Below are 72,089 nucleotides of genomic sequence, written 5' to 3'. Positions count from 1 at the left end.
ACCTTTAATTTGAAAAGGGGAAAACAAACTCAAAGGAGTTAAGGATGAACACCTATGAAATATTCAATGATAAATAAAGCCTAGACTTACTGTTCCTATATTATCCTCTTTCTACATTTACACTATGAGTCTGTGAAAAGAATAGGACAACTAGAGAAGAGGGGGAAAGGGGGTAATGGACAGAAGAAAAGGGAAGAATAAAGGAAGGAATCAGAAAGCAAGCCACACTGGTACTTGTATGTATCATATAACACAGGTGAACACGAGCAGAGACACACTATCTCACACCCTAAAGAAAGATTATGGGTAGGGCTGTCCAACTTCATGGGAAGTATTTACAGGCCTTGAGGGAGAAGTATAAATGGGTGAAGGAGAAATGCCACATGGAGGGGTGGTGTCAGAGGTTTCGATTATACCCAGCAGGTACTACTCAGGGAAATTATTGTTGGGGAGACTTTTTAGATGCTAGCTCTTCCAACCATCTTATGGAAATTAATTCATGAGTCAAGAGAAGAGAGAAGCAATTGGCCAGGTAAGGAATCAAAGGTGATTTGTGAAGGCAATCTTTACAGTTATTCTAAGTAGACAAGAGGACTGTGACTTACTGTGAATATGACCATTTCCTTTGACTCTCTGAATAAGTTTAAATGTGTATGTTCCCATAAAAGTAGACTGCTTGTTTATAACACCTTAGCCATAGAAAGATTTCCAGAATATACCAAATTCCTGATTACGTAAAACTGCTCCCTACTAATTTTCTCTTTTTGCTCTTGTATGTGTAAAAAATGTCAACAATGAAATATAACTCTCTTGGGCCCTAGACTGATCCTTGTAGATAACCATTGGGTTAGGACATGCTAATTAATGACCCTAACTAGTGCGTAGCATGTCTTCCATAGAGCATTGGTCTTGCTTCTTCTCTTATTGCTAATTCTTTCATGCATCTCCCCTCAAATTGATTTTGAGGTGCTAGAGCATAGGGATATCTCATTCATTCATTCATTCATTCACTATATGGTGTATGTGTTTACTGATGAATGCAAACATCAAGAAAGACAGTTGCAGCCCTGGCTGGGTGTGGCTCAGTGGGTTGAGCACTGGCCTGGGAACTGAAGGGTTGCCTGTTTGATTCCCACTTTAGGGCTTGTGGGCCAGGTCCCCAGTAGGGGGAGCGTGTGATGCAACCACACATTGATGTTTCTCTCCCTTCCTTTCCCTTTCTAAAAATAAATAAATAAATAAATTCTAAAAAAAAAAAAGCAGCTGAAGAATTTGTGTTACTAAAACACTCATTGCCTTTCATCCTTATTTATTTAAAATAATTATATTTAAGACCTTTTTTGTTTATTCCACAGCAGAGCGACTTGTTTCTTTTCTGAGAAGGGTTTTATAACATGTTGTACTTTAAATACAAAGCTCAGAAGCCAAACTGGTTCTATTTTACCTTAAAGCATTCAGGGTCATGCGATCCTCCTGAGTAAAATCTTGCTGGTGTTTTGCAAGCTGTTACCGGCAAAGAATTAGAATGTAATGTAGTGGGAATGAAAATCTCTTCAAGAGAATGATAACAGAATTGCAGTGGCCATAACGTTCACGTACCATGAAAATAATACCATGTCTTCTCCAAGCAGGTTCCTGATGTTATCCTTTTATTAGGATGGGATGCATTTTTACTTCCTAGAACCTAACCCTGCAGATTTCTTTCGATCAGAAGCATGTCTTGTTTCAATGGAGATCATGCAGCAGGGTATTTAATTGCCTTCCTATCACTGGATGTGACTCTGGTATTTTCTAACATAGTTAGAAACAATGGTAGGCCCTATATCTCAACAGAATTTTCAACGTAGCATTCTATGATTTCTACATTCTTATCTCCTTGGATAAGCTGATTTTGTGGTTAGATTTTTTATAAGTATTGTATTTTCTAGGGGAAATTTTATGCTTCCATGAATACTCTGCATTTTTCCAGCACAACCTTCCCGGTTATCTGATTCTGATTATGTGGAGGCTCTGTGTCTTTCATTGGGTTTGAGCTATTTTACAACCCTTCCAATTTTAGAGAGCCATGTAAATAACTTCTGTCTATAAAAAGTAAATAATTTGGTCCAGAGGAGAGACAAATTTAGCCCATCTGTGGAAAAACCAGTATCGCATCCATTTGTAAATTTGTGTCAATATTCCTGGCTTACAAATGTGCCTCTCTTTGAATTTTCCGTTGAACTGGTTCTAAAATACTCCTGGTTTTCTCATTTAATGATGAGTTAAATAAAATCATCACCATGTGTTCATCTTGTGTCTGTGTGGGAGCCACGATGTTACCATTAAAAGAAATCCTGCTTTAACCATCCCACTGTCTCGCCAGTGCAGCTAGAGGAGCAATCTCTTTCCTTTCACTGCATTTCATCCCATTCACCACTATTTAGAAACAAGTAACAACTCTCCTTTTGCTTTTGTCCTGAGAGCTTTCTCACCACAATGTATTTCAAGTGAATAGGACTAGTGCCTTTCTGGGCAGTCATCTAAATATCATTTGTAGCATGTTTAATAAATAATAGGAGCAAAGAATATGGCCAAAAGGAGATGCGGCTACTGGTAGAGTTTAGAGCCTAGAAGGTATAGCAAACATGTCAGGTATTAAATGCATAGTGAGGACGATGACATAATTAGGAAGTTAATCTTTATCTTCAACTTTAAAATTTTATGAGCCTCAAGATAAACTCAGCTATTTTGCTTACTGTAGGGCTCATTGCTGCTAAATGTAAAAGATTAATTATTAATAGGATTTTTCTTTATGGTGGAGCTCTATCCATTTATTTCAAAGAAGGTTCATGCAAGTGTAAATCCTTATAAATGCCGTTCCTTTAATGCCAGTTAAGGCTACCTGTATTGTGCAAAATGATCAGGGTCTTTAAAAATGGTCATATATGGTTATCTAATGGAGAAATATAGATGAGTTTGTAAATATCTTTATTTATCCTGTCTTCCAGGTGAGAAGCGAGAGCCTTGAGAGATTGAAAACCACTGTGTGGAGTCTCCTAATAAAAATGCTTATTTCTCTGTGTATGTCTGTGCTGTGCATAGTTTGACAACCTTTCCCCACAGGAAACAAAGAAGAGAGCCAGAGAGCTCATTTATATTCAGAATGTTAATATTCAGGACCACGCTTAAATGTGGCTGTTGTTCTGGTAGCATTCCTTGGGAAAGCTTTCTAAGTGTGTTTTGAGGGGAAGCATGCTTAGTCTCCCCCAGACAATTTCATCTTTATGACAGTTATTTGGTTCTATATCAATTGAAAGGAGGAAAACTACTTGAGCGACAGGGGCTATTGAAAATTAGTCGGCACTGTTAAAATAAAATCAGAGCCAGCCCACTGTGAGGAAGAGCCGGAGATTCAGGTCCTTGGCGGTGGTCGTGGCCGTGATCATCATGGTCTCTCTGCAGTGCTGACTGAGTACCTCGTGTGCGTGCGTTAGGTTCATGCCAATTGCTTTATTTTCCATCATTTGCCCAACAAGAGTATGAGGTAGATACTCTTTATTATTTCCATTCCATAGACAAGGAAATTGTAAAGGCAAACTGCCTTGTGCAAATCATGCTGCTAGTACGTGTGTCTAAACAAATCTGTGTCTAAATTTGGCTCTCGTAACCTGCACAGAGCTATCTTACCCACCCAATACCAGTCTATTCAGTAATATTTCCTGGCAACGATGTACACGTAGGCTTAAGTTAATGGACTTTAAAATGTATACAATTATGTCAGCATTAGGTTCAGAACTTACAAAAATCTTTTGAAAGTTAAAATAAGATTCAGATTAAAAACTTCCCACGTAGGTATAGTTATGAATAGACATCCGTAATGAATAGACCCTGTCTATTCTGCTCAAAACGTTTTATCTAGATTTAGCGTAAACTGCCCCTTTCACAGAAATCTCTGTTAAGACGAGTTAATTCTTTCTGGTCATGCTGCTTGCATTACATTGTACTTACTGTAATTTAAAGCTCCTCTTCACTCACAAGAAGAAGCCCAATGGATGGAAGTATCTAAACTCAACCATGAGACTATCTGTTGGAGAAATGCAAGAGGCTTTTGAGGTAAGAATACATTGAACACCTTCAGTTCTTTTCCCCCACTGGTTCTTTCAAGCTCATACAAATTGTCCTTTGTGTTCTGTCTTCCCTGGAAAGAATTAGCTTTATTAAACTCATTATGGTGGCATGGCTATAATGTATAGCCAGCTAACCAGCTGCTCTTCTATGTGGAATGCTGCCCCTAGGTTTTTAGTCATTATTTTCTTCTAAATAGTAAGAAGAATGGATTCTTACTATTTACTTTGATGGAAAGAAAGTCCTAAAGGATTGTGAAGTATATCATTTAAACATGGCTTTATTTCATTGCTTATCTCTAGGCCTTCAAGTGGAACATGGAAATGGCTGTTTGATAAACTAGGTCTTCTCTCTTCCTTTGTGATTTTTATACATTGCACCCTAAGATCATTAAAAAGATTTTTATTTTAGGCAGAAGATATTTTTTTTCCTTTGGATCTTGTAACCCCCTGAAAATTCAGGAGCAAAGTGATCCGATTTTTTCTTCCATTGTGAAAGCGATGTAATTTTTTTCTGCTTAACTTTTTTTCATAACTTAGCTAGAATTCATCTTGTGACGTGAAGAAATAGATATCCTTGCTTTTCCCTTGAGTGTTATACAGTATATACTTAATTATTTTGGAGAACAAAGAAGATAGTAGGAAAAGGAAATGAATATCAGTGGAATGAAAATTAATTCTAAGGTGTGACTTTTCAATGGATAAAATTAACTGAACTCATTTTATCTTTCTCAAACCCTTCCTGAGCCCCAGTTCTCAAGTGTCTGCCTCTTTCTTCACTTTTGCTTCCTTTTCCTTTTCTGAGGACAGCATTTTCCTACTTAAACTCATTTCTATATTCTAAAATGTGGACCTCAGGAATCCACAAGGTCTTTTATTTCAAGAGCTCTCTACCCACTGAGTACAGTTAGTTTTAATAGAAATTTTTAGGAATGATAATATTGGCTCCTAGTATTGGATGAGCCATTTCCTACTGGTCCAGTTAGTCATGGTCAGGATTTTAAGATCACAAGGTACTTTGCATAGTCCATTTGGGACCTGTGAGCAGACCAGCCAAATCTACATTATACAGTCATTAAGATCAGTGAATGGTCAAAGCGGTGTAGTACTTGTCTTTGAAAAGATTACCTTTTGGACAGTCTTTAAATACACATCTAAATTTTTAAAGTATATTTTATTGATTATGCTATTATAGTTGTCCCATTTTTTCCTTCCCTTTATCCTCCTCTACCCTGCACACCCCTCCCTCCAGCATTCCCCCACCTTAGTTTATGTCCATGCGTCATACATGTAAGTTCTTTGGCTTCTCTATTTCCTATACTATTCTTAACCTCCCCCCTGTGTATTTTGTACCTACCATTTATGCTACTTATTCCCTGTACCTTTTCCCCCATTGTCTCCTTCTCCCTCCTTGCTGTTATTGCTCTATGTGATGGCCATTTCTGTGGTTCTGTTCCTGTTCTAGTTGTTTGCTTAGTTTGTTTTTGTTTTTAGGTTCATTTGTTGATAGTTATGAGTTTGCTGTCATTTTACTGTTCATAGTTTTGATCTTTTTCTTTTTCTTAGATAAGTCCTTTTAACATTTCATATAATAAAGGATTGGTGATGGTGAACTCCTTTACCTTATCTGGGAAGCACTTTATCTGCCCTTACATTCTAAATAATAGCTTTGCTGAATGGAGTAATCTTGGTGTAGGTCCTTGCTTTTCCTGACTTTGAACACTTCTTTCCAGGCCCTTCTTGCCTGTAAGGTTTCTTTTGAGAAATCAGCTGACAGTCTTATGAGAACTCCTTCGGAGGTAACTCTCTCCCTTCCTCTTGCTGCTTTTAAGATTCTCTCCTTATCTTTAATCTTGGGTAATGTAATTATTATGTGTCTTGGTGTGTTCCTCCTTGGGTCCAACTTCTTTGGGACTCTCTGAGCTTCCTGGACTTGCATATCTATTTCCTTTGCCAAATTAGGGAAGTTTTCCTTCATTATTTTTTCAAATAAGTTTTCAAATTCATGCTCTTCATCTTCTCCTTCTGGCATCCCTGATTTGGATGTTGGTACATTTAAAGTTGTTTCAGAGGTTCCTAAGCCACTCCTCATTTTTTTTTGAAATATTGTTTCTTCATTCATCTCTGCTTGAATGTTTATTTCTTCCTTCTGTTCCAAATCATTATTTTGAGTCCCAGTTTCTTTCTATTCACTGTTCCTTACCTGTATATTTTTCTTCATTTCACTTTGTATAGCCTTCACTTCTTCTGTTACTTTGCATCTGTATTCAATCATTTCTGTGAGCATCCTGGTTACCAGTGTTTTGAACTCTGCATCTGATAGGCCGGCTATCTCCTCATTGCTTAATAGCCATCTGGATTAAGAAAAAGTACTTAAAATGTCTACATAGTCTTAGTTGTCCTCATTTAAGGCATTTTGACTTATTCACATTCAGGACCTTTAAGTTTCATTAAAAACAGTTGCCCAGGACACTTCTTACCTTTTTTCTAACTCTAGTCCTATACCACTTTCCCCTTCTGACTGGCACTTGGCCTTAACATTTTTTCTTCCACAGATGACACTTGGTCCAGTAGCTGCTACCCTTAGTCTCAGCTGGCCCAGAGGCTCTGCTCCCCTGGCCTTTCCTTCCTCTTGCTGCCTTGGGTAGAGCACCTTATTTTAGCTTAGATTCCAAGACCAAAACTTCAGTATTGAATCACTTTATGACTATCTTGGCTTCCTTCAACTTTCTAAACCTTATTTTAGATTATTCATGTGACTATTATGTTCATGTTATTTCTGTGGTTCCCAATTTCTTCCTAAGGAGAGCTCTTAACAATAGAGACAGTAGTTTTCTTTAATTTTGTTGGCTATGTATAAAACATAGAAGAAATATTATTTTCATCTTTGTTTTCTAACACATATGAACATCATATCAACATTTGTGTAGGTAGAAACAAGTGAACTATTATGGTAAAAAGTCTAGAAAAGGAAAACCTTTGGTTGGGTTAATGATGTCAGTTAATTCTTACAAATTTTACTTGTTATGAGTTTTGACATTTGATCTCAGCAGCCTTGGAGGCTGATTTGAAACTAGAAAAATCAGTCGTCTCAAAGTTTTCTTGCTGGCCTCCTGGTAGATTCACATTGGTCTTTATATCCAAGGAGTGTTTAATAATATATTTGAGATTCTTAACAGCAGTATTGAAGCACTGAATGCTCTTTCCGTTCAGCCATAGATGAATCCAATGCAAGATTCATTATCACATTGTCTTGCCAGCTCACTGGGATATTAGTCTTTTTGATGTTTGGTCACATTGGAGTTGGTTCTGGACTATTAAGACATGAGAAAGACTTTGAAACCCAAAGAGGTAAACCAGCAGTATTCTGTCTTTCCCCTTATATATTTACTATCTACCTCATTGTAAATGGTTAGAGTATATTAGAACTTCTAGAATTATGATCTTAGAGTTTATAAAGTCTTTAAAATCTTATTTCTTCTAGTTGGGCTTGTCCAGAGACTGAAGGCATAAAGAAGTATAGTACATGCCTGTAAGTAATGAAGTTCCCTAAACTTCTGTTGGGTGATAATCGATTTTAATTAACTGTGAGGACCACAGATGCCAGAGTGGAACCCAGCACAGGTCACGTTTGGCTTCAGTCACCCTGTATCCTGGATATTCAGATAGTTACTGTTTCAGTAAGAAGTTGTAAAATGTGCACAGTTAAAGTCATTTACTTTATTATTTTAACCTACATAACACTTTTCCTACTAGTAAACTCAGAAGTCAGAAAAAAAAAAACTCTACCTATCCACAAACCCTGACTTTTATTTAAAAATGCTGTCGTCACACCTAGTGTGCATTTGTGAGTGTATGCTAGGGAGTAATGTAGACAGTTTTTAAGCCCTTGCAAAGCTCCCATCCCAGCAGCCTTGGGATAAGATGATTAAGATCATATTAAGCTTGGAGTAGGCTTTACTTTTCTTGCTGCAAACTAATGGAATATTTAATTTTTATTCATTTTCTTCTATTCTTATGCACTGGCACCCCAGTGCTACCTAGAAGTGCATTAAATGGCTTAGCAGATGTGGCTCTGCAGCTTTAGAATGTTAGGATGACAATGTCTATGTGGAGCTATTTGCATATAGAATGTGCCCATGTCCCCTCTAACTTAAGAAGTCTGTAGGGAGCTTATTATTACCTTAAAGCATTTCCTTCTTCTGCTTATGTGGCTTCTGAATCAATGAACAATTGTTGTTTTTTTAATTCATATTATAAATAAGGCAACTCTGACAGAGGGGAAATAACATATTTCATAAAACACACAAAATTCACCTTTAGGCAGCTGGGACAGCTAAGGCAGTTACCCATTCGCCATAAACTAATTTGACTGTATGCTCTTTGGTCTGGCCCCATATGAGGAAGTTACATCAAAGAACTTTTAAATATTACTCTTTCATTTTATAAACACTTTCTGGAACTGATTGGAGGGTAAAAGTGTACCATTTTTGTCTGGAGCAGAATTTTGAACTTTTTCATTATTTCTATAAAAACCTGTATTTGTTCTCTAAAAACCACAGTATCTCTATTTCTACTAAAAGAAGTAGGGAATCACCAAAGTCCTTTTATCATTGGAATCTGTTGTAAATCAGACTTTGATTCTATATTTCGATCCCACAGTGCTCTGAAACTTGTCAGCACAGAATCCAACTTTCTTCCTTCTTTTCTACAGTAATCCCCCCTTATCCACAGCTTTGCTTTCTATGGTTTCAGTTACCATCCGAATACATTAAATGGAAAATTCCAGAAATGAACAAGTCATAAATTTTAAATCGCACACCATTCTGAGCAGCATGATGAAATCGCATACCACCCCTCACCTTCCTGCCCAGAGCGTCAATCATCCCTTCATTCGCTGTAACCGTGCTGTGTATGCTACCCACCTGTGAGCTGTTTAGTAGCTGCCTTGGTTGTTAGATCAACTGTCCCGCAGTGCAGGACTTGTCAAGTAACCATGTTTTACTTAATAATGGCCTCCAGACCATTTATATAACTTTTAATACTATATAGTATTGTAGTTGTTTTATTTTATATAGTCATTGCTGTTAATATCTTACCATGCTTAATTTATAAATTTAGCTTTATCATAGGTATGTATGTATAGGAAAAAACATAGTATATGCAGGGTTTGGTACTATCCATGGTTTCAGGCATTCCCTGGGGGTCTCGGAATATATCCCCCAGGGATAAAGAGGGACTACTATACTCTCTTTCTCCTCTTCACCCTTCCTTTGCTTCTCTATTTTATCCTCTCTTTTTTCTCCCCACTCTATCCCTTTTCCTTCGATTCTCCACCTCTTACTTCCCCCTTTTTAATCTCAAATATTTATTAAGCTTTTCTGTGGCAAAACATGGAAACAAAAAGATATAATCATTGACTTTGAATTATACACAATTCAGAAGAATGGTTTCAAACTTATTTTCCCCTGGGCCCACAATAAGAAACACATTTTGCCTTGCAACCCAGTATTGGATTCTTTCTCAATGCCTTTCTCTTTGAAATTCTTCTGTCCTCCCTTGGCCAGGGGAACCACCAATGAGGGTGATACTCTTGCCTTTGCCCACAGGGGAACTTAGAACTCAGAGACCAGGTCACAAAGAAGAGTAATTTAATTCAAGTGCCCTAAGATTTTTCCCTTCACTTCAGAGACCCCCTTCTTTTCTTTTTCAAGATTCTGTTGTCCAAGTCTATAGTATACACTTTTATTCATCCACCCCACAAATACCGGTGAGCCCACATTATGCCGTGGGTAATATTTAGGATTCAAGAGGTAAATAAAACATACAAAACTCTGCTCTCATGGATCTTACAATCTACTGGACAATGACTGAAAATAAAACAAAAAGTACATAATATGTCAGATGGTGATTAGTGCCATCAGGGAGAATTACATAGCTTAAAGAAGGGTGTAATTGTATAAGTGACTGCTTTGTATAGGGTGGTCAGGGCAAGGTCTCCCGAGGAGGAGTGAGTGGATATTTTATGTAGGATGGTCAGAAGAGATTTCTCTTTGACCAGAGAATGGAATATACAGATAATACATCATAGAATTGTACACTTGAAACCAATATAATTGTATTAACCAAGGTGACCCTAATACATTTAATTTTGAAAAATGTGGCTTAAAAAAGTAAATGTATAACTCCTGTCCCAACTTCTTTCCTGAAGTCACATTCATAATCCTATCTGACTATTTACTGCTGGAGGGTGCAAGCCATGTATACATCTGGGACAAAGCGTTCCAGGTTCAGCAAACAGCAGATTGAAAACCGTTCAGTCAGAGTACATATGGATAAGGAAAAGAAGGCGGCAATGTGTTTGGGGAACAGTAATGCAAGTCGCAGTGGTAGGCGATGTGGTCCGGGAGATGTTGCATGGGAATGGATGAGACAGATCATGCAGGGATTTGCAGGAAAAAGGAAGGCTTTTGGATTAATTGTGACTTGACATAAGAAGCCAAAGAAAAGTTTTAGAAAGACTGCTCACATTATTTGACCTATTTAAAAAGGAAGCACACTGGCCACTAGGAAGAAATAAGGTGGAGGCTACAGCAAATATCTGGATGAGGGTCAAGGTAGATTGGACGAGGTTAGTGGTAGTGGAGGTGGTGAAAAACTGTCAGCTTTTGGTGGTACTGGCAATACGGTTTGCTGATGGTCAAAATGAAATATGACAGAAAAAATATAAAGGAATGATGATGACTCCAGGATGTTGGCTTGAGTAACTGATAGAATGGAGTATTTACTTATTAAGATGGGAAAGTGGAAGAAGCAAGTTGGAAATAGCGAAATTAGGAGTTTGATTTTAGACACACTAAATTACGATACCTGTTATATGTCCAAGTGGACATGTAAATAGTTAGGTGGGATTATGAATTTGACTTTAGGAGAGGTTGTAGCCAGAGTAATACATTTGTTTCTTTTAAACCACATTAAAAAAAATTAAATTTATTTGGGTTAACATTGATTAATATAATTATATTGGTTTCAAGTATACAATTGTATAATACATTATCTGTATATTCCATTGTATGTCCCCCACCCTAAGTCAAATCTTCTGTTATCACATATTTGACCCCCTTTACCTTTTACAACGCCCTCACCCACCTCTGCCTTCTGGTAACCATCATAATGTTGTCAGTGTCTACGAGTCTTTGTCCTGTTTGTTCTTTGTTCCTTTCAGTGTTATATCCCACATGTGAGTGAAATATGGTCCTTGACTTTTTCTGTTTGGCTCATTTCGTTTAGCATGATACCCTTCCAGATCCATCGACGGTGTCACAAAGGGCAGTGTTTCGTCTTTCTTACGGCAGAGCAGTATTTCACTGTACATGTGCACCACGTCTTCCTTATCCAGTTTGGAGACTGTCAGCTTAAAATAGTTTATCTGTTAGAATTAGATTTGGTTGCAAATGCCGGAATAGCAAAATCATATTGGTTTAAATGAAATAGGAGTTTATATTTCCACTATACAAAAAGTTTGCAGGTGAGCAGTCCAAGAGCATGACTCCAAAATCATCATGGAGCTAAACTCCTGTCTTGTTGCCCTGCTACCCTCAATATGTGACTTTGATCTCTTGGTTCAATATGGCTGCCTGAGCTCCAGCCTTCATAATTCCATTTATGCCAAAAGGAGGAGGAAAGAATCAAAAAAGATGTAGTCTCTCTCTCATTTTAAGAGCACTATCTAAAGGCTGCATGTGACAATTTCAATTATGGCCTACTAGTCAGAACTTAGTAATTCAGACTCACCTGAATGCAAGAGAGCTGAGATAAAATTCAGGGTTTCTCTTAGTGCCTAAAAACACCTAAAATGCTGTGTAGATGATATGTAAATCAAGGTACTGAATGATATTACTTAAATATTGAATGTAGATATGGAAAAATTAGCCCATATTCTCTTTATTAAAAAGATTTTATTTATTTACTTTTAGAGAAAGGGAGGGAAAAAGAGAGGGATAGAAGCATCAATGTGTGGTTGTCTCTTGACCTGGCCCACAACGCAGGCATGTGCCCTGACTAAGAATCGAACTGGTGACCATTCGGTTCACAGGCCAGTACTCAATCCACTGAGACACACCAACCAGGGCCATATTTTCCCACATACACAGATATTTCTATTTCTTCAGTCCTCTGGCAAGGTCAAAGCTGTGTCCTGCCCTATTTCAGATAATTACTTCTGTGGAGCAAATCATTCCAAAGCTAAATGACTTCTTCAATAACAGCTATTTTGCTATTATTTATGCACCAATGGATTGACAAGGGTTTGGCTGAATGCCGCACCCCCCCCCCCCTCCACACACACACTGATTTCCTTTGGGGCCTCGTGAAGCTGCAGTCATTTGGGAGCTGTGGCCAGAAAGTCCAGGATAACTTCACTCACACTTGTACTGTCTTGATGGGGATGATTGGAAGCCTATGCTCAGCTGAGATGTTGGGATGGCCAAGCTCCTGTCTCTCCCCACGCAGCTTCAAGGCTCCTCTCTCTCCACATCTTCTCTCTAGGTTGTTTCTCTATGTAGTCCCTCCAGCAGGACAGGCAGACTTAATGCATATCACTCAAGGCTTAGAAGAATATAAAAGCAGGAGCCACCGGAACTTCTTAAGACTTAGTTCCACACTGGCCGTGTGTCCTTTCTGCTGCACATCACATGTTAAAGTGAGTCACAGGGCCAGATTCATTATGGGAGGAGCCCACACAAAAGCGTGAACACCAGCAGGCATAGCTCGTTAGGGGCTATTTTTGCAGATTATCTACTATGTGGTCTAATGATCAAAAAGGCTGATAAATGTGGTAACTTCCTGAATTATCAAGGAAAATACCAGAAGCAGATTGAAGATATTTTTCTTTTTTGCCCATGTGCAAAACCGTAGTTTCTGCAATGAGATCATCACATGGCCTGTAGGAAAGCTGTAATGGAGATCCACAGAAAGTCCACCAACCTTTAAGGGGAACCTAATCAACAAAACAAACAGACAAGCAAAATATAACCAGAGACATTGAAATTAAGAACAATCTGACAGTAACCAGAGTGGAGATGGGAGGGGATAATGGGGGGAAGGGGAGAAGGGTTTTCAGGAACAACTATAAAGGACACATGGACAAAATTAAGGGGGTGGTGGTGGAAGCAGGGGAAGGAGGAGGGGATGGAGGGGATGCGGGGGGTGGTGGGGGGTAAATGCAGACAACTATACTTGAACAACAGTAAAATAATTAAAAAAAAATAGAAAGTCCATCAAAGGTGACCAGCATGTCCGGGGCACTGTCACGGGAATCAGGTCAAAGGAACATTTGTGTGCATCCCATGCACCAGGTGCTGTGCTAAGGTCTTTAATAAAAGTTACCGTGTTAAGTCCTCACTAACATGAGAACACTATGAAGGACATATTAATCTGCATTTCACACCTGAGGTTGAGCGAAGTGTTCAAGGTTACTTATGTACTAAATGTTAGCACTTGCAGGATTTTGCTCATCATCCTCTCATACTTGACCTGCTCCCCATGCTGACTCACTGCACTTCCTGCCTCTGTGGTTTTAGAACTGATGCTCTGTCTGCCAGGAACGCCTACTTCTCCCTTGATTGCCTGTGTCTGTATTTTCCAAATGTAGTTTAGGAAATCATTCTGTAAACCTCTTCTGACAGCCTGCTCCTCAACTACCAGTGCCTTTAGCCTGCCCTCTCCTTTTTAGACACTTTATAGATGCTTCTAATTGTAACTGTACCTTTAATAAGTACAATATCATTATAACGTTTGTTTCTCTAATAGACTGCGAGCTCCAGTGTGGGCACAGACATATTTTTAAGTGTTTTAGCCCCAGGAAAACAGCCCAGTTCTTGGCAGTTAGTGATTTTATTGATTAAGGATTAAGTGAATGAAGGTAAAATCCCTGCCTTTAGACATAAGTCATAGACTTCTGGAGCCAGGGTGATAGCATCAATATAGATAGTTAGGCTGAGTATTAAATACTAGAGAATGAAGGGATAGGGGCAAAAATCACATAAGTGATTGCAGAAATCTTGGTTTTATCTAAAGATATTCAAACTCTAATTTTATCAAAACAAAAAGCCAGCTTAAAAAAAATGAAGGTGTAGCCCTGGCTGGTGTGGCTCAATGGATTGAGTGCTGGCTTGCAAACCAAAGTGTCACTGGTTCAATTCCCAGTCAGGGCACATGCCTGGGTTGTGGGCCAGGTCCCCAGCAGGGGGCTCGCAAAAGGCAACCACATATTTATGTTTCTTTCCCTCCCTTACCCTTTCTCTGGAAATGGATAAATAAAATCTTTTGAAAAAAGTCTAAAGGCTAGAATAGGCTTGTGGGATATAGTTTTCCATCCCTGCCCTAGTGAGGGTATGATCTCATGAAGGGGGGCACATCTGAAGAAAGACAGGAAGGGGACGGATTCAGTCAGATGCAGACATATCCACAGAGCGTTGGGTGCATTCTGCAGTACACTAAGGGGGCAGAACAAATAGTTGCTCGGCTGGGCCACAAGCCACATCTTTAAGTGGCTTTAGGGTCACAAGCACTCTCCCTTCTTTATCTAGCATGTTCTTTATTCAGCATCTGCCACAGTGTCGGTGTGAGAGTTTACACAGCTTCCACAGGTGGTGTTGGTGCGACTGAATAATTACCAGAATGTAGGTCACAATTTTATGACCTAGTGCAATGAACAGGAGGAAGCCTCATAGCAGAAGGGGCTACTCAATTAAAGGACTCTTAATTAGAGGTGGGAGGGACTTTAGAAATCATTTAAGCCCCAGGAAGTTATTTTTTTGATTGAGGTCACATAGGTGGTCCGTGTCAGAGCTGAAATTAAAACTTAAGTCCCGAGATGTCTTTTCTGTGTTCTTTCTGTGACATGACATGGGAAGCTAATGTTCTGACCGCTGATCCTTGCGATAAGTCCTTTATTAAGTGTGTTCTCTGGAGCCCTCATGAAGGCCATTGGCCAGGTGCTGAGTGAGGAGGAATCTGCTCCTTTCAAGCCACTGGATCTGAGCTCTTCTACTTTTTCCATGTCTCAAACATTGGACTTCTACTAATTTTTAAGAATAAAATCCTTTTAGCATAAAAACAAATAGAGTCATACCTCAGTACTTGTCAGCTTCAGAACTCGTCAAACCCTGTACTCATCGCATTTTGATGAGAAAAATATGTTTCAGCGCCCAGCGCTTGCTCAGGACTCGGCGCCCTTGCTAGACCCTGTGTGAGTCACGCTGCCGTCCCGCCAAGAGAAAACTCTCCATCCTTCTGCACTCATCAAGAGTTTCGGAATGAATTAATGATGAGTACCGAGATACTACTGTATAAAGAAAAAAAAATGTCAGTGTGGCCACAGCCCAGCTTGGTCATATCTTAACATTTTGCCATACTATACTTCTCTTCTTCCTCCCTCCCCTTCACCCCTCCTTTCTTCCTTCCTTCCCTCATTCTCTCACATTTCTTTTACTTTCTTCCTTTTCTTTGTCTTCCTTCCACCCTTCCTCCCTTCTTCTTTTCTTCCCTCTCTCCCTCCTTCCCTTCTTTTTTTCCCTTTCTTTTTAAAATAAGTGACACATTGCAGCTATGTATGGACTCCTCTGTGTACTTCTCCCTGATTCCCTTCCCCTCTTTTTCTTCCAAGAGCTAATCTCTATATTCAAGTTGGTAATTCCCATTCTTAGCTCTATTTTATGACCTTGTTATGAGTGTGTATCCGAGAACAGTACCTAGCACATTTTGTAGGTTGCATAATTTTTACACATAGTGTCTTTTGTTGCTTGGTTTTTGTCCTAAAATAAATTAATGCACAGAATATTGATAAGGAGAAATTGGGGGGCACACCTGTGGAAGGGGAGAGAAGAAACAGGAAAGGGCAGGGGAAGTTAAGCGGCTGCGCAGTCTCAATGAATACTTCCACAGACTGCATGCACTCTTTCCCAGCCAGCGCCCTCTCCTTGGCGTCACTGACCTGCTTCCTTAAGAGTTTAACTTTCTTTGGAGTGTGGCTATTCTTAAAATCATCCCCTGAGTCCTCTCTTTAGCTTTCTCTGCCTTCCCACTACCGTTAATGAGAGCTTTCTAGATGCTGCCAAGGGGGCTCTTTAACGTTCAGGTTTAGCTTTTAATTACCAGTTAATCACACTCAGGGCTCTTTATCTTTTTACGGAGTTTCGACTGAGTTTAGCAAGACTCACACAATTCCACCGCTCCTAGAGCTACTATTGCCTCCGCATTTCTTAAATGCCTCGTATATACTACCTGCTAATGCATTTCCCTCCACTGGTGTGCCATCCCCACTCCCTGCCTGTAAATACTGGAAGAGTTGAACTGCTGCCTCGTGCCAGGACTGTCTGTGCTCTGGTTGCTCTTGGTAATGGGGTCTCGTGTAATTATCCTGGACTTAACTTCAGCCACATAAAACATTTTATTACTTTTTAATTATAAGCAGATATATTAATGGGTCTATGACCGCAGAGCAATTCTAACGTGGCGCTAATTTATTTTTACACTTTGTCTACAATTCTCATTCTGTGTCTGGATTCGGCCCAAGTACTCTGCAAGTCTGGGAGGAGAGATAGTTGGTGACCGACTCAGAGGGGAGAGCAGTTGATTTAAGCTTGTTATATTGATTTATTTAAAATTTCTGACAATTTAATAAGTAGTGTTTCTAAAACACTATCAGAAATTTTAAACATACCTCCTTGAAGTACAATTTTTCACCTTTTAGGAGCCTAATTTTGTGTAGGTGGCAAAATTCAGTGAAGGTCAAGCTGGAGGGAGGTGGTTAAGGAGGCAGCCGATCACTGCTGTTTCTCTTGGTTTACTCAGAGTACTGTGAACTCCTATTCCTAGAAGTTGCACATTAATTTAATTAATGAAAGGCACTGGTACTTGTCCCAGAATTCTGCTTGTCAGCTAAGATCGTAGCAGTTTACTGTATTTGTTTCTCCACGGCTGGCTACTCTCACATTTGTAGCTCTGTAAATGTCACAAAGCTTTCTTAGCCACATGGGTTTTGAGATTTTTTTTTTTTGAAGCAGTGAAATTTTTTGTGGAATAAATTAAGTTAAACCAGCACTTTACTCACTAAAATCCAAGTTCAGGTATTGCGGTCTGAGGTACCAGCTCTGCTTATACTGATCTGTGTACATATACGGGATTGTGTGCCTTACCAGTTGTCACTGTTGTTTTATCACGGAGGGAAGATCCCATCCATGTATATGCACTAGTGACGATAGGACTTCTAATCTTAAACATGACCTTGGTGATGGGAGTTCGCTATTTCTAAAACACAAGTACCCAGAGCTTCCTTGTGCACAGCTGAGCTTTCACACCAAATAGCTATAGAGGGAGGGGTGAGGTGAAAATTTCCTAACATGTTGCAAAAAAATGTTGATTCTTATTGAAATTCTTGAAAAAAAACCCCAAACACTTATGGGCCACCTTTCCTTTTGTCTAAAGCTTAAACATTAATTCATAATGGAGATGACATAGCCTGGACTTGGCTGAGGGCTTAAAAAAGTTACCTTCCTTCATTAACTTACATATTATGCCCCTAATTATAGTGTAGTGCTGACTAATTAACCCAGCAGAGATGTCTTTTAATTAGTGAACTGTTTGTGTGTGTGTGAGTGTGTGCGTGTATCTCAGAAGAGTTGACCATATGTTCCAGAGAGGCCAGTGAGGGGGAAGAAAGAGGTTCATGCCAGGTTTGTCATGGGATCTCATTTGGGCCATGCTTGTATCAGGCCACTGAGCCGGTAAACCACAGGCAAGTTTGAGCACCGGTGATGACACCATGAAAGGTAGGGTCTTGCCAAATTGGAGTATTCAATCGTTGTACACCACTGCTCATTTAACCTTGGAGTCTTCACCTTTATTTCAAAAGAACCCACTCTGGCAATGCACGTGGTGCTTATCACAGACCGGTGCCTGAAAAGAGTGTGATCATGCTGTCACTCCTCAGGAGGAGAAAGCAGAGTCTCTGTCCAGGCATTTCTGAATAATGTGTTTGCCTGTGGCGCTCCAGACTTCCTGATAGACTGCTTTTCTACCGGCACATATAATGTCCATTGTAATTGCATTTTGTTTCCACTATTGAATCATACTCTGAACTCTTCGACCACAAATTGAAAAATAAGAAAATGCTTCATATAAGCTGTGAACAAGTAACTAAAGAGCAGTACATTTAAATGTAAGTCGGAGAGATTAGTTCTCAAATGATAAATAAAAGGTATTTTAATAAGGAGTTTTCTACAGGGTAAGTTTTAACAACATCTTAGTAAACAAAGGCCAGTCCCTGAGCTGAGCCAGCCTTCTCCTAAACCCTAATCGTACTGGCCCAGCTTCGTACAGAGGTTTTACAAGGCTCATAGAATAACCTCTCCCCTGAGCCGCCGGCATCCAGGCATCCAAGTGCATGAGGCTTCAGTAATGTTTTCTCAGCAGCATCCTGCACGCATTGAGTGATGTTGCTATTTGCTGGAGTCTCAGCAGTGTGGCTCTTCTACCCAGTCGCAACCAATTTCACTGATCAGTAGCTCGGGCTTAGCTTCCTTCACATAAATTTAATAATTCACTTGGCAGGTGCAGAGCAGACAGATCTCCAGAAAACATGTGTAGGTTCTTAGAAGAGCCAAGGAAAAGACTCGCTGATTTTTTTATTTGCTTTTGAATTGTGACATTTAATTTGGATATGGGGATGAGTCAGTCGTTCCAGGAAATTCAGGCACCAGAGATTTTTTTCAATTCTTTAATTTTTCTTTTCTTTTCTTCTGTAAAATGACTTCAATCTGTGCAATCCATTTAAGAGTCATGGATATGAGCAGGTTGTTAAACTTGGCCAGCTGTGGACATAGGGTTGGGCTAATGAAGCATAAGAACAAGGTATTAACTTTGCACAGGCCCTGGCCATTGTTGTGGGCACATCCAACTATAATCATAGAAAGGCTTAGTTTATATTTTATGTGTGTGTACATGCTCACAGCTTGGCTGTCTGGATCCTAATCTCGGTTCTGCTACCTTACTAGCTGGATAATCTCAGGCATGTTATTAAGCCTCCTTGTGTCTCATCTTTAACTTGCAGAAATTGATCATTCCTCTCTTATGGTTTCTGAGGATTAAACAAGTAAAACTTGTAAAATAGTTTTTTAAAGTGTCAAGCATATAAGAAGCTCTCAAGGAATGTTAACTTATTATTATTGTAATTGTTATCCTCATTTTCATGTAAAGATGTGACTATCATTGACACTTTTTCTATATGATAAATAAAAGGTATTTTAATAAGGTGTTTTCTACAGGATAAGTTTTAATAACATCTTAATAAACAAAGGCCAGTTCCTGAGCTGAGCCTTAGAAAAATTGCTCTTTCTAATATTTTTCTTGAATAGGTATGATGCTCATTTGATTAAAAGTTACACAAAACTAAAATGTATATATATCATGAGAAGATAAGTCTCTTTTCCATCTTTGCCCCTGTGTTCTTGTCTGCCTTCTCCAAAGTAACCATCGTTCCATTTCCTAGGAATCTTCCAGAGATATCTATCTATAGAAATGAATTTACTTAAATCTCCTACTTAGAATTTAAAAGTATATTTTGAATAGAAGTTAAAGATGATTACCTATAAAGGAAAGTTAAACTCGCCTCATTTGGATTATAATGAATGAAAATAGTAGTAATCATAATTTGAATAATAATAGCTGTCTTTGCTACCTAGCAGGAGCTCTAAGAGCTATGCCTGAAGTACCTGATTTAGTACCTGTAACAACCTCTGAGATGGGCTTCTTGTCATCCCACTTGATTCATGAAGAAACTGTGGTCAGGAGTGTCTAACTTTCTGAACATCACTCAGCTAATAGGTGGCAGAGCTGAGTTTTGAAACCTGTGCATGTATAAGTCAAGAAAGTTTTAATAGAAGAAAGAATTCGACCTATCACAGATTTCTTTTTTTGGAAATGCTTCTTGTATCTCCCCTTTGATATCTCTTCCCTTTTAAATACCTTGACCTGGGAGAAAGTACCCCGATCTGGATTCACCGCACCCCCTTACATGAGTTCCTCCTGCACCCTGTCAATTGTTCAGCCTTTGGAGAACTCTACCTTTACCAAGCCTGTAGAAGTTGGTAGTTAGTTGAGAGCATGTGGTCCTATTTCTACTTGGGTATAAGAAAATATTGAGTTACCAGAAGGCAGGGGCTGTGTTTTCTTCATTTTCTGTCCCCAGGGCTGCGGACATTTGCTGGCACGTACTTTGGAGTGAGGAAATGTTGGCTGAAAGAACAAATCAACACAGGCTGTATTTACCCAAAATGGTACTTTGGATATCATTTCCTTGAATGTGGGTCCAGTAGAGCAATTGCAAATTCTCTGATGCTAGAGAGTAGCAAACTGAAAATGGGCAATTCTGGACCATAAAACTCTTTAGCAAATCTCAGAGACGTGACGGTGTAAATACAATTACGTATGAGGCACACTGGTGGTGTAATACGTGTACATATGAGAACGTCTTCTTCAGACTAAAACCACCGGACACGTCGTGACAGTGCCCTCCGAAGTGTACTTCTGAGCAGGAGGCACTAAAAATTGTTGCGCTTAATTTGACTTGGAGCGTCTCAGAAGCATTTTGTTTTTCACAGCCGAGAGACTGAACTCATTGGGAAAACTGGGTCAGAGCAGCTTCTTATATCTGGTTAGCATAATTTCTTATTTGTCTTGGGGGAAGAAGCTTGAGTATTCCGGACCTGGAGGAAAGATGGACAGATGGTTGGAGTTGGAAGGAGTTTAAATGTTTCAGAAATAAATAAATGACAAATTGTATTATTTCATTCTTTAGTGTATTATTCCGCACTAAATAAACCTCTCAGATTTTCCATTCTTTTTTGTCATGGGATGTTGAAAACAGATAATTTGACCAGAGAGTGTAAAAAAGAGGCCTGTGACCTTGCATGCGTTTTTGCAGATATCTAATCAGTATCCAAGGGATTAGAAGACTGTCGTTTCACCAGTGAGCCTCTAGATGGTACTGTGGAACCGCGCACCTTTCTACCTACGTTGCGATTTTCTTGGGGGATAGAGCCTTTTTTTTCCACACTGAAGACCTTCTTCCTGGCAGCCTGGAAGAAAATGGACAGTATTTCCTGTTCTTTGTTGTTCTTTCCTCTTTTTAATTCCTGCCTCATTTTTTAAGGGAAAATTGTAGCTTACCAGAAGTAAAATGGGAAGATGCTGCAGGTGCTGCATCTCTTAGTTTGAAATGCCTGCTGTTTGGTAATTTAGAATAATTGGGATTAATGCCCAAGAAGTCGGGGGTCGGGCGAGGAACCGCTGAGGGATGCCCTTGAGCTCCCAGGGGCCTCCCTTCAGGGGGCGTGTGCGCAGCCAAGGGATGCTTAACTAGAGGGGTTGGCAACAAAAACTTTCATTCAAATCCTTCACTTTTACAAAGCATCTTCTTTCCTCCCAGGCAGAGCATCTGCAAATGCAGAAGGGGACTGTCAGAAGGAGGTCAGAGGAGGTCTGAGCAGGTGTGGGCAATTGTCGCTGGGGCTGATGGGTAAAGGAGCTGGCGCACCTTGGTTTGAAGGGGGGAAGAGAGGTCCATTCAGGCTTTAGGGCCCAGGAGGAGAGAGCCAAGGCCAGGGTTCCTGGTCTGAGCACCTAGAGGACATTGTCGGGGGTGGGGTCAGAGGGGAAGTGAAAGGTGCGCGGTGGGGCTCGGAGTCCCCTGCAGCCGGTGACGGCCCCACACGGAGGGAGGACACCCTCTCACGCTGGCCCCGTGATCTGGCGCTTGCTCTTGGGGGAGAAGCGCGGAGTCCCAGGGGTCTGCACGTGTTGCAGCTGGCTGGTTGGAGGTTCCCCGGGACCTTCGGGCAGGGCAGGTGGGAGTCGCAGTGACTCATGCGCGTTTAGGACAGGAGACCCCAGAGCTGTTGGTTGTGCCCTGGCAATCAGGATGGAGACAGAGTCACCAGAGTCCCTAGTTGCAGTTTTTCCACTTTTAGTCAGTGTTTCCTGCGGAGGTTGGAGGGTTGGTTCATGAAGTTTCCTTTGGGTGGTGCCGGTGGCTATATGATTTGCAGGACCCAGAGAAAAATTAAATCGCGAGCACCTTATTAGAAGTTTAAGAATTTCAATACTGCAACAGCAGAGCATTAATCCACGCTGGTCCTACTAAGTGCAGGCCCCTGAGTGACTGCTCAGGTTGGACCCACAAAGCCCATGATGCCAGCCTTACCTGTGGGCAGTCCCACTTTCCCATACTCAGTGGGGTTTGCTTTAAGCTCGATTGTAGCCTACTTTCTTAAGCTCTGGGGGTGCGGGGACGCATTATTCCATCTCAGGCCTACACAGGAGGGACTAACTCAAATGAAAAAATGCTGCTAATTTTGTAGAAACCATGCTCCTATCCTCTCTTTTTATTAATGTTAATTTAATGTCTGCCTTGAAGTCTTTCAAAGGAACTTACTCAAAACCCAGTGTTTCTGAAGCCCGGGAACAGACGCTGTCTGTGATGTTCTGAAGCAGGCTCGGAAGGAGAGAATCGTGGATTTGGAAGGGCTCGGAGAGGTCGCAGTTGACCTCGGGCATCCGGAGAGGCTTTGAATCCGCCTGAAAGGATCCTAGTTTTCATGACAATGGGTGGGTATTGGGCTGTTTTTAATGTAAGGAAAAGATGTTGAGTTTCAAAAATGTTTTTTGTTTTTGTGATCTAAGGTATTCCAAATTATTTTCCTACTTGCTTTTCGATGAAATTCACTCAACTTTCTGCCATAAATCCAGTCAATTGATTTACTATTCTTTGATTCCAAACGAACAAGTGTAAGTTTTATTGTAAAATGAAGTTTTAGTAACCGTACCCCCCTGGCACACAAGGTTTCCTTTGGTCTCTGTGATTAGCCCTTCACAGCACCATTCTCCACAGGAGGAACAGAGGCTCGGAACCATAAAGGGAGCGGCCCAAGGTTACACGCCAGAAAGAGTGGAGACCTGAGGTTGGAGGCTCAGGTCCGTGCAGACCCTGTGTCTCTAGATCTGCCTCTTCTCCACCATACCACGGTGCCTTTCAACAGATAGTCTCTCGGTCTATGGATATAAAAGTTCAGGGGTTAATCCCAAATTAGAATCTCAACTTTTTGTAGCCAGAGATAGTTTCATGACAGATTAAAATTTCAGCCAGCATTATGTTCCTCTTGGGAAGATTCAACTAGTGGGCAAAGAGTCGGATAGTTTGGGCCTCATTTTCAGAACAGTTTCCTGTGAAGGAGTGTTGCACCCACTGACGCAAGAAACAGACGTTCGGAGACTTTCAGGACGTTTACAGAGATGTTACTTTAATGGCCAACTCTTTTAACCTGCGCAGGGGCGGACTCTCGATGTGTCCCGGAGACACTTGCTCAGAAGAGCTGCAGATGAGAACCGCGCCGAACGCTCACAGGCTAGCTCTTTTATACAGTGAGAAGCAAGCAAGCAAGTTACAAAAGCGGGAGTTGCTGTTATCTCTGCATAGCTCTTGGCTCTGGAGGAACATTAACCAGATGTTAAAACTTTCTTTTGAAACCCTGTCTCCTGTCGATAAGAACCACCTGTCCCACTTAATTTGTACCCTCAGTTTAAAGGGTCTAAACCTGAGATGAGTCTGGCGCCTAAAGTTTTATGGCCCTCTAACTAATTGGCTGTAACTCAGAGCCCTCTGCAAATCACATATTGTTTACCTTTACTTTGGCCGACAATGTTGTTTCTCTCCCCTATCTATTCTGGTGACCTTCAAGAGGTTTTCTGCTTAGCAATGCCTATAATTGCCTAGCTCTCTTTCCCAGCTCTCAACAGGAGCCCATATTTAAATAACACCAGATATATGCCCAACTGTACCTTCCTGCCTGAGCCAACACTTATTAAATACATACTAATGCTTGTGTGTATATATCAGCACGATTGCCTCGGCACTTCAACGCCGACCTCTTATATCTGGCACATCTTGGTATTTCAAAGATCTAGTTCCAATAAGTAAAAAGGTCTGTAAAGTATCTAACATATAAAAGCCCTTTGACTCATTCATCATTATTTCATATATTCACAAATACCCTGTATGTATTTACTTCATATTATGCTCCCTAGGTATTGGGGGTACAATACTGAACTGCCCTCATGCACTTTATCAATATTTTCTAGTGAGAAACAGCGAAGATAAACAGTTAATAAGTCTCCATGGAAAGTTACAATAAGGGCAAATGAAAAAGGAGAAGGATATGGGAGTTAGGTGTCATCTGGGAAAATAGTAAACAAATGTTAGTTGCAATCTCTTTTTGCTCTTCAGGAGCAGCTGCTATAAAACCTTGTCAGCATTGACAGTGACCTTCCTTCCCAGCCATTTATTAAGGCCAGTCAGTGATTTCTGTCATTGAACCTCTCTAATCTTTGTTTTGTATATTTGCAAATGGCATAATAGTTCCTCCTGAGCCTCAGAGTGGTTGTGGTAATCACATGAGAAGATACAGAGGAAATGGTTTTGAAATAAGGACTCCCATTGGCCCTAACTTGTGATTTTTGTAGTGGTAGCCCACCTAGGGCTGAGTATACTTGCTATATTTCTACTTTATCAATTTAGATCGACATTCCAGTTAATAGGTTTCATTTCATATGATTATCCTAATTGGCAGTGACTTCATAGAGCACTGTTGTGAACGAATGTTCTCCTGCTCTGTAGCCCATCCCTGCAAACAACACTTAAATACACCTAAATTGTCCACCACTCGCATCTTCCACAGATCATTTATACTGGGATCGAGGCAGTAATGTTTTGATGTGTATATTATGTCTGTCATTGACAAGAAATGGAAATCTCCTAGTTGGCTGCCAGATAGTGCTGAATCTTGTTTCGGTCATAGTGACCTGTCTGAAGGTGATGGAAATTGTTATTTCTGTCTCTCTGTTACTAGTCTAGGTGCTTAAATGGATCCAGAATCAGTTTTCTGCTCTAAAGCAGATTTTCCTGGCATTTCAGCAACTCCTCGGTAGACCTTTCGCTTCTTCCTGGCAAGCTAACTGACACAGGACAGATGCCGCCTCTTGGCTTCCTTCAATTTGCTCATCAATATGTGACCCACGTCCTTCCTCATGTGGCTATCTGGTCCCATGCTCTGTGTGCTCGTCAAACCTAGGGGCCTCATGCACAGCAAATTTTCAGAGAGAAGTAAGTATGTGTAGAAATTTTGAGTCTCACTGACTAGAGTAAAATATATGTATCAGAGAGTTAGAAATTTGGGAGTTGGTTCAGATTATAACTTGAAAGTCTCTTTATGCCAGGTAAGTATTTGCCAACTTTAAATTAGAAGATCCTAGGAATATGAGAATTTTAACAACCGGGCAAGCAATGGTCCCTTTAATTTAGTTCTGACGTTCAGTTTTTCAGGACATGTTTAAGACAGCCAGGGGAAATCTGTCCTTCTAAGGCAGTTTAAGGGAATGCTATTTTGTGTCTGTGCGTTCTTTACCCCAAACTTACAGATTCAAAATTTAAAATACAAAACAGTGAGAGCAAGGCTGGAGCTAACAGCTGGACAGGAGGAGGCAGGCGGCTGTGACTGTGGTATAGGCCTGCTGGAGTCTGCCTGAAGCAGCTAGTTGTAGAGACCATCAGTTTCAACTGGAAACGGACCCCTCAGGGACCAGTCTGCACAGGGCAGGTGCTTAGCCTTAGATTGTTTGTATTAACATTCTAGCTTTATTGTCCCTTGACATCACAGTATCCTTTCCCTGAGTTATTGACCTTTATGTAGTTATTTGTTTTTCTAGTATATTTGATATTAAAAGCTCCCCAAACTCTATATTGCTTCTCCATTTCTCTGTGCTGCACTCAGGGTAATTTATTCAGGTCTGTCTGTCAAATCACAATTCTGTCCTTTGAATTGTCTAGCTTACCATCTGTTTATTTTATTACTTTTAACTTAATAACAGTTTTCCATTTCTAGATGTTTTCTATTTTCTTTTTTAAAAAATAACATTCTGCCTATCTCTTAGATTAGTCCTTTCCTCTCTCCTTGGACATGTTCAGCATGTTAAGTATTATTGTTCTTCTTTTGGATGGGAAATCTCCCTACACTGCATTGGCTGTTCGCTGTTATTTTGGTGGTTTCCTCTTGAGCTCTGTGTTTTCATGTGGGAGCTCCTCTTCAGTAGGAGCTGGCTTCATCCACAGTCCCTTTGGACAGGGATTTCAGTGCCAGTTTCTTCACTAGCTTTCCCTGTTGGGCTTGCATGTCTAGTGAATACTGAGAATGTGGGCCTCGCACTTACCAACAGGGCACACTTACACACTTACATACTTAACTAATTATTCTTTATGTTCGGAAAGAGAGTCTGCTTCAAAGTTAAGCCTTGGAGAAAGTGGACAGAGGTTTTCTTGTTTGTTTAACTTTATGTTCTAGATAGGTCAGTCTTCTATCTTTGGCTTTGAGGTTTTTGCCAGAAACACAGTTCTAGCATTCCACCAAATATGGTTTCAAAACTAGTGGAAGATTGAGTGCAGAAACCATAGTCCCTCATGTATATGAGTATATGATGTTCAGGTACCACCAAAGACTTCTGTGACTTTACTCATACTCACTGCTGTGGGCTTCGGTTCCCATTTTCTGCCAAAGAGTTCCCTTTCTTGCTTTTGAGTTTGACACGAGCTTTGAAACGTTATTTTTTAAATTGCAAACAATATTTCTAATGTTTGGAACTGAGAGTTGGGGTTCTACTCAACCTCTCCTTCACTGGAAGCTTCTAAATTAATTCTTTATGTGATTGTAATGAAAAACTTGATAACGAATGATTTAGCAATCACAAAACATGGACCGAGAAAAAGGAATGGAGACTCATTGGTAGTAAGTCAGGTTGACTCTTAATGTCATCTAAAGAAAGTAGGATGTATTGTTTGAAAGAAGTAGTGGTCACAGACTTCTCAAAATGATAGCAAAGTACTTATTGAATGGAAGAGAATATCATAGTTTCAGGTCCTAGAAACAAATAGTCATGGATGTATGTACCTGTTCTAACATAAATTAGTGTGTGTCTCCCTACAAGATGGGATTGGAGACTCAAGAGTAGTTCAGTGGATTTAGTTATGGTCTCCGTCCAAAAGCTATGGGTGCCCACTCTTTTTATATTTGCTAACTCGAAATTCTAGAGATTTCAAGTTAAATAAGGACTCCACTTTTGCATGGCTTTAAAGATGAGATCTGAAATGGTAGCTTATGACACCTGGGAAACATCTGAAAATCTGAAAATAAAAAGCAGTCACTGAAACAAAAGTTTCGAACATATGGTAGCAGTTTATCAGACTGATATGGGATGGCATTTTAATAAAATAACATTTAAGTTTAAGACCCTATAGTCAAGAGTTACAAGGTCAGATATGAATAATGAAGATCTGATTTGTAATTGAGATGCTTCTCACATAGGTAAGTATCAGAGGGTTACTTAATTTACTTAATGATAGGTAATAGTTCTTTGAATATAGTTGGTTGAATAGGCTGGCTAGATGAGGAAAAAAAAGATTTTTTTCTATGAATAGTCAAGAACAAAATATCATTGAAAAACATGTTTTGAAATCAATTTAAATGTTTTATTTTTAAAGAGAAGACCAAAACTATATTTAAATAATAGTTGCTTAGTTTGCTCCTTAAGCTTTCTGTCTACAGTCATTGCCAGTTACACCGCTTCTTGTTATTTCTTGGTTCACAGGCCGTGCTAGGGAAGCGAAACATTGGGGGTTAAAAACCATTTTGTCAGGGTAATTGAAATGTTTTTCTCAAGAGTTTCCCTAAATATGATAAAGTTAGGTGAAGGAGGAAATGTTTTTAAGATGAGAATTTCTCACTTGGAGCGATTCCTCAGGGAAATGGGTAGGTGGAGATGAAAAGGTATAAATCACATTTCTTAGTGACTGACACTAGCAAGTAGAAGGGTGATTGAAGTAATGTTTTGTCATCATCCCTTCAACTTCTATGATTTCATTAATGAGGATTCTATAAAATTAATTTTTAAAGAGTAATGTAAAATATATTTCCTAAGCATTGTCAATGAATGACTCTTTACTTCCCATTGCTTTATTCTGATCTCTTCCTTTCTGACAAAGTTACTCTCTGAGCTGTGTAGTGGGCGTAAAGTCCAGAAACTTCTTATGGAAAAGTATGAAGTGAATATAAATGTTAAAATAATTAATTAACACAGGTATAAAGAAAATGTCTCTTCTGAAAAATAAAGTGAGATGAACACCTGTTAATGAACTTGAAAATAAAATATTAAAATGTATGTCCTCACATTTACATTAATTAACGTTCAGATTTACAAGCTGTGCATAAAGCATTTTGTATTTATTTTTTTTAAATAAACTTTTCTGCATTTTAGTAATTTATGTGCTAGTATTTGATCTTTTCTTTGTGGGCCTAATAAGGCAGTTATGAGAAATGTGGGAAATATCAAAGAAGGTAAATTTAATCAAATATGCTTAACTTATATTAATTTATAGGTATTAATTATTGGTATTTATTGGACATCTACTAAGTCCTATGCTTTGGGGGATAAGAATGAAATATAACATTGAGCCCTTTTTCAAAGGTGCTTACAACTTGTTGTGATTATAAAACTAAGTGTCAGTGAACACAAGAGTCATTGAAAACTAGTTGGCCAGCCCTGACTGTGAGTCCACGTGGAGTTTAAAGAAGACACAATTCTCCTTGAGGTGGAGTCAACTTGCATACTTCAGTTCATTAATATGAGTGGTTCCAGCTTCACCTCCCGAAGGAAAGGGAACCTTTCATTTCCAGGGCTAAATCTTCTCTTTGTCTCTTGCCTAACACAAGAGACTAAATTATTCCGAATGCTGAAGAGTTTCAAAAGAGAAAGCAAAGGAGCAGCTGGGTAAGATGAGGAGGTCGTAGTAGGAATCTCTGTACACCTGTAGGTGCTCTAAATTAATCAAGTCTGAGTTAGAGAAATGGGAAGAAAAACTGAATACTGTTTTATTACATTAAAGTAAATATACATTTTTAATCTATTAACTAAGCACTGTGACCAGGCAAAGGTCTTACTGGTCTGTCTTTAGAGTCAGGACTCACTGGTTTTTTATAGACGGTGTGTTTGGCCTCTGTTGCTGCTTAAAAAGTTTTCTTCAAAATGGTTTCTTCTTTAAAAGTTTCTTGATAATACTATTTGTTTAGACAGTTGGATAGTAAGCTTTGGCCTCACCATTCAAAATAAATGGTCACAAATTTGAGATCTGAATTTATAATGATGATATTTTTTACAGGGGACATATTTGTTTGTCAATTAACAAAGTTTTTTTTGGCTGCTACCCCATGCCAAACACTGTTTTAGGCACTGAGGGACACAATGGAGAATGCAGATGGAGTGGAGAGTTAAACAGACACAGTCTCTGCTGCATGGAGCATGTGTTGTAGTTAAGGAGTAAAAGGTGGGCAGAGGGAAAGAAAACAAAAATAGACTAAAACAAAAAGAAGTGGGGTGATGGATGAAGGTGGTGATGAAGGGCACATATAGAGCTCCTTTAGGTACAAGAGAGCTGGAAGAACCTTCCAGGAAGAAAGGGCTGCAAGAGTAGATGAAGCAAAACCCAGCTTGGATCATTTGAGGGATATGAGAAAGCCCAGTGTGGCTGTGGTACAGCGCCCAAATGGGGGGGGGGCATGACATAAAATCAAAGAGGAAACGTAGACCAGGTCATGTAGGGTCTTGTAAATTTTAGTAAAACGTTTTTCATTGTTCAATTTAATGTAGAAAGTCAAAGCATTGGCAGTATGAATAGGAAAGCAAAGGGCATTTATATATTTGAAGCATTTGTCTGGTCACATGTGGGAATGAATTGTGGATGACAAGAGTGGAAGCAGGAAGGCCATTTGGAGGATTCTGCAGTGGGCCCAGGGCAGGTCCTGGCCATTCTCACTTCTGGTTTTAGAGACTGGGGCACAGAGATCCTCAGTGATGTGCCCAAACTTGTACAGTCAGGGAGGAGACAGGTGAAGCCTCCTGAATTTAGTTCACTTTTGTCTTATCTCCTGATGTGTCTGGGAGTCTTTGGGCTGCAGTGCCTGATAGGAAGAGCAGAAGACTTGGTGGTGGAGGATTCCGTTCAGGTCCCAGCTCCATTACCTGCAAGCTGAGAGAACCTGGTGAAAGCCAGTTGGCACTAAGTTTCTTTCTATTGTAATGCCTATTTCATAGGGTCCTTATTAGGTGTGAGATATGATTTTAGGAGAAATGATAAGATATATTCATGAAAGAAATACCTATGTTAGAGGATGAAATGAAGAGCTATAAAGTTAATAAAGGACTCATAGAAATAGAAAAGTTGAAAGGAATTAAAAGTGAGGACAGCCAGGAGCTTATTTGCCTTTTTGAGTTTTAAAGATTGTGTAAGTTTAAGTTAAATTGATTAGTAATATACCAATTCTTCTGTCACGGGCTTGAAGCCAGTGAAGGGGTCATTTGTCTAGAACCCAACCCCACTTCCCTGCTGACTCTGGGAAACTTTCGTCTTTGAGGACAGCTGATATTCACCTAGAGAGACATACAGACCAGAACAGAGCTTAGAAGGAATAATACAGCTTACTGGATGAGTGACTTAGGAGGGAAAGGTAATGCCACAGTTTTTTTTGTTAGTATGCCATCCATTTCACAAAGGGCTAGGAACATGTTCCATATTCTACAGGGCTTGTTTGAACCTAAAGTGAGTGTCTAAACACACAGCACTCGTTTATTTGAGGTCACAAGAACTACACAATTCCATGGAGTGCGGGCCTGTATGTAAAGAGAGAATCGCAGGAGCAATTTGGCATGTCAGCCAAAAGCCTCTGGGTCTAGACTGAATGTTTTGCTTTACATCCAGGGTACATTTTGGCCCTGTCGGCACAGCTTAATGCTCATGAGCTTGACTGGGAGAAGGAAGATTGTGTCTCACCATTGGCTCTGGGCCATTTCGATGTTTAAAGAAATACTGATCCCGGAACTTCTGAATGCTGGCTGAGAGTGGACTTGGGGATTAGGTATTAACTTCTGCAACAATTTGCATAGATTGCCATGGAAAAATATAAACTGAAGTCCAACACATTTTTAAAATGGTTGAATTCGGATCTGGCATCAGAAAGCCTGTAGCTAGGAATAACTGCACTAATTGTTTTGCTTATAAGTAAGCAAATCTATTAGTTACCTCTCAGCTGTCCAACCTTATCTATATTATTTCTTCTCTTTGAACTTCAGTTTTTCTAACCTAAAAACTGTGGGGAAATAACATACTTTCTCTGGGCCACTGTGGTGAACACTTGGTTCTTAAATGCAGTAAGAACCACGGGTCTGGCGTATGGTAGACTTTGAATTTATGTGAATTTCTGACTAGACCTAAAATGATGTAGGGTCTTGGGCATTGTAGACCGAGGTCCTTGGTTTGAATATGTAAAATACCAATAAGTTGTCATTTGGATATATGTCATATGAGCTTTTAATTTACAGATATCAGGTCACTGAGCTTGGGTGTAACCTAAAGAGGAATACTTCTCAGTGGGTACTTCTCTGAGTATATTTTTAGGAGCTGGAAACATGGAGCTGCGGAAAGAACTTGCACTTTCATGCCATAGTCCTTGTCTTGAATCCTGCTGTGTTACTTCCTAAGCCTCTGTCTGTAGTGTGGTGAGAGAAGTTGTCAATTTTAGAGACTACAGCTCTTTAGCAAGTTTTTCTACTTCTGAAACATTGCTTGACTCCCATGGTGTAGGGAAGAAAAATGTCCTTTGCTTCTATCTTTTCTTTTAATCCCAGGACTCCAGATCTTTGACTTCAGGAGGGGGTAGCTCCCTTGTTATCTCATGACTCCTGGAGGCTAATTAACTATTCTGACTAATTTCAACTAAGGTGAGCATGGGTGATAGGACTCAATATGTGACTCCTCTTAAGGAATATTTGTACAAGTTGCAGAATAAAAAAAGTCTGTGAAAATTCGTGAATTCCCTACTTTATCATGGCTTGAACTATCATCCATGAACTTATGAATTCCAAATTTATTTTTCCTTTCTGATGTCTGCTGGGACTCCAGATTTGTGTATGAAAATGCCAACTAACATCACTATTTTGATAACAGCAAACTTGCAATAGCCAAAGTAGAATTCGTGATTCCACCCTAAGCACTCTCCCACTCATCTCTGTCCTCACTGTCTGCGCCCTGCCATGTAACCCGTCAAGAAGTTTTGAAGATTAACCCTTTCAAACATTGACTTGCATTCTTACTTACTGCCCCAGTCCACTCCATCACCCTTTTCTCCTGTCTTTTAAAAATGCCTCCAAACTGCTTCTTTCTGACTTTGACTCCATTATAGCCCATTCATTAAAAATCAGCCAAAGTTACTTTTTAAAAAGACTTTACTTGTTAAATGAGTTTTAGGTTCACGGCAACACTGAGATTTCCCATAAATATCCTGCCCCTACACATGTATGGTCTCCCCCAGAGTGTCAGCATCCTTCCCCAGAGTAGTACATTTGTTATCATTGATGAACCTACACTGACGCATGATTATCACCCAAGGCCCATGGCTTATCTTGGGGAGGCATCATTCTTAGCGTGTTATATTCTATGGGTTTACACAAATGTATAATGACATATAGCCACCACAATTATATCTTACAGTGCGTTTTCACTGCTCCAAAAATCCTCTGTGCTCCACTTATTTATCCTTGCTTCCCCTGCAAACTCCTGGCAACCACTGATCTTTTAATTGTGTCCATAACTTTTCCTTTTCCAAAATATCATATAGTTGGAATCATGTAGTAGGTAGCCTTTTCAGATTGGCTTCTTTCACTTAGTAATATGCATTTAAGTTTATACCATGTCTTTTCATGCCCTCAAATAATATATTAAAATTGTTAATCTGGTCATGTCCTTCCCCCCACTTCATTATTTTTTTCTATACACGTAGCATGAAAATTCAACTTCTTTACCCTGGACTATGTCTTTGCCTATTCCCTTGGACTCATCTTTTACCCACCTCCACCCTGCTCACTGTGCCCCATGGTGTTCTTCCTGATTGGACGTGTCAAAGTGTCCCTACCATTGGACCGAGACTTGCCATGTGCTCTCTGCTTGGGATGTTCGTGTCCCTGTTTATTGTGTTCACTTCTCATTTCAGATCTCACTTCACATGTAATTTCCGAGAGGTCTTCTCTGATCATCTACAGGAAACTTCAGCACTTCCCCAAATCTGAAAGTATTGTAAATGTTATTTTTTAATGATCACTTAGCCTCACACCAGGGCGATGACTTGGTTGACAGAAAGTTAGCAACGTATCTGGGTAAAGATACACGTTCAGCATTCCTTACTCTTGGCGTCAGAAATATTTCAGGATTTAATATCTTTCAAAAATGATTCCAGTTTTAGAGAGGTGTCATTATACCTCCATAATATATTATTTAGCTGTGCCATCTAGGTCTAGAGCAATATCCCATAATTAAACATATTAATATTTCTTCAGAGTAGTTTAAGAATATTCATACTGAATGGGAAAAATGAAGACCTTCTGTCAATCAGGTCACATTTTGCTGTCAAGTGCAATTTGAAAAAAAAAACAACTTTTTCAGAACATTTCAGAGTTGGGGGTTGTGGATGAGGGATTGTGGGACTATATGGAGTTTCGTAATGGGGGGTGTACGAGGCTCCTTCCAGTCTCGTGGGGTCTTTTCATGCCTCTGGTCTATACATTATTTTTCTCTACTACTTTTTAAAATAGGTTTAAATTGTATTTAAAACTAACTGAATTTCAGAAGGTAAACATTTACTCTGTGTTAAATTTCATAAAACAATTGCAATAGCGAAGACACAGGAATGTATTGTATTGTCCACCAAATTTCTAGGATTGCTTAATAGAATAATCTTTTATACTGTTCACATGGTAAATATTTCTCTGTTAAACCACTTGTTTTTTCATAGCACAGTATAGATCCTGAAATGATTAATTGGGAATAAAATTACTGAGCTTTGAATATCCTTTAGTGTCTCTGCATTTAAAAACTAAAGCCATTCATTTTCTGTAGCACTGCTCTGCATTAAATGACATGTGGTTTATTTATTTATTTTAAATTAAAAATATTTCTTTTTAGATATTAAAATCTAGTTCCCTGGAACTTTTTATCTACATTTGAGTCTAGGATTTTTATGGTACCAGGTCTTATGTTTAAATCTTTGATCCATTTTTAGTGAATATTTTATGAGTGGTATATGATGTGGTCTAATTTCATTTTTCTGCATATGTTATTCAGTTTTCTCATCATTATTTGTTGGAGAAATTTTTCTTTCCCTATTGGGTGTTCTTGGCTCGTTTGTTGAATATCAGTTGACTGCATATGCAGGGGTTTAATCCTGGTCTCTCTACTCTTTTCCATTTATCGCTACCATACTTTTATAATTAGCATAACTTTGTGTAGCATAATTTGAAATCAGAAAGTGTGCTGCTTCAGGCTTTGTTCTTCTTTCTCAGGATTACTTTGGCTATTCAGGGTTTGTTGTGATTTCATACAATTTTTGGATTTTTTTTTCTATTTCTGTGAAGAATGTCATTGGTCTCAATAAGAACAATAGGAATTGCATCAAATAGATGAATTTGGGTAGTTTGGACATTTTCGCAATATTAATTCTTCTGATCCATGAACATAGGATATCTTTGCATTTGTTTGTGTCTTTGCTTTCTTTCAACAGAATCTTGTGTTTTTTGTTGTACGGATATTTCAGTTTCTTGGTTAAATTTATTCATCATTTTATTGTTTTGATGCTGTTGTGAATGGGATAGTTATCTTAATTTTTTTCAGATATTTTATTATTTTTAAATTTTTTATTGAATTTCTCTGTTTCAGGTGACAATTCTATAATACATCATCTGTATATCAGATGTTTTATTACTAGTTTATAGAAATGCGGTTTATTTCTATATTTTTATTTTATACCCTGCAACTTTACTGAATTCATTTATTAGTTTCAGTAGTGTTTTGGTTGGGTCTTTGGCATTTTGTACAATATATATATAAAGTCATATCACTTTCAAATAATTACAACGTTACTTGGCAATGATTTTTCAGATATGACACCAAACCCACAAACAAGAAAACCAAAAATCAACAGGTGGTGCCAAATCAAATGTATAAGCTTCTGCACAGCAAAAGAAACAATCCACAATGAAAAGGCAAGCAACAGAATGGGAGAAAAGATTGTGAACCATGTGTCAGATAAGGAACTAATATGCAAAATATATGAAGAACTTACTCAACTCAATAACAACAACAACACAAAATAACCCAATTAAAAATGCCCAGAGAGTTTGAAGTGACATTTTTCCAAAGACATCCAAATGGCCAGCAGGTACAAGAAAGGTGCTCAACACCGCTAATCATCAGGGAAATGCTAATCAATATTACAATGAAATAACACCTCACACCTATTAAAATGACTATCATCAAGAAGACAGGAGATAACAAGTGTTGGGGAGTTTTCGGAGAAAAGGGAACCCTTGTACACTGTTGGTGGGAATGTAAATTGGTTCAGCATATATGGAGGTTCCCCCAAAATGAAAAATAGTAGTAGTATATGATCCAGCCATCCCACTTATGAGTATTTACCCCAAAGAAATGAAAACAGGATATCAAAGAGATATGTGTACTCTCAAATTGATTGTAATATTATTTACAATAGCTAAGATATGGAAACAATCTAGGGGTCCATCAGTGGATGGATGGATGGTTGGATAGATGGGTGGTTGGATAAAGAAAATGTGACACACGCATATACAATGGAATATTATGCAGCCGTGAGAAACAAGGAAATTCTGCCATTCACCATGGTACAGACAGACCTGGAAGGCATTATGGTAAGTGAGATAAGTCATACAGGGAAACGTGCACACTGCGTGATACCATTTATATGTGGAATCTAAAGAAGCCAAACTCAAAACAACAGATGGTAAAATGGTGTATGCCAGGGGCTGGGCATTTGGAGAGTGGGAGAGATGCTATTTAAGGGTGCAGATTTGCAACTAGTAGATAAATAACTTCCAGAGGTCTAATGCTCAGGATAGAAAATATAGACAAAATATTAATTATAATAATCAAACCTGCTAAGAGACTGTATTTCAATTATTCCCACCACAAAAAGAAATTATAATTATGTAAAGTGGTACAGGTGTTAGCTAATGCTATAGTGGGAAACTTAAAAATACGAGATACGCACATCAAATCAACATGTTTTACACCTTAAGTTTACACAGCATTGTATGTCAAATATATTTCAATACAATAAATAAACACACATGTAATAAACAAAGGAAATCTAGTCTCATGGCAGCACAACGAATTGCCTACAGGAATATGACTTCTCTGCCCATTTGCCATGCCTTGACTGGCCTGTGAGTGGGGTGCAAAATTCTGTGGGTACATTAATATTTGACTCTTCCACAATTGAGAGATTGACTCTGGAATCACTAAAACCAATTAAAATGGTTCTAAATGTCCATTTGACTAGGCCATGGGGGGATGTTTTAGAGGAGAAAATCAGGTCTTACATTTTTAGCACAGCTGTACTCAGACACCAGTGGATAATTCACTGGGACATGATTTTTTATTTTTCAGTCACAAAGAAAGAGCAGTCTAGTAGACAGCTCTACTCACGCGGAGGCGCCCTGGTTTTCAGTTCTGGATTTTTGCTGTTTGACCTGCCAGACCTCTCACAGGACTATTTTTTTCACTCTTAGGAAACTTTGGCAGGCGATGTCATAATGATAAAATGTCCTCTTTTCCATGTCTTTCCATTTTTAACTCATCCTCCATCCCTACAAAAAGAAACAGAAAAAGAAAAAAGAGCCTCTGTGAGAAGCAACATTTTCTGTGCAAAGATTTTTCTATCATGAAAGTTTTCCACGGGTGGTTCATTACAATCATTTGCCCTTGTGTTAATATAAAGAAGCATCTATTTAAATCAACACTCCTTGTTGTGTGTTTCTTTCTGAATGAGTAAATTATCCATTTAAAATTGTATTTGAAGAGGAATTTTGCTTCAATATTTACTTTATTGGTTAATATTAATGACATAGATAATCTAACTTTGCCTGATATACTTATGTGCCTTTAGTGAACAGAAATAATAATTTCTTATTTAAGGGCTGAAGTCAATGAGGCATGTATTTAATAATGCATTACTACTGACTATCTGATTATAAAATCACATCATAACATTAATGTAATGTTATTTTATTATCTCTTAACATGAATGCAAAATAATTTTAACAATCTTCTCAATAATGGAAAAAAGAAAGCTTTTGATGATACTATTATAGGAGTCCTTAACTTTACTATAATTGTTTTATAGATCTTCATTTGCATAGATTCCCCCCTTACACAAGTAAGAGCAGAGATGTTTATCCAGAACAGGAAGATGAGCGTAATGATATACTGAGCACAAAAATCAACCTTTTGAAGCACAGCGCTTCATTTAAAGTGTTCACTTTCCGGGAGCGTATTTCAACTTGATGCCTTGCAAACAAACATTCAGTGGGAGCACATTAATAGAACCTGCCATTGACTGCTGCAGTGGAGTCTGAGTCCTGTAGGGTTCCTGAGGGGAGATGGTGTCCTACCCATTGCACCTCTCTCCCTATTCCCACACCGACTTCTCCATTCCCCATAATACACCTTTATCATTTTATGTATTAGGGTAACTGGTTTGCATTTACTCCAGACTACTTAGAACACTTGCTTCATCCACCTTTTCTTTGGCGTGGGTTATAGAACATAGTCTCGTACAGTGGTCACCTCTTCTAGGAGCCCTGTAAGTTGGGTGTAAGAAAAAATGTGAATAAAGGTAGTCCCCCTCCTTTGCCCCTCTGCTTTCACTATTTTATATTGCTAAATAAGAAAATGAATAAGGTGGTGCATTAGATATTATAGGCCAATATTAAAATGTCTTCTTAAATATTTATTCACTTTGAACTCATAAAGTGATTGGGTAAAATTTTTTTTCTTCCAAGGGCAGAATCATGTACTGGTTATTGAAAGTACTTGGGTATACATGGAAATAAAGCTCTGTGTCCTTTAGTAATAGTGGTCATCAAACAGTGGTTTTTGATTGGGGGAGAACTTATTAAAATGCAGACTACCAGGTTGGAGACAGAAGACAGGGAGGGTAAAGTCCAGGTGTTTATACTTGGAAAAATAAGCATAGGTGTTTCTCATGTAGATGACTCTCAGAAGTTTATTAAAGAGATGCATGCCTACACTTTTATAATTTAAAAAATGAAGTTACTGCATATTTGCTAATGTTTCTGATATTTTCTAGCTTTAACAACTTTTTTGTGTTTTCATTAAATCTGATCATCTAATCTTTGTTTTCTTTAGAGTTATACTTAAAAAAAAACTCTTATCTATTCAGCTTAGATGGAAATAGTTTTTATGTTTACTAAATTGTGTGAAAAAGGAATATCTACCTTGCTATAATAAAATGAGCTAAATCTGCTTAAAGCCAAGATAGAAAATTTTTATTAAGAAAAAAACTTAGTTTTAATCTACTTTTGGGGGGCAGGGGGAGGGCAACCTGTCAATTATCTTTTAAGTTAGAATTTCATATCCACAGTGCACACGTAACATCAAAGTCCTGAGATAAAATAACTTTTTACGAACATTGAAGTAAGATTTTCATATAATCCTGCTGCGGTCAGAGGTAGAAACCAAAGAGGTTTAATAAGCACCTAGTCATTGAAAGTCAAGGCTTCTAACAGAGAACTTAATTAGCATGTCGGGCATCTTAGGGCTGAAAAATCCCTTACTGTGTGATTTCTTTTTTTGGCCATTTCACTCATGGGGGTGACAGAGAGTGTCAAAGAAGTTGTAGCCAAAACTTAATTCACATTTGTTTCTCATAATATGTATGCATTTTCCATGCTTACAATGTTCTCTGCTGAGTAAACATTTTTAGGAATGTGAAGGGAACTTCAGATTTTATTGGGATTTTGGATACAACATAAATTATGAGCATTTCATTAGGTTTGGTCTCATGAACCGCGACAAATATATTGGGAATTATAAGTAATGTCTTCACATTGTAGGGCAATTTTGTGTCTTATTGAAACTGTGATGATGTAACATAACTGTCTCTTATTTGGGGTCCCTCTTGGTTGGTCGAGGTTGACTTTTTGCTTTCGGTGTTATTTGGAGGCTTCTGAAATATGTCTAACTTTGGCACCTCACAGGCTTCTCCCTGAGGCCTGTAATCCAATCTTGTCTTCATTAAATCCTTTTCTATTTAAAAAAACCCAAACAGTTTAATGAAGAATTTTAGTGCTAGGACTAGAAATGGAGAGTGGGCTATTACTTTACTATGTAGTACAGACTTCATGACATTGTCTAATAAGTAATCATTCATTATTCACAGGTGCTTACGGACAGAAACTCCATGGTGGGTTTGCTAACTATCTGTTCAACATTGGGCAAGTCGTGTGACCTCACTGGTGTTTTTTTAAGTAAAAAATATATAAAATAAAGTAATTAGATTAAATGTGCACTTGGTTCTTTCATATCAAATACCAAGTGATTTTGGTGTTTCTGGTTTTTAAAATTTTTTATTTCTTCTTGATATATCTACCTTTTTAGGCCCAACCTGGGAGCAATCAATCATTTGGTATTCAATTCACAATAGCAAACTTTATCAAATGCTTTTTCTGCATCTATTGATATGATCATGGGATTTTATCCATCATTTTGTTTATGTGATGTATCACATTTATTGATTTGTGGATATTGTGTCAATCTTGCATTCCTGGAATAAATCCCACTTGATCATCTAGCATGTATTTATGATAAAAACTCTCAGCAAACTGGGAATAGAGGCAACATTTTTTCAACATAATAAATGCCATATATGACAAACCCACAGCCAGCATCATATTCAATGGACAAAAACTAAAAGCATTTCTTTTAAGATCATGTAAAAGATAGGGATGTCCACTTTCACCACTTTTATTCAACAGGGTACTGGAAGTTCTAGCCACAGCAATTGGACAGGAAGAAAAAATAAAAGACATTCAAATTGGAAAGGAACAAGTAAAACTCATTATTTCCAGATGACATGATACTGTATGTTAAAAACCCTACAAATTCCACCAAAAACAACTAGAACTGATAATTGAATTCAAAAAGTAGTAGGATACAAAATAAATATCCAGAAATCAGTTGAATTTTATACACAAATAATGAGCTATCAGAAAGGAAAACTAAGGAAACCATTGCATCAAAATAATATACTGTACTTTTCGGACTATAAGATGCACTGGACCATAAGACACACCTAGGTTTTAGAGGAGGGAAATAGGAAAAAAAACCCTGCTCCACCACTGCACCCCCGTACCCCCACCCCCCGCCATGAGCCAGCTAAGCTACATTCGGACTATAAGACACACACCCATTTCCCCCCAAATCTGGGGGGAAAAGTGCGTCCTATAGTCCAAAAATATGGTAAAATAAAATAAAATACCTAGAAATAAATCTAACCAAGAATGTAAAACACCTATACCTGGAAAATTATGACATTGAAGAAAAAAATTGAAAAAGTATTTACCACTTTCATGGATAGGAAAAATTAATATCATTAAAATGTCCATACTACCCAAAGCAATCTATAGATTCATAGCAATTCCTACCAAAATATTCCTACCGATACCTTTCACTGAAGTAGAGCAAATATTCCAAAAATTTACGTGGAACCACAAAATACCCAAAGAGCCACAGCAATCTTGAGAGAGAAGAATAAAGCTGGAGGAATCACAGTAGCTGATATCAAACTATACTACAAGGCCCAAGTAATCCAGATACCATGGTACTGGCATAAAAACAGACTTCTAGATCAATGGAATAGAATAGAGAGCCCAGAAATAAATATACACCTTTATAATCAATTAATATTTGACAAAGGAGGAAAGAACATACAATGGGGTAAAGAGAGCCTATTCAGTGAATGGTGCTAGAAATATTAAACAGATATGTGAAAAAATATGAAGCTAGGCTACCCTCTTACACCATATACAAGAATGGACTCAAAATGGATTATAGAATTAAATGTTAGACTCAAAATCATAAAACTCCTAGAAGAAAACATAGGCAGTAAAGTCTTCGACATTTCTCATAGTAATATTTTTTTCTGATATATCACCTCAGAAAAGGGAAACAAAAGAAAATATAAACAAAGGGGACTGCATTAAACTAAAAGTTTTTGCACAAAAAAGGAAACCATCAACAAAATGAAAAGACAACCCAGTAAATGGGAGAACACAATTTCCAATGATACATCTGATAAGGGGTTAACACCCCAAATTTATAGAAAACTTGTACAACTTAACAACAAACAATCAAACAATCCAATTAAAAATGGGTGAAAAGAACATGTCCCCAAAGAGGACATACAGATGTCCAATAGGCATATGAAAACATGCTCAACATCACTAATCGTCAGAGAAATGCTAATTAAAACCACAGTGAGTTATCACCTCACACTTGTCAGTATAGTTATCGTCAATAAATCAAAAAACAGGAGTTGGTGAGGATGTGGTGGAAAGAGAACCCTCACGCACTGTTGGTAGGAATGCAGATTGGTGCAGCCACCATGAAGAACAGTATGGAGTTTCCTCAAAAAGTTAAAAACGGAACTGCTTTATGACCAGCAATTCCACTTCTGGAAATATATCCAAAGAAACCCAAAACACTGATTCAAAAGAATATGTACAACTCTATGTTCATTGCTGCATTATTTGAAATAGCCAAGATTTGGAAGCAGCCCAAATGCCCATCGAGAGTTGAGTAGATAAAAAACTGCATTTATACAATGGGATACTACTTTGCTGTAAAAAAAGAAGCAAATCTTACCTTTTGTGACAACATGGATAGACCTGGAGAGTATTCTGTTAAGTGAAATAAGTCAGTTAGAGAAAGAAAAATGCCATATGATTTCACTCATATACAGAACCTAATGAACAAATAAACTAATAAAAATAAGCTAATAACCAAAAATAGAAAGAAAACAAGTAAACTAATAAACAAAATAGAAAGAAAACAGCTGTCAGAGTGTAGAGGGTCAGGGAGCATGTTAAAAACATTGAAGGGATTAAGCAAAAATATCAAGAGAAGAATCTCATAGACAGAGCAACAGTGTGGTTATTGTAAGAGAGAAAGGGGTGTGGGGTAGATAGAAGAGGATGGAGGGTGAATGGTGGCAAAAGGAGACGACTTTGGATGGCGAACATACAATATAATATGCAGATGGTGTATTAAAGAATTGTACACTTGTAAAATGGAGCAAAAACAGTCTCTTCAACAGATGGTGTTGGGAGATCTGGACAGCTACGTGCAAAAAAATGAAACTCAATCACCAACTTACGCCATACACGAAAATAAACTCAAGATGGATAAAAGACTTAAATATAAGCCGTAACACCATAAAAGTCCTTGAGGAAAACATTGGCAGGAAAATCTCAGACATTCCACGCAGCAACATCCTCACAGACACATCCCCTAAAGCAAGGGACATAAAGGAAAGAATAAACAAATGGGACCTCATCAAAATAAAAAGCTTCTGCATGGCTAAAGAAAACAGCACCAAATTACAAAGAGAACCAACAATATGGGAAAACATATTTGCCAATGATACCTCAGACAAGGGCCTGATCTCCAAAATATATAAAGAACTCACACGACTCCACTCCAGGAAGACAAACAACCCAATTAAAAAATGGGCAAAGGACTTGAACAGACACTTCTCCAAGGAAGACATACAGAAGGCCCAGAGACATATGAAAAGATGCTCAGCATCACTAGCCATCAGAGAGATGCAAATTAAAACCACAATGAGGTATCATCTCACACCAGTCAGAATGGCCAACATAAACAAATCCACAAACAAATGTTGGAGAGGATGCGGAGAAAAGGGAACCCTCGTGCACTGTTGGTGGGAATGCAGACTGGTGAGGCCACTGTGGAAAACAATATGGAATTTCCTCAGAAAACTAAAAATGGAACTGCCCTTTGACCCAGTAATTCCGCTGCTGGGTTTATACCCTAAGAACACTGAAACACCAATCCAAAAGAATCTGTGCACCCCAATGTTCATAGCAGCACAATTTACAATAGCCAAGTACTGGAAGCAACCGAAGTGCCCATCAGCAAACGAGTGGATCCAAAAACTATGGTATATTTACACAATGGAATTCTACGCAGCAGAGAGAAAGAAGGAGCTTATACCCTTTGCAACAGCATGGATGAAACTGGAGAGCATTATGCTAAGTGAAATAAGCCAGGAAGTGAGGGACAAATACCATATGATCTCACCTTTAACTGGAACATAAGCAATAGAAGGAAAAAGCAAACAAAATATAACCAGAGACATTGAAGTTAAGAACAATGTAACAATAGCAAGGGCGGGGGTGGGGGGTGGGGGCGGGGACAGTGGGTAGAGGGGATTACAGGAACTACTATAAAGGACACATGAACAAATCCAAGGGGGAGGGTGGAGAGGGGGGAGGGAAGTGGGTTCACCTGGGGTGGGGTGAAGGGATGGGGAGAAAAGGCATACAACTGTAATTAAATAACAATAAAAAAATAAATAAAAATAAAAAAATAAAAAAAATTAAAAAAAAAAAGAATTGTACACTTGAAACATATATAATTATATTCACCAATCTCACCCCAATAAATTCAATTAAAAAAAGAGCTACAGGGAGAAAAAAAAAAAGCATGCTTTAATGAAAAACCTACTCTGTATAGAGAACAATAAATAAATGTCCTTACAGGACTTGTCGATGTTCTAACTCATTGGGAAAATGGAGGTCTATCCTAAGGTAACCACCACGGCTTGTTCTTGCAGGATGAAAGAGGAAAGGAAATGAGGAGCCACAGTCACCTTTGAGGAAACTAGTACTTGGGCTGGAGAATGGACAAGAGAGGTAAGGAAACAGAGCAGAACAACCTCCTCTCCCTCCTCCTCCTCAAACAGGGAGTTTCTGGGCCATATTGGAGCCACTCACATGAGCAGGAGGTAAACAGGTTAGTATAGCTTGTCCCAACTCTGCATTCTCAAGAACCTGTTTATATCTAAACGGTGAAAGGTTTTGCATCAAGCGTAGGTAAGGATGTCTGTGTCAATCTGATCTCTGCCAGTCTCAAGTCATCACTGAGCTCAAAACCATATCTAAGAAGCCCTACATTGACATCTCCAAGTAATCACATTGATGAATAAATATTTCTTTAGGACTTTTAGTTCACTTTTTAAATTGGACACATTATTTTTTCCCCCTGGATTCTCAGTGATTGTATTGTAAATGCTGCGGACACAAGCCTGGGAGACGGAGACCTGAGCTAAGTTGGAGGAGGTGATCTTGACCTACAGATCTGTTAGTGACCTACAGGCGTGTTCTGAGAAGGAGAATGGCAAACCTGACAGGTGAGGGAAGAAGATGCTTCCTTTCTGTGAGAATTGATTGAAGTGAGGACAATTGTGGAGAAAGGGAGATTTAGTGTGGTTCCTTGGATAATTTTTACATTCTTATCCCATGGTATTTCACTGTCACTCCGGGGTCACTTGGCAATTAATTGATGCAGTTGCACCTAATTTAATAAATTAATTAATATTGTTTGTGGGCCTACTTCTATCCATTTCGGTAATGGCTATTGATGACCTTTAATTTTGCTCACTACAAACGTAAGGGGGCAAAATGCTTCTTAAAGAAGTAAGATCTTCAAGCACTTTTGATTTTCCATACTTTATTTCCTCAGGTCCATTTATATAGACCATTAACTTGAAGTGAATCCTGTTTGGAAATGACATTCTTTTACACCGGGATTGGTTATATCCACACTGTGTTAGTTTGCAGAGTGACTGTGGAGGAAGCCAAGGATGGTGTTTCTGCCTTTGGATTCTCCACATTGGGCGCTGTCTGGCTTAAAGGGAGGTGACTCCTCTGATTTGAGAACTTCCTTTTTTTTTTTTTTTTAATATATTTATTGATTATGCTATTACAGTTGTCCCATTTCCCCCCCCCACTCCACTCCATCCTGCCCACCCCCCTCCCTCCCACATTCCCCCCCCATAGTTCATGTCCATGGGTCATACTTATAAGTTCTTTGGCTTCTACATTTCCTACACTATTTTTACCCTCCCCCTGTCTATTTTCCACCTATCATCTATGCTACTTATTCTCTGTACCTTTACCCCCCACTCCCCCTCCCACTCCCTTATTGACAACCCTCATGTTCTAGTTGTTTGCCTAGTTTGCTCTCGTTTTTGTTTTATGTGTGGTCGTTAATAACTGTGAGTTTGGTGTCATTTTTACTGTTCCTATTTTTGATCTTTTTCTTAGGTAACTCCCTTTAATATTTCATATAATAAGGGCTTGGTGATGATGAGCCTCTTCAACTTGACCTTATCTGAGAAGCACTTTATCCTCCCTTCCATTCTAAATGATAGCTTTGCTGGATATAGTAATCTTGGACGTAGGTCCTTGCGTTTAATCTTGGGTAATGTAATTATGATGTGTCTTGTTGTGTTCCTCCTTGGGTCCAGCTTCTTTGGGACTCTCTGAGCTTCCTGGACTTCCCGGAAGTCTATTTCCTTTGCCAGATCGGGGAAGTTCTCCATTATTTGTTCAAATAAGTTTTCAATTTTTTGTTCTTCCTCTTCTCCTTCTGGCACCCCTATAATTCGGATGTTGGAACGTTTCAAGGTGTCCTGGAGGTTCCTAAGCCTCTCCTCATTTTTCCAAGTTCTTGTTTCTTCATTCTTTTCTGGTTGAATGTTTGTTTCTTCCTTCTGGTCCATACCATTGATTTGAGTCCCAGTTTCCTTCTCATCACTATTGGTTCCCTGTACATTTTCCTTTGTTTCTGTTAGCATAGGCTTCATTTTTTCATCTGTTTTTCGAATAGATTCAACCAAGTCTGTGAGCATATTGATAACCAGTGCTTTGAACTGTGCATCCGATAGGTTGGCTATCTCTTCGTCGCTTAGTTGTATTTTTTCTGGAGCTTTGAAGTGTTCTGTCATTTGGGCCATTTTTTTTTGTTTGTCTTGGCGCGTCTGTTACTTTAAGGGGCGGAGCCTTAGGTGTTCACCGGGGCGGGGTAATGCTGGTCGCTGCGCTGTGATGCACGTGGGGGCGGGGCCGAGAGGGAGCAATGGCGCCCGCTTCACTCTCCTCCGGATTTCAGTCTTTCACTCCGCTACCCACAATCAAACTGGGCCCCTCTGGTGCTGGTTCCCGAGTAAGTGGGCCTGTGCACACTCTAGGCCCCTGTGGGTCTCTCCACCGACCTCTCCTGTGAGGCTGGGAGTCTCTCCTGCCGCCCCAACCCCCAGGGGCGCTTTCAATCAGAGGTTTGAGGCTTTATTTCCCCGAGCTGGAGCCCTGGGTTGCGCAGCGGTCTGCTTTCTCTGCCCGCCGTTCGTCCGGTTTATCTGTGGGCGAATGTGGTGCCGCAATGTGCTATCCGCCACTCTGCCTGCCCCACTCTCCGCCACTCTGAGTCCGGCCCTCTGGGTTTATCTGTGCAAATGTGGGACCGCAGGGTCTGCTAGTGCTTGGACTGCCTGCGCCATTTGTCCCACACTCCGCCAGTCTCAGTCCCGCCACAGCCACTCGAGTCCTCTCCACCCCAGTGCCGTCTTCGCCCCTCCTACCAGTCTGGATGAATGATTATTTTCTGTTTCCTTGGTGTTAGTCCCCCTTGCTGTTCGATTCTCTGTCAGGTCTGGTTGTGCGAGGAGGCGCAGTGTGTCTACCTATGCCGCCATCTTGGTTCTCCGAGAACTTCCTTACTGCTTATTATTTCTGGTGTCTAAAGCAGTTAATCATCAAAAGGTGGAAAATGGGGACTTTATTAGAGAGTGGTAACTGAAAAGCATTTGAAATGTTGTGAGTAGAAGCTTCAAACCAAATTTGTCACAAGTTTTAAAATGGGATGTGCCAGGAAATTCACTCCTGCCATCAAGATAGGAAGAAGGATGATGCTATAAATTGAGGTGCATCATTGTTTTCATAGGTAGGACACTGGGGACCATTCTGGCCTGAAATGATGCCTCTTGTACAAGCAAATCTCAGTTCAACTTCAACAGCCAGGCAAACACACTGGCAACCAAAGTTTCCACCTCAGAAGCTTCCTTCTTCAGAATAACAATGGTTGGCCTGCCTCCTGGGTGGTTGCATTAGATGGCTTTTATATTTCCATCTAAAGGCTACAATCTAAACTTGCAGCAGAATTGGTACAATTGATTATTCCCAGACCTAGAGCCTCCCTCCGACTTCCTATTTAAAATAGGGCACCAAAATTCAAGCAACTGGTTTATTTAGTTATGTTCTAATTTTTCCCCTTAATATATCGTTGAACTACTTGTGGGGGTGGGGGACAAGGAAATTAGTAATGCAAAGAAAGTTATACCAATTTGAAAGAATACATTTTAAAATAAAATAACGTTCCTATCCCATACTTACTGAATATGAACTGCATAGCAGGGTATTGTGTAGACACAGATGGTGTTTACAGTTAAAAAGGCTAGCATCCACCCATGGATCTTTTGTGATTTCTGGCAGCATACTGAGTAGCAGCAGGGTGGTGGTTAATCTCTTGGGCTCAAGATTCAGAAACTCTTTGAGTACCACCTTTTTCGCTTGCTGGCAGTGTGATTTGGGGCACGTCACTTAATCCCTTTAAACCTCTGTAAAATGAAGATGCAGCAAAGCCTAAATCACAGAGTTACTGTGAGAACTGGGAGACAATGCATCTAAAGGGCTCAGCTCTGCTCCTGATACATAGCTAGTACTTTATAAACGGTAGCAATTATTATAATAAGTATTGCATTTCCTTTTTATGGATAGATAACACACTGCCTAGGGCAGTGTCTCTGAACAGAAAGTAGAAATTTGCATGGCCAAATGTCACTAATTCAGATTAGTGGGAAATGTGACCTTGTTTAAAAGTAGGGTTGTTGCAGACATGAGTAGGTTTGTTAAGATGAGGTTATGCTAAAGTGAGCCACTAATCCAATACAACTGATGTTTTTCTAAAAGGAAAGATTTGGTCACAGACACACACAGAGTAATTTGTTATGCATCAGTAGAAAACTAATAAAGTTGGTTGTATCTTTTTTTTATCACTTCTACAAGAAATTTGAGACCACTTAAGTAGCAACATTTGCTATTAGTTAATGGGCACTTACTTTGTGCTGGGAGTGCTGTATTAAAGAATGCCTGCTACTTTTTATATAAACCCTGTGATAACATAATAAGGTAGGTGTTGATGGTCTCCTCCATTTTATCTATTTAAAAACTGGGGCTGAGACTATTTAAGTAGCTTCTGTAGGACTCAACAGTTGGCCTGGTGTATATTTAGGTACAAATTTAAGATAGTTCAACTTTTGTGTTTTAAAAGTGCCGTTTCCCATATGTCCAAGCTGGTGTTTGATGGCTATGCGATGCTCTCAGGGTCTGTGGGGTCTTTCGTTAGTTCTGGTGATCATTATTATTTTTTCTTTTTGTTCCTCAGTTCTTCCAGGTTTTAATAAATTTAATATTTTATTAATTAAAGTCAATTTCTGATTCTTTGACTTGAGCCGTATGCTACCTGTCTTCTCTGATAGACATTAATACTACCACTATAACTATAACTATGTGTGTATATATGTATATATGTATATATATATAGAGTTATATTTTGTGGCAGTAGCAACAATACTGACATTTTATTATACTAAATAAATATATATATATAGTTAAGTGTATATATATAGTTATATATATAGTTAAGTGTATATATATAGTTATGTATATAGTTATAACTTTATACATATATTCAGTATAATAAAATGTCAATAGGAGAACCAAGATGGCGGCATAGGTAGACACATTGCGCCTCCTCGCACAACCAGAACTGACCGAGAATCGAACAGCAAGGGGGACCAACACCAAGGAAATAGAAAATAAACATTCATCCAGACTGGTAGGAGGGGCGGAGACGGGCACCGGGGTGGAGAGGACTCACGTGGCTGTGGCGGGACTGAGACTGGCGGAGTGTGGGACAAATGGCGCAGGCAGTCCGAGCACTAGCAGACCCTGCGGCCCCACATTTGCACAGATAAACCCAGAGGGCCGGACTCAGAGTGGCGGAGTGTGGGGCAGGCAGAGTGGCGGGTAGCACCCTCCGGCACCACATTCGCCCACAGATAAACCGGATGAACGGCGGGCAGAGAAGCAGACTGTGCAACCCAGGGCTCCAGCTCGGGGAAGTGAAGCCTCAAACTTCTGAGTGAGAGCGCCCCTGGGGGTTGGGGCGGCAGCAGGAGAGACTCCCAGCCTCACAGGAGAGGTCATTGGAGAGACCCACAGGGGCCTAGAGTGTGCACAGGCCCACCCACTCGGGAACCAGCACCAGAGTGGCCCAGTTTGATTGTGGGTATCGGAGTGAAAGATGAAATCCGGAGGAGAGTGAGGCAGGCGCCATTGCTCCCACTCGGCCCCTCCCCCACGTACAGTGTCACAGCGCAGCGACCAGCATTACCCCGCCCCCGGGGAACACCTAAGGCTCCGCCCCTTAAAGTAACAGACGCGCCAAGACAAACAAACAAACAAACAAAATGGCCCAAATGACAGAACACTTCAAAGCTCCAGAAAAAATACAACTAAGCGACGAAGAGATAGCCAACCTATCGGATGCACAGTTCAAAGCACTGGTTATCAATATGCTCACAGACTTGGTTGAATCTATTCGAAAAACAGATGAAAAAATGAAGCCTATGCTAAGAGAAACAAAGGAAAATGTACAGGGAACCAATAGTGATGAGAAGGAAACTGGGACTCAAATCAATGGTATGGACCAGAAGGAAGAAACAAACATCCAACCAGAAAAGAATGAAGAAACAAGAACTTGGAAAAATGAGGAGAGGCTTAGGAACCTCCAGGACACCTTGAAACGTTCCAGCATCCGAATTATAGGGGAGCCAGAAGGAGAAGAGGAAGAACAAAAAATTGAAAACTTATTTGAACAAATAATGGAGAACTTCCCCGATCTGGCAAAGGAAATAGACTTCTGGGAAGTCCAGGAAGCTCAGAGAGTCCCAAAGAAGCTGGACCCAAGGAGGAACACAACAAGGCACATCATAATTACATTACCCAAGATTAAACGCAAGGACCTACATCCAAGATTACTGTATCCAGCAAAGCTATCATTTAGAATGGAAGGGAAGATAAAGTGCTTCTCAGATAAGGTCAAGATAAAGAAGCTCATCATCACCAAGCCCTTATTATATGAAATGTTAAAGGGAGTTACCTAAGAAAAAGAAGATCAAAAATAGGAACAGTAAAAATGACAGCAAACTCACAGTTATTAACGACCACACATAAAACAAAAACGAGAGCAAACTAGGCAAACAACTAGAACATGAGGGTTGTCAATAAGGGAGTGGGAGGGGGAGTGGGGGGTAAAGGTACAGAGAATAAGTAGCATAGATGATAGGTGGAAAATAGACCGGGGGAGGGTAAAAATAGTGTAGGAAATGTAGAAGCCAAAGAACTTATAAGTATGACCCATGGACATGAACTATGGGGGGGGAATGTGGGAGGGAGGGGGGTGGGCAGGATGGAGTGGAGTGGGGGGGGAATGGGACAACTGTAATAGCATAATCAATAAATATATTAAAAAAATGTCAATATTGTGGCTACTGCCACAAAGTAAAAAAGAAAAAGGAAAAGAAGCTAAAAAAAAGAGTTTCTAGGGGGCACGATCGGGGTTGCAGATGGTGGATGAATCTATAGGAGGGTCAGCTCTAAAAAGGTGCCCACCGATGTGACTTAGTGAACACTGGAAACATTAGAAGGCCATCAAGCCTTGATTTCTCAACATTATAATCTGGGAATTCATGAAAGAATTTCATGTTCTTTTTAACGTGACTATAGCAGTTGCTAGTAATGCAGAGCTGAGGCAGCCCAGACTTCTCTGGGTTCATCAGAAGATTAGTTAAGAAAGGCAATGAATAGGTTATAGTTTGTGGAATTTTGTTTTCTAGTCCATGCGTTTCCTGTTTCAACAATTTGGAGGGCTGCTTAGCTGAATGGTTTTGATAGAAGAAAGGCTTATTCATTCAAAGGCTAGTGTAGCTTTTGTCTATCATGTATATTTGTTTATTTTTATTTTGTTATTTTAAAATCCTACAGTACATTTCATATATTACATTCGTCACGAAAGTGAAAAGCAAACACTGACCAAATCAGTCAGTATTCAGAATGAAATTCATGACTTTGTGTAGGAAACCATTACTGCCCACATCTGCTCCTGAAGATAGGGCTCAAAAGATTTGGTCTCCAGTCTGTTTAGAAGCTGGTAATCTCATACAGAGGTCAGGAGGGAGGGAGAGAAGGAGGAAAGATGGAAGGAAGGGGAGGGATATCTCAGTATGCAATAATTTATAAGATCCACATTGGGACATGGCACTGAAGCCAGCAGAGGAAGAACACTCAGCCTACAATGGTGGTGAGATCATTTTGGAGGGGGTGATCTGGGATAAGTCTTGGGTAAGTAGAAATTAGCCTGGAAGATGTAGGAGAGAGAATATTCCAGGGAGGCGAAGAGGCAGGGGAAGGAAAATACTACAGGAAAGTGCTGAGAGATGAGGCTGGAAGGTAGAAAGGGGCTAAGTAGTTGCCAAAAACCTTGCATAGCCAATCAGTTGAATTTTTCAATTCCAATAGCTTTAATTTTACCCAGAAAGTAATGTTGACACATTCAGGGTTTTTACCTACTTTGTTGTACTTTAGAAAGCTCGTTCTGGGAGTTGTGGGTAAGTTGGACTGAAGAGCTGGTGGGGGCAGCAGAACAGAGAGCAGTTAGGAGGCTGCTTCTGTGAGTGATGTGGGACCTGAGTCGTGCCTGCAGTAGGACCAGCACGGAGAAGCAGAAAAGGACTCCAAGTCTTAAGGAAGCAGAAATGGCAGGCTGTGTGCCCTATATGGAAAACATAGCCTTTTTAAATTAATGTTATTAAAAAGGGAGGCAAGTGTGTTTTCTCAGCTATCAAAGCTGTGCACATAATAAATAGAAGAAAAAATAAAGGAAACAAAATATAACCAGAGACATTGAAGTTAAGAACGATCTAACAATGGACAGGGGGGAGTGGGGAGGGGACAGTGAGGACAGGGGATTACAGGAACTACTATAAAGGACACATGGACAAAATCAAGGGGGAGGGTGGAGGTGGGGGAGGGAGGGGGGTTCAGCTGGGGTGGGGTGGAGGGATGGGGAGAAAAGGCACACAACTGTAATTGAATAACAATAAAAAATTAAAAAAAAAAGCTGTGCACATTCTCTGCTTTCAAATTGCTACTCTTCCAACTGATGCCTTGAAGCAGACAATCATCAATCAGCATAGCAGCTTTACTTTGAGGAATACTGAGAGCTGTTATATTCAGTGCTTAGTGTGACTTCAGTTTTCACTTACTGTTAAATAATTAGATTCAAATTCACTCCCCAGATATTTTTGTAGTGTGAATAGATTGAAATCCTTTAATAATTAATTTGCATTTTATTGCTTTCTGATAAAATACAAAATGCAGTTTTTTCTAGTTTCTGCTCTGGGTTGTTGCAAAGTGCCAAGTATTTAATGCATTTGTTTTGGTGAGAGGTGGAGAATCCCTTAAGTATAAATTGCCTTTATTATGCAGAAAGCATTAGACTTTCACAGGCTCCTCTTTCTGAGGGGCTTCTGGGATGCTCCTCTTCTTACTAAGGACAGACCTTGTTAGGTCCTTAATAAACTAACACTGGTAATTCGTATCAGCTATAGCACCAGGGAGTGCAATTCTGTGTCTTACTCCTGAATTTCCACTAAGTAGTTCATTAATATCAAGTAGGTACATGTTAGGCTAAGGCTACACTTGATTCTAAAGTCAGGGAAGTTGGACTTTACTCTTGGAGAATGGAAATTGTTGCTTTATTCATTATGGAGAGGATAACAAGGCAAAGCATTGATTTCCTCATACTGAAGTGTGCACAGAAGAAATTGTCTCTGGGTATAATAAGAGGAAAACAGAAGATAAGAAATAGAGTGTTTCACTGTTTCCTTCTACTCCCTCAAAGCAGACAGAGGCCATTACAATGTTTGACACCGCGTTTGGACAGGTTGAATCAAGTGTCTGTGGTGAGATCCAGCTCAGGAGTCGCAGCAGTTTTCCTGGCTGACACCTTAAGGGAGAACGAAATAAGAGAACAGTGTGATTCCCTCACCAACCTGACCCTCGCTCCTTCTCTCACCCCATTCCTGCTTCTGTCCTATTCGCTGATTCTGGCCTTAGGTAAAAGGAGGTGAATTGTATAGCATTGCTAGAAGTGCAAGATTTAGGTGAAGAAACAGTTGTTCTGGTGTCAGATTATTTGAAGAAAACTGGCTGGACAATGTCGAACAGATTTACTTACTGCAGAGTTTTTTAAATACTAAGGTAACAACCGTGAACATAACCGAAATTTATTGAGGGCGTACTGTGTATCAGGCTCTATGCGAAGGGCTTTGCCTGGATTAACTTGGTTAACACTCCCAGCAACGCTGTGAGCTGGTGCGCTACCCTCGTTGCCCACACGAGGAGCCAAGGTGGGAGCTGGGTTCTGCCCCTTGCCAAGCTTAGCAGCTAGCAAGTCGTGCTTTAAGGGCAGGATCCAGCATGCAGCATTTCTTAGTTAGTGGGCCACTTCTCTTGTCCATCCCTTTTTCTTCTGTGACATCTTTTGAAGTTAACATTCTGTGATCCAGTTTGGGAAAACGTAAGAGTGAGACCAGTTCAGAGGAATGTTGGGAAGAATGCTGCAGAATGGTTTGTACTTTCTCAGACGTGAGAGATATGTGTAGCCCAAGACCAGGCAATCTTTACATTCTCCCAGGTGTTAGTGATACTACTGTAGGTCCATGACTTACTGTTTAAGAATTGTAGAACCCAGGATAACCTCTGCGGTGAATTCTTTCCATTTTTGCTGGATACAGTTTTCCTGGGATGGTACTTAAGTATTGTAATTAAAAAGAGACAATAAACTCTAGTGCATGCTGTGTCAAACATAAGCCCTGTGCTCAGAATCCTTTTACAGAGCTTATGGCTTTGGTCACACCAGCTAAGCTTCAAATGTGGCTTCTATCAGATAACAAAGAATTTTAAAAGCTTGGCTCAGTTCTCTGTTCATACTAAAACTTTATTCCTCTTAAATTATCTAAACAGGCAGTGTATAGCTTAGGACAACTAGATGACCAACAAACAAAATGCTAAACTTTTCTTAAAATAAAAAAACGATGCAATACAATTTTTTTCTACCAATCAGATCGGCAACATTTCACCGGTTTGATAACGCCAGCATTGGAAAGGCCCTTACATGCATTTCTGCTAGGTACGTAAATTATCACACTTTTAGAGGACAGTTAGGAATATCTATCAGACTGCAAGAAAATGTCCATATTCTTGAGCCTAGAGATGCTTGTGTCTGTTACTAGGAAGCTCTTTCTTCTAAAGTTCATCCTTTAAAATGACGGATTGTATGTAATTTCCAGTTATTATCTGACCTTGTCATAATTAATAGGATTATGCATCCACACTCATTGACATGCTTTGCAGAGCCTTTCCCAGGGGGAGAATAAACTTCTCACCCCACTGACGTCATTCTTAGCTCGTGTGACTTGCTTTGGCCAGAGGAATGTGAGTACAAGTGTTACATGCATAACTGAGCAGAAGTTTAAAAGCCTTGGATTGGCTTTACTACTTCTGTGTTTCCTCTGCCAGGAGATGGCACAGAAGTTTTCTATCCAGCCTCAGTCATGGAATAAAAATGATGTAAGTTCAGCCTGAACTCCACTATCAGCTGACATATGTGTGAGGAAGAAATATTGTCCCGGTAAGCCACTGAGAGGTTTTTTTAACCACAGCATAACCTATCATGGCTAATAGAAGATCGACGTCCACTTAAAGAAAAAAAACTCAGTGTAAACCCTAGCTCTGGTTGGTCTTTCTCTTTTCCAAACTGTGCACAGATTTGGATGTTTTAATCCATTTTAAAGTAGGCCTTTTCATATATTGTTTGCCAATCTTACTCTATATGTTGGTTATTACCTTACTTTGTGCTTAATTGATTTTACTGTTTAGTTACTGTTTTGATTCCCTTCTCATTTTCTTTTCTATGTACATTTTTATTACTTCGTGGTTACCTCAGTATTACACTTAACATCCTAAGTTTATAACAATCTATTCTGAACTTGACTTCAACAACACACGGAAGTCTCATCTTATGCAACTTTGTCCTTCTCCACTTATGTTTTTATTGTCATTTATAATAGCTTTACACATGGTGTGCCCACTGATAGATATTTATAATTGTTTCACTCATTTGTCTTATCAACAATGTAGGAAACAAAAGGAGTTTAGCCAAATGTGCAATAATTCTATGTGCTTACTTATGTGGTTATCTTTACCAATATTTTTATTTCTTTGTATGGTTTGAAGTTACACTTTAGTGACTTTAATTCTAACCCTCTAGCATTTCTTCTATTAGCATACTAATGACGAACTCCCTTAGCTTTTGTTTTTCTGGGTATGACTTAACTTCATCTTCGCTTTTGAAGAATAGTTTTGTTGGATATAGAATTCCGATTTTTTGACAGTTGTTTTTTTCTGTAAACACTTTAAATATGTCGTTTCACTGCCTTCTAGCCTGCATGGTTTCTCATGAGAAATTTGTCATAAATTTACTGCAGATTCTTTTTAAATTATGAGTCATTTCCTTCTTGCTGCTTCCAAGATTATGTCTGTCTTTGTTTTTCAACATGTTGATGACGACGTGTCTCAGTATGTGTCTACTTGAATATGTCCTGCTTGGAGCTTGTCACCATACTTGAATGTGTAGATTCTACCTTTTTACCCAGTTTAGAAAGTTTCTGACCATTATTTCTTTAGATTTTCTTTATTTCCCTTTCTCTTTGCCTCTTCTTCTAGGACTTCTTTCATGCATATGTTGGTACACTTGATGGTATCCCTCAGGGGGCTTGGGCTCTGCTAATTTGACTTCATTCTTTATTTCTTCCTGCTATTCAGATTGAATAATTAGAATTGACCTTTTTTTTTTTTGAGGCTTACTGGATCTCCCTTCTGCTCAATCTGCTGTTGAATGCTTCTAGCATATTTCAGCTCCAAAATTTCTACTTGGTTCCTTTTAATAATTTTGTCCCTTTATTTATATTCTCTAATTGTTGAAATATCATTCTTTTCATTTCCTTTGTTTTTTGTCCATGCTTTCTTCTAACTTGTTGAACATATTTAAGACGATCTAAAATCTCTTGTTAGTGCAATGTCTGTGCTTCCTCAGGACAGTTTATATTAATATCTTTTTTCTTCCTGTGAATGGGTCACATTTTCTTTTTTCTTTGCATGACTGATACCTTTCATTGTAAAGGGCACATTTTGAATATTATAATATGGTTGCTCTGAGCCTCAGAATCCCTCCTTTTCAGGGTTTTTTTTGCTGTTGATTGCTATAGGTTAGAGTTGTTAGTTTAAGGATTGCTCTAAACTATTTCTGTAAATTCTGTATTCTTTGTCAAGGATCATGTCCGAAGTTTCTGTTTTTCTAGCTTGTGGTGAGCCGTTGGTTTGATAGAGATCTTCTTAGATGCCTGGAATCACAAGAAAAAAAATGTTCTTCCAATGTTACAAATTGGTTCTGTGTTAGTGTATTCCTCCTATGTGTAGTTCTGCTATTTACACCTTTGCCTTGGCTTTCACTTTCTGCATTCTCTGAACCAGAACATCAGCCCGAGAATAGAGCTTTGGGTCTTCCCGAGTTTTTCTGGTGCGTTGTGCTCTGGGTATGTGTGTGGCTTTCTGGATTCCCCATTATAAACAGGGATTTATCAAAGCACTTGGTACCCAAACTATACTACCTCTCTCACCAGTTTTCTTCTCAGGCTTTTGGTATTTGTATCATTTGTCCCAACTGCAATCTTTCTCCAGTTGGCAGAGACTTGGTAACTTTCAGTGTTAACAAAGAATGCCAGTTTCCCCCCTTGAGAGAGTTCTGGGTTAGGCAAAACAAAGGAACTTACTTGGCATGGGTCTCTCAGGAAGCCTCCAACTAGGTCAAAACAAAGAAGTATAATTCCTTCACAGTAAGGACTGCTCGCTCTCCTTCCTCTCCATTCAGGAGCCCACCCTGGGAATGTGGGCTTTTGCTTTAAAACCATCACAGATTCTTGGAGGGAGTTGGGGTTCAGGCAAGTTAAAATGCCAAAAAAAACAAAAAACAAACACCCCCCCCTGCTGTGTTTAAGTCACTTTCCTCTTGATTCAGTGTTAGCTTGGTTGCTAGAAACCTTTGAATAACTTCCAGAATATCCATATAGTTCATTTTGAGTGTGTGTGTGTGTGTGTGTGTGTGTGTGTGTGGTGTGTTTCCTTGGAGGGACAGGCCCCTGGAGGGTCTTATTCCACCATTTTCCTGCTGTCCCATGTCACATACTTCATCTGCTCTAGTGCTAGAAACCCAGTATTAGTTGCTGATTAAATTACTCGTTAGCCAGTGCATTTACAACTATCTATTGAGATGCCTGTCATTTGAAAACCACTGCTGTCTTATTAATTGGTAAAAATAATAATAAAAATTTTATTTCTGCTTAGTGAGTAAGGAGTACCCATTTCTTTTGAAGGAAGTAGCAAGTCTCAAGGAAAATTTACTTGATAGCTGATAAGTTCAATGACTGTTTAGCTCTACATAGGTTTCCGAACTAGAGGGACCAAAAGAAAACCTGTTTAAAACAAATAAAAACAACAACAAAAATAAAAAATCAATTCAATCTTGCTTTTTGGGGAGACTCCCCTTTAAGAATACACCAATGATAAGATCGTATTTACTTATTTTTAAACAAAATTAATTTAGTTGAAGCCTATAGATTTCCTGTGGAGATTATCCTTTTAAACAGTGTTGGTATAATATCAGGTAAGAAGAATAAAATACTGATCAATTAAAGTTTCCTCTAGAAATAATTCACATTTTATCTAGAGGCACTACTTACCAGATTGGACTGAGGTTTATTTATAGCTTTTAAAGCTTCCTTAATAGGGACTATATTTTGAAAAACATTTAAAACCACATTATTGTTATGTCTATATGGTGTACCTATGCTTTTTTAATGAGGCAACATAAAATTGATTTTTTCTATCCTAAAGTAAAGGCACTCTTCTATAACATCAAAATGGCATTTGGGAGTTGATGTGAGGAAGTGAAGGGTTTCTACCTATGCCTCCATCTTGGCCAGAACTCCCAGCATTTGGATAGTTTAAATAGGAGACTGTTCTGATATATTGTGTGATTAGTCTTGACCTTAACGAGAGAAGAAGGGTGCCCCTCCTTCTGTGCTTTGTGCTTTGATGCCTAGTGGCCAGTTTGGGGATTGATACAAGGGCAGTGGTCGTCAGGGACAAATATTTCTCGCGTGGGAGCCAGTAGGCAACAGCTGTACTTATCACGCTGCACTTATCTGCCTAACCATTTATAATATCCTCAAATGTATGTCATTTCTGTTTCTTCCTCCTCTATAGTCTTGTAACATGATCAGAATAAATTTCATTGAATCGTTATACACTTAACCTTGTAATATTTTTGGATGTACTTACTTTTCCGCAGTACACAGCCAATATAATAAATTGGTAGGAAGCATTAGCCAAAATTAAAGAGCTATTGCTATTTGGCACATGGGCTATTTTAATGTCTGGCAAGAAGAAGGGTTACTATTTTTCAGAGGGAATGTAAATATTTTGGAGTTTTACATTGGACTATGTATATTAATGTAGAAAACTCCGTGATGTTTTTGGGCTTTAGTTTCTTCAGCATATCAGTATAGTTTCATCAATGAATGTCTTTGAACTTGCTCGGAAGAAAAGATTTAGCAAAAATCAAAGAAGCATGAAGTCTTCAAGTTGTAAGAAACTTTATGATCATTTAGCCATCATATCTAAACTCCCCCCTTACATTGAAAAAATAAGTCCTAGAGGTGGTAGGTATCTTACTTGACATTCTTTATAATGATAGATCTGTTGTAAAAGCATTACTATTAAAAGTGTATTTTAAGTGCAGGAAGTTAGAAAAAATAGAAAAAAAATCAGGAGAACCTAAGGAAGCATCATCAGGATAGAAGTCCATGAACTTAGAGATATCAGACTGCCTTCAGGGAGTGGGACTTTTAAAGAATTTATTTGAAAGGAAAGAGCCACTAATGATGGAGAGAGGAAATGATGCCATGTTTAGAAGGTAAACAAGGGCAACTACAAATATAGGAGCAAATGATACAGAGGAAAAAATTCCCAAAGCATGTTGATGAATGCAATTACATATTCTTGGAGGAAACTTTTATGTGTGTGTTCTTTGGCACGGCCTTGTGCACAGAACTGGTCCAGTGCTTGTGGAGATGATTTATAAGAATATGTTGATGGCATTCAGGAGCATCCAGGTTGGATGGGAAAGATAGCTAGTGTTTCATGGTAAAATCAATATTGAAAATGGTATGAACCTTGAGCCCATGAAAACAAAAATGGATAGTTCTGCATGTAGTATAAAAGATCAATAAAAATAAAATCCACTACAAATCATTTGAATAAGAAAAGACAAAATGTATCAACAGTGCAAGTAGTATACACATTTTTTTTTGTTTATAAACTCAGGATAAGGACAATAGCCTTTAAAAAATGAATGTAAATTTTATTTCATGATGGCCTTTTATATGATATATCCAGAATATGTAATAGAGCAATGGTATTTAGATCGTTGCTAGAACATTGCATCATCTTGGCACTATATTAGAAAGAAAATGAGATACCTGAGTAGTGATCCCTAAACTCTCTCAACAAGACTCCTTTGAGAATCTATTGAAAGCTTTATCTTCTTTACAAAATAAACCTGGTCACAAAATCCTGTCTATGAAATCAAGGGGTTCATGTACCAATGTTAAAATATACTTAAAGTAGAGTAGCAGTTGAAAGGAAGCCAGGGGAGGATGGAGAAACTATGTCATCTGAAGAGCATGTGGAAAAATTGGGAATGCTTGATTGCAGAATGAAAGGTCTCAGGAGACCTAAGTTATAATGTGACAGATCTTACCAGGGCTTACCAATATCAAGTTTGCTGCTTCTCCCGGCACACAGAAGATTGCATTTCCGTGAGGTTAGTTCTGGCCAATGGGGCATGAACTGAAGGGGTGAGTGTGATTTCTGAGCTGTGACTTATAATTGCTGCTGTGAAATGTATCAGTGATCTTTGCCCCTGGCCTTTGCATCGAAGAGGCACCATATTCTAGATAATGAAGTTAATGCTGGGGAACTGTCCAGCAGCGTGTCTCTTAACTATGCTATCTCATAATGTATGCACAGTGTGAAATAGGTCTTTGTTGAGTTAAGCAACTTGGATTCGGGGGTAAGTTTGTTAATGCATCATAACATCTTACACGGATAATGGCTTCCCCTTTCTTTTCTTTTTTAAACAAGTTTATTGAGGAGTAATTGCTATATAAAGAACTTTATGCATTTAATGTGTACCGTTTGATGAGTTTGGACAAAAGGCAATAATTTTATTATTTTGACTGTAGTAGAAATTTCAAGACACCAAAAATTAGAGATTGGCCAAAATATTCAATTGTTTACATTTATATCAAGTATTGTGCCCAGCAACAACTAGATATCACCTACTCTCATCACACCCACTGCATACTGGTGGCACTCTTGAACTGCTTAAGTTCCTGGGCCCCAGAGCTCTCATGGCTCAAGGGATAGCTAGATAACTTACTGTGGGTCCATTACTACAGATGGGGTTTTGCCAGCATTGGTCAATCAGTTATTCCAGGAGAAGTGGGGATAGAAAGCCCTGAAGCCTTGGATTGAATCTCTGTGCAGGAATCGTGCCTGTGTGGTTATGTCTAAACGCAGCTCAAATTCATCATTTGGGACGCTGAAATCTAAAATAAAGCACACTTATCTAAAGAAAGGGGCTAGAAGCATGAGGTTTTCAGATTCTGTCTTCCTTTTTCTAGTTGCATGTGCATGGTCGATGACCCGGGAAGGGGCACATACATCTTTGTGACTTTTTAAAACCCGTAGGTAATAATCTTATTCTGGTTGCCATGAGAACAAAAAACTGCTACTTGCCATCAGATGACCTCATACTTTATGATGAGGATTTTCCCAAGGTTTCTCCACAATAATAAGACAGAAATTTCTAATAATTAGGGTTAATGAAAAAGTAAATGAACCAGGTGTCTCCTCATGGCTAGAAATCTTCATATAGTGATTATATGAAAGGGTCTGAAACGGGGATTAGATTTGCTGACTTGTGAGTTACAATCAAAAGGTCAGGAGAGAACAATGGCGGGGGTGGGGGGGTCAGGGATTGGGACAACCGTAACTGAACAACATTAAAAAAGTAATAATAACAAAAAAAAAAAGCTGAGAGTCTGTGGCTGATTTGCCTAAATGCCTCTGGTCCCTTTATTTTCTGAGACACTTTTCATCATGAGATATGGAAGGCCCGTGAATTTATCTAATGCATATAAATAAATATTTATGAGAAATTCTGGAAAGCTTTGTAAGACATTACTTTGTAATCTAGGCTGTAGATACAAAGTTTAAGTTTTAAGGTAAGAATCAAATCTGCTTATAACTGGTCTATGCAAAGGTAGGGGGAACTGAATGATTCAAGAGAGTGTCAGGCAACACATAATGAGCTGCTCATATTAAGTGACGAGAGTCCTCACCAGTTCAGGGATCAACTTTTTAAAAGCTGTTTATGTCGAGGATATTAGTTCACATCTCCTAATATTCATAGAAGTAATCATGCATTATTGACCTTCAGCGCCAAGCAGTAATTTTGCAACTTGCCCCCCACTAACCTAGAGGAGGCTTGTTTTATTGCATTCAAATAAATGTGAATTCACATCTCAAAAAAAAATGAATCTTGATCAATGACTGAAGTTCCCAAGGAAATAAATTTAGCATTACTGAAATAGCGTTATTGTCACTGTTATGACTTTTAGAGGAAATAATGTTTGTTTCAGGATCAAATATAATAAACCACACGTCATTTCTTTATGAAACACTTTGTGTCTTTTTCCTGGTGTGGCAAATAAATGGCCAGACGCACGGACTGTTTCCTAAACAGAGTTAACTGGCATTTTCTTGAGGTGTGACCTTGAGTAAATTTCTTAAGTTTCTCAGCTCAAATCTTCTCATTAGTAAAACAGAGATAACTGTACCTCAATCATACTGTTGTAGGATTAAGTGAGGAAATGCATAAATGCAAAACATGTAACAGATTGTCGAGTATATGGTAAATGCTTGATAAATATTAGTCTATTGTTACTGTTAACTCTTATTGTGAGTGAATGCTCCTTGTGCAGGAAAGGAAGTCAGCCCGGGATGGGGAAGGAGCTATAGTGGTGGAAATTACTGGAGATTGTATACCAGCAGTCCTGGGTTCCAGTCCTTGTTTTTTTGCTAACAAAGGAAGTGGTTGTCAGCAATCACTTACCACTTTGGGTGAAAGTGATACCTTTTGTATTTTGTTATGTTTGTCTAGACTAAGGAATCCCCAACTTTTGTCAGTTATAAATTTCTTTCATTTTATGTGAGCCAGCATTATGATTGTCAAAACACCTTAGTGCACATATTTTATTAATCTTAAACATTGGAAACTACAAATAACGGCAATCAAGTGAGTCAGAGATTCAAATAACTCTACCAATTACACAGCATCGTGCTGAGAGCCAGCTGTGTGGAGGGCCTCGCAGAGTAGAGGCCAACTAGAATAAGGCCCAAACCCTGATTTCACGGAGGTCAGAATTAGGGTGTGTAAAGTGCTTCTCCGAATATTTTCCTGTCATCTTCTCTTTGTATTTAAAAATACACCGTTCATTATTAAGCTATCGGATCATTTGTGAAAGGATGAAGGCCCCATTTCTGTGTAAGTTTGAATGTCAATATTCTATCATTTACCCCATAACTGTGGTCAGAGCAGTTTGGATGAAAATAAAGCAGAGTTAAGTAAAGTAAATCAATATGCCAGAAACATAATATCAATTCATCCATTGTTCCAAATCAGAAAAGAAAATGATGAGTTCGTCTAAACTACTTGAAAAAATTGTGAGCCTTTTAGAACTAAGATTAGAAAGAATTTATTGGGTAGATACCATAGTAGAGGGTTTTTTTTAAGGATATCTAGTCTTTTTTTTTTTTTTTTTTTTTTTTTTTAATTTATTTATTGTTATTTAATTACAGTTGTATGCCTTTTCCCCCATCCCTTCACCCCACCCCAGGTGAACCCACTTCCCTCCCCCCTCTCCACCCTCCCCCTTGGATTTGTTCATGTGTCCTTTATAGTAGTTCCTGTAATCCCCTCTACCCACTGTCCCCGCCCCCACCCCCCACCCCCGCCCTTGCTATTGTTACATTGTTCTTAACTTCAATGTCTCTGGTTATATTTTGTTTGCTTTTTCCTTCTATTGCTTATGTTCCAGTTAAAGGTGAGATCATATGGTATTTGTCCCTCACTTCCTGGCTTATTTCACTTAGCATAATGCTCTCCAGTTTCATCCATGCTGTTGCAAAGGGTATAAGCTCCTTCTTTCTCTCTGCTGCGTAGAATTCCATTGTGTAAATATACCATAGTTTTTGGATCCACTCGTTTGCTGATGGGCACTTCGGTTGCTTCCAGTATTTGGCTATTGTAAATTGTGCTGCTATGAACATTGGGGTGCACAGATTCTTTTGGATTGGTGTTTCAGTGTTCTTAGGGTATAATCCCAGCAGTGGAATTACTGGGTCAAAGGGCAGTTCCATTTTTAGTTTTCTGAGGAAATTCCATATTGTTTTCCACAGTGGCCTCACCAGTCTGCATTCCCACCAACAGTGCACTAGGGTTCCCTTTTCTCCGCATCCTCTCCAACATTTGTTTGTGGATTTGTTTATGTTGGCCATTCTGACTGGTGTGAGATGATACCTCATTGTGGTTTTAATTTGCATCTCTCTGATGGCTAGTGATGCTGAGCATCTTTTCATATGTCTCTGGGCCTTCTGTATGTCTTCCTTGGAGAAGTGTCTGTTCAAGTCCTTTGCCCATTTTTTAATTGGGTTGTTTGTCTTCCTGGAGTGGAGTCGTGTGAGTTCTTTATATATTTTGGAGATCAGGCCCTTGTCTGAGGTATCATTGGCAAATATGCTTTCCCATATTGTTGGTTCTCTTTGTAATTTGGTGCTGTTTTCTTTAGCCATGCAGAAGCTTTTTATTTTGATGAGGTCCCATTTGTTTATTCTTTCCTTTATATCCCTTGCTTTAGGGGATGTGTCTGTGAGGATGTTGCTGCGTGGAATGTCTGAGATTTTCCTGCCAATGTTTTCCTCAAGGACTTTTATGGTGTTACGGCTTATATTTAAGTCTTTTATCCATCTTGAGTTTATTTTCGTGTATGGCGTAAGTTGGTGATCGAGTTTCATTTTTTTGCACGTAGCTGTCCAGATCTCCCAACACCATCTGTTGAAGAGACTGTTTTTGCTCCATTTTATGCTCCTGCCTCCTTTGTCAAATATTAATTGATCGTATAGATTTGAGTTTATTTCTGGGCTCTCTATTCTGTTCCATTGGTCTATGAGCCTGTTTTTATGCCAGTACCAGGCTGTTTTGATTACCGTTGCCTTGTAATACAGTTTGATATCAGGTATTGTGATACCTCCTGCTTTGTCCTTCTTTCTCAAAATTGCTGCTGCTATTCGAGGTCGTTTATGGTTCCATATGAATTTCTGCAATGTTTGTTCTATATCTGTGAAATATGTCATGGGTACTCTAATAGGGATTGCATTGAATCTATAAATTGCTTTGGGTAGTATGGCCATTTTGATGATGTTAATTCTTCCAATCCATGAACATGGTACATGCTTCCATTTGTTTGTATCTTCCTTAATTTCTTTCTTCAGTGTTGTGTAGTTTTCTGAGTACAGGTCTTTTACCTCCTTGGTTAGGTTTATTCCTAGGTACTTTATTTTTCTTGTTGCTATATCGAATGGGATTTTTTTCCTGATTTGTGTTTCTGCAGTTTCGTTGTTGGTGTACAGGAATGCCTTTGATTTCTGGGTATTGACTCTGTATCCAGCTATTTTGCCAAATTCATTTATTAGGTCGAGTAGTTTTTGAGTGGAGTCTATAGGGTTTTCCATGTACACTATCATGTCGTCTGCAAACAGTGACAGTTTCATTTCCTCCTTTCCAATTTGGATGCCTTTTATTGCTTTTTCTTGTCTGATTGCTGTGGCTAGGACTTCCAATACTATGTTGAATAGGAGTGGTGAGAGAGGGCATCCTTGTCTTGTTCCTGATCTTAGTGGGAAAGCTCTAAGTTTTTGTCCATTGAATGTGATGCTGGCTGTAGGTCTCTCATATATGGCCTTAATTATGTTGAGGACTGCTCCCTTTATTCCCACTTGGCTGAGTGTTTTTATCAGAAATGGGTGCTGTATCTTATCGAATGCTTTTTCCGCATCTATTGATATGATCATGTGATTTTTGTCTTTGCTGTTGTTGATGTGATGTATTATGTTTATTGATTTGCGAATATTGTACCATCCTTGCATCCCTGGGATGAATCCCACTTGGTCATGGTGGATGATCTTTTTAATATATTGCTGGATGCGGTTTGCTAATATTTTGTTGAGAATTTTAGCGTCTATGTTCATCAGCGATATTGGCCTGAAGTTTTCTTTCTTCGTTGTGTCTTTATCTGGTTTTGGGATTAGGATGATGTTGGCTTCATAAAAAGAGTTTGGGAGTCTTCCATCAGTTTGGATTTTTTCAAATAGTCTGTGAAGGATAGGGGTTAGTTCTTCCTTAAATGCTTTGTAGAAATCTCCTGTGAAACCATCTGGTCCAGGGCTTTTGTGTGATGGGAGTTTCTTGATGACTGCTTCAATTTCCTTTGCTGATATTGGTCTGTTCAGGTTTTCTGCTTCTTCTTCAGTCAGTTTTGGAAGATTATATTTTTCTAGAAATGTGTCCATTTCATCTAGGTTTTCAAATTTCTTAGCATATAGGTCTTCATAGTAATTTCTTACGATCCTTTGTATTTCTATGGTATCAGTTGTAATCTCTCCTCTTTCATTTCTAATTCTGTTTATTTGGATCCTCTCTCTTTTCTTCTTGATAAGCCTACTTAAAGGCTTGTCGATTTTGTTTATCTTTTCAAAGAACCAGCTTCTGGATTCATTGATCCTTACAATTGTGCTTTTAGTCTCTATGTCATTTAGTTCTGCTCTGATCTTGGTTATTTCCTTCCTTCTGCTTGCTCTGGGCTGTCTTTGTTGTTGTTCCTCCAGTTCTTGTAGGCGTAGGGTTAGGTTGTTTGTGTGAACTGTTTCTAACTTCTTAAGGTAGGCCTGTATTGCTATGAACTTCCCTCTCAGGACTGCCTTAGCTGTGTCCCATAGGTTTTGGGTTGTTGTGAGTTCGTTTTCATTTGTTTCCAGGAAGTTTTTGATTTCTTCCCTAATCTCGTTCTTGACCCATTCATTGTTTAATAGCATGCTATTCAGTCTCCATGATTTTGAGTGTTTTGGGTTTTTACCCTTGGGGTTGGTTTCTAGTTTCAGACCCTTGTGGTCAGAGAAGATGCTTGATATGATTTCAATTTTCTTGAATTTGTTGAGGCTTGTTTTGTGTCCTATCATGTGGTCTATCTTTGAAAAAGATCCATGGACACTTGAAAAGAATGTGTATTTTGCTTCTTTGGGATGAAAAGCTCTGTATATATCAGTTAAGTCCATTTCCTCTAGGGTATTGTTAAGTGACACAATATCTTTGTTAATCTTTTGTTTGGAAGACCTGTCCATTTTTGATAGTGGGGTGTTAAAATCCCCTACTATAATTGTGTTGCTGTCAATATCTTTCTTGAAATCCTCCAAGATTTTCTTTATGTATTTGGGTGCTCCTATGTTGGGTGCATATATATTTATAATGTTTATGTCTTCTTGGTGGATTCTTCCTTTGAGTATTATGAAGTGACCTTCTGGGTCTCTCTTTATGGCCCTTCTTTGGAAGTCTATTTTGTCTGATATGAGTATTGCTACCCCTGCTTTTTTTTCCTGTCCGTTTGCTTGGAAAATTTGTTTCCAGCCCTTCACTTTCAGTCTGTGTAAGTCTTTTGTCCTGAGATGGGTTTCTTGTAGGCAGCATATGTGTGGGTCATGTTTTCTTATCCATTCAGCTGTTCTATGTCTTTTGATTGGAGCATTTAATCCATTTACATTTAAGGTTATTATCGATAGGTAGTTATTCATTGCCATTATTTCCTACCTGTGTTCCTCTGTCTTTCTCTTTTCCTTCCTTTCCTTAAAGCAGTCCCTTTAGCATCTCTTGCAGAGCTGGTTTGGTGGAGCTGTATTCTTTTAGACTTCTTTTGTCTGGGAAGCTCTTTATTTGGTCTTCTATCTTGATTGAGAGCCTTGCTGGGTAAAGTAGTCTTGGTTGCAGGCCTCTGGTTCTCATTACTTGGAATATTTTTTGCCATTCTCTTCTGGCTTGGAGCGTTTCCATTGAGAAGTCAGTTGCTAACCTTATTGGGGCTCCCTTGTATGTTACTTCCTTTTTCTCCCTTGCTGCCTTTAAGATCCTCTCTTTGTCTTGGAAATTTGCCATTTTAATTATGATGTGTCTTGCAGTGGGTCTCTTTGGGTTCCTCTTGTTTGGGACTCTCTGTGATTCCTGGATTTGGGTGACTTTTTCTCTCCTCAGATTAGGGAAATTTTCCATCATTACTTTTTCAAACAGGTTTTCTATCCCTTGCTCTTCTTCTTCTCCTTCTGGTATTCCTATTATACGGATATTGTTACGTTTCATGTTGTCCTGCATTTCCCTTATTGCCTCTTCATTCTTTCTGAGCCTCTTTTCCTTTTCTTGCTCCTTCTGGGTGTTTTTTTCTACTTTATCCTCCAGCTCGCTGATCCGATCCTCTGCTTCATCAAGTCTGCTTTTAATTCCTTCTACTGTGTTCTTCAATTCAGAAATTGTATTCTTCATTTCCTCTTGGCTCTTGTTGATATTTTCTATTTCCTTTTTCATGTTGATATAGTTTGCAGTGAGTTCATTGTAGTTTCCTTGTAGTTTCTGGTAGTTCTCTTTGAGCTCAGAGAGCTCAGTGAGCTTCCTGATGACCATTGCTTTGAACTCAGTATCTGATAGTTGACTTGCCTCTTTTTCGGTTAGCATTCTTTCTGAGACTTCCTCCTTTCCTTTCATTTGGGAATTGTTTCTTTGTCTTCCCATTGTTTGTGAGGCTCTTCTTGTTGGCCTCTGCTTCTTAAATTGCTTTGTTCTGAATCCCTGGGTTTATGATATGAACTTCTATGGTAGAATGCCAATGGGATTCGGTGGTGCTGTCTCCTTACTCTCCTGTGCTCACTGGTCTTGAGCTGACGTTTATGTGTTTAACACGGTCTAACTCTAGTCTTTTCAGCACTCCAGGTTTTGTTGTCGCACCTGTGGGAAAAATAGAAAGGGGGGGAGAAAGAAAAGGAAAAAACAAACAAACAAACAAACAAACAAAAAAAACCAAAGATGGGAAGGAGGGAAAAAGGAAATAGGAAAGGAGGAAAGGGAGGAAGGAGGGAAGAAGGATTAAAGAAAGATCGGAGGCAAGATAAGAAGGAATTTTAACAAAAATTAAAACATAGAAATAGATACAAGAAGGCAGGAAGATGACATAAAAATGGTAAAGGATGGGAGGAAGAAGGAATGAAAGAAAAAAAAAGAGAGAGAGAGGAAGAAGGAGTTCAGGTGGAAAGGAAAAGGGAAAAAAAAAAAAAAAAAAAAAAAGGGGGAAAAAAAAAATTTTCTGTTGGCTTTAAATCGTTCAGGTTATTTCTGCTGTTGTCCTGTCTGTGCAACGGGAGGGGGTGGTTGGAAGGATTGGTTTTACTTTTCTTCCTTCCTGGGTCACACTCTTCACTGTTTTGTAGGTGTGGTCCCTGGCAGGCAATCAGGCCGTTGATCAGCCAATCCAGCAGCTTTGTTCTTGGGACTCTCGAGTAGCCGCTCCAGCCGCTTTGGCTCCGGACGCGTGCGCGCGCAGCAGGGGAATCCAGCCGCTTCGGGTTTGTGACGTTATTTGGGCTCTGAGCGCGCAGCCGGCCGACCAATCGAGCCGCCCAGGCTAGGGAGGCTGGCGCGCTGCAAGCTGCTGGTTCAGCCGCCTTGGTGTTACGACTCTCGCCAGCCCCTTTGTGCTTGGGAAGTGCGCATCCAGCCGGCCCTACGCTTGGTGAGCGCGCAGCCCGCCGCCGAGCCAGAGGCTCTACGCTTGGGAGCCCGATCCAGCCGCCCGGGGCTTGAGACTCTCGGGTGGGCGGGGCCGCCCTGGGACCGAATCACGCGGTCCTCGGTTCCGAGGTTTTGGGTCTGTGGGTGGAGCAGCTAGTCTCTGCTCCAAAAGATCTCGGAGGTTTCAGGTGTGGGCGCCCCTCCGGGGTTTCACGTATGGGCCCCGTTCGCTAATCTGCGCGCGCGCTACCGCGCGCAACCGGACCTCAGGTGAGCGCCGGTGCTGCTTATCCCGCGTTCCCCGTTCGCAGTCCAGGGGCGGAGGGGGGAGGGGCGCCAGGGGCCTCGGCCACCACCGAGAGTTCTCTAACTAGCCCCTGAGTGTCTCTATTTTCTTTTTCTTTTTGAGAAATTCCTCCTTTTCAAGCCCCCCTGGTCCAATCAAGCACCTGGCTGCTCACAGCGCAGCCTGGCCCTCTCCCAGGACTCCTGCAGCAGCCCCTGCGCCAGGGCTGGCGCCTCTGCAGCCCTTGTACCGCGCGGTCCCGGGTCCCGGGGACCTTATTGTCCTTGAGCACTCTTCTTACCGTCAGATCTTTCAATGTCCTCTATCTTTGGTCTCTAATCTTCGTATATGCTGGAGTACTGTTGGCTGTTCGCTCTGCTCCTCAGATCAGCTAGGTATTTCCCTGGCGCTGAGTGGAAGTGGATTCAGCTCCCACCTATGTTGCCGCCATCTTCCGTGACTGGATATCTAGTCTTTAAGATGAAACCTACCCATGAAATGGGCAAGGACAATCATCCTGAACAGAAATGAATACTAAAGGATTGTGGGACCTGAGCAATGGAGCTGTCTGATGCATTTCTCATTCAAGGTGAAGCTGCCGGTATTAACCCCTGCAGTGTTTATTATCAGAAATGGTTGTAAAATTTAGTTTAGAATAAGAGTTGTGGATAAATTTGCCCTTAATACAAAGCATTCTTCACAAAATCTATTCCCTTAAGGTCATCAGGGCCACTGTCCTGAAGGAGAAAATGACGTGGTGGGTAGTCAGAAGGGGAACTTGAAATGACTTTCCTGCAGTTTGTCCAGTGGGTGACTAGGATCCGCATTCCCAGAGGGAGAGGCAGCAAGGAGCAGAAATCGAGGAGCAGGCTCACTAACACCAAATAAAATGGCAAAGGAGATTATAGAAACTGAATCCCTCATCCTCTCAGGTGGAGATTTACCTTTAAGTACCTTTGACCATAGGATCTGAGAACGCACTTTGATGACTAGACACATCTGTGTGTAATCAGAAGATCGTAATTCCTGTTGGTCAGCCTTTCAAGTGAAGGAGGAAGGGGCAAAGAGGCCCCCAGACGTGCCTGGAGAAGGATGATGGATTGGAGTTTAGATTAGAGGTTACTGATAGCCTTTTGACGGGAAACTTTTCCAGTATGAAAGCATTCAAAGAAAAAGTTAAACAATAAAAATGTGTGTGAAGCTTTATTCTTTTAAATTACAAATGTCTATAGCAATGGCATATATACTAAAAAGTGTCTGAAAAAAGACATAGGACATCCACAGGAGATTATGGGACATCAGGTTCATTTTAAAGATACACACACATTTAAAATATATATAAAGATATAAAAATAAATGGAACACATAAATACATTAAAGTTTTATAAAATGCATAAACATTTATAGAGTAACTATAAGTACATACAATGTTTATTTACTAATAGAAGTAAACTTTTCAGAGTAAATTCATATAATACACATATAAATGAATAAATTCTATAAAATTTGAAATTTATATGACTATTTTAAAAAGCAGCATGTGATAAATCCTCTGAGTTTTTCCTTTGCAGTTGTACATGTTAATATTGCATTGCTCCTGTGTGAGGTAACCCGGCACTTGTTCTTTTCTCACGTGGACCTGGACTACTTGCTGCCAACCGGCAGCGAGAGGGCCTGACTCGGATCAGTCAAAGAACACAGGATCTCTACCTGCTGGGAATCCTCTTCTTTGCAGCAGGTAGGTCACGCTGCACCTCCTCCAGCAAACATTACAAACACAGTAAGGGATGGTTTCGGAGGGCAAAAGAACACAGAAATAATTAGATTGTTAGTTTGTGCCACTATTTTTTTTGCCTTCTCTTGGAAGGAAATAAAAGCACCCATTTTCTCACAAGTATGCAGAATGCCTCTTCCTTTGTAATTCTAAGATAACATTTATATCAAATTAGATCCCTTTATTAGAATTTTGTGGCATTGAATTATTTCCCATTTATAATAATAAACTCATCATTTTCAAATTCTATCTTCAGAAAAAAAGAAAACAATGTTAAGTATAAACAAATACTTACTAAAGAATTCCAATATTACCTTTAAGTTTCATTTTCTTTGTATATGTTGAGTCTGTTTACATTTAATCTCTCTGATAACACTACAGTAAGTTAGTCAAATACATAATTACTTTACAAGAGCTATTTCAAGGCTTAAATCAACATTGCCGATTCTCGCACCCCTGGGAGAGTGTTCTTGGTATTCCCAGCGTCTTTTCCTCATC

The sequence above is a fragment of the Desmodus rotundus genome, chromosome 4, assembly GCF_022682495.2.
Source record: "Desmodus rotundus isolate HL8 chromosome 4, HLdesRot8A.1, whole genome shotgun sequence".
Lineage (NCBI taxonomy): Eukaryota > Metazoa > Chordata > Mammalia > Chiroptera > Phyllostomidae > Desmodus > Desmodus rotundus.
This window is presented reverse-complemented; position numbering follows the sequence as displayed.